A 72,089-nucleotide genomic window follows, 5' to 3' on the forward strand; every position below is an offset into this window, starting at 1 on the left:
GATTGCAGGACAACATAATAGAAAATCTATGATTTTCACACATTTCAGATTTTTGCAGTATTTAGGGAGCGGTCATTATTTAATTACGCCAGCAAGGGGGGATGGAGGATTTCCATATTTTTCTCGATTTTTACGTTCCCTTTTCAGGTTCCCCCACCAATCAGGTAAAAAATATTGATGTTCTCCTCTCCTAACTAAAAACAAGTCCTTGGTCTTTTTTGTTTTTGATTTGTTTTTATCGAATGCTTTCGGTTGACACTTGTTCTCACATTATCCAGTCAGAATGTTACAGCACTAAAATCATAGATTTACTTTTTAGAGTTAACAAGTCACTGTACACCTGATCATGTGATGCCGCGATGTAGGCCTACAAAAGTATAAAAACAAGTTGGAAATTATTATGGAGGGAATGACGTTTCTTGCTTCCCTTTGAACATGAAATTGCTGCAAGAATATCATGGGCGTGCCCAAAGACATCGACAGGGGTCCAGAGCCTCAGTGGAAAGCCCCTTCCCCGGAAAATTGACATTCTGCTGTGATTTAGAAAACTAATAATGGTTAAAGGCATATGGCCTATAAAGTTAGGCGCACCAGGTGCATAACAGGAGGCCAGGGGGGGGAGTGACGGATTCCAGAAAAATGGATTCTCTTCTTCTAAATTTGATTCCTGGTTGACCCAGGCGGCGGATGACATGATCGAGCCGGCAACTTGTGAAACCGCCCGGCCGTATGGCATTTTCCAATATACTCGGTTAGTTTTGTGGGGTTCATTATCGAACCCCAACGGTTTTAGCTTGTATTTATATTATTTATCAACATAGGCCTATTTGTTTGTGATATTTCAAGCGTTTTAAAATTTCAAAATAATCCCATTCAATTACACGGTTGACGATGAAAATTTACTGAATTTAGAGAATGCAATGCGGCCACCACCTGGGTTGACCCACAAAAGTGTTTGTGGGGAGTGAAAATGTTTATCATTTGGTGTCGGTTTCACCAAAGTATTGTCTTTTTTGGAATGAGCTAACAAAAATATAGACCAATTTAGTCATTTTTGGCGATATTAGCAACTTGAAAAAAATTGACTAATTATTTTTGAAATTTTAGGTTAAAGCAATAAAAAGGGGTCAGCGGATATGCATGGGGGGTAGTAACTTCAAATTTTTTTGTGTTCATTCAAGACATTTGATTTTTTGGGTTTTTTTTGCAGCTTTGTCCCAAAAATGTAATTTATACATGGTAAATGTTTGCAAAATGGAAATTATATCAAGTTGCGATGGATATTTGGATCAAAAGTCAATACAAACATTTTTCTGAGACCTCTGGTTTTTGACCTATGAACTCTTGAAATTAAAAGTAGGCACTAATGCGTGTTTTAGTGATGGAGCCTCTTTTATAATCTTGAGCAGTTTCTTGCATTACAAAAGTTTGTATTAAACTTTATATTATTGATATACAAGCTGTAAGTTTAAGCTATTAGGAGCATTCAAAGTGAAGGCAGTTTCCATGGCAACGGCCATATATACTCATTTTAAAGCAAATTCTCCCAGTAAAATTGAGCACATTTCTCAGTAAAATAAAAAATGGGGTAAATGGAATACGATCTAGAGAAGGGCAAGTTTTGAGAGGAAAATAATAGTAATAAAACAATTAAAAAAAAATAAACAAAAAAGAATGCAACACACGATCAACCATCTTAAGAATGTAAGCATTAAAATAACACCTTTTCTGGCCCACCAGGATAATAATTTATAATTTTTCATAATTTCCCAATAGGATTTGCACACACGTTTAAATAGCTTGATATCATATTATATCAGTGACATTAACAAATATCGTATATTGGACATATTTTTCGTATAATTACGATATTCGCCCATTGGCTTACTGAACAGAGCTAGATAATTATTATCTTGTGTAATAAAATCGATGATCGAATATAACTTTTTCGCAAGGTACCGATACCAATATGAATATCCGATTCATAATAAATTGTAAGTATGGGATAATACTGGACACTTCACCTCGCACACTTTCACCACGTATATTTCCACGCGGCCCGCACACTTTCATCCCAGCACACTCTCATCCCGTACGCATTCGCCCTCTAAATAACAAGCTATTCTATGTTCAAAATGGGAAGAATGGGCCGGTCGGTCCAGTCGATTTTTTTTAAACTTCATATTTTAAAAATCCAAACAAGTATTAAATACTGGTTCATCCATTAGGGACATTGTCAATTTTTACTACTGGATATTTGTTAGATTATCAATTAAGACTAGTCTTTCAAAAAAATTTAAATTAAAAAAACCATTTAGTTTCTATATCTGTACACATTTTAAAATAAATCCTAACTCGATTTATTTTTCTTTCTTCGATAAATGTCACGGAAAAAAGAACTTTTTCTACAGTGTCGGAGCCAAAACGCAAACCGTAACAATTAGACCCTCTCCACTTTTTTCTTTCTTCGATAGGTATTAACCGTAAGTCAGGTCAACTCCATTTATGCAAAAAAATCCGGATTGAAGAACTTTTCTGAGAGTGTCGGAGTCAAAACGTATAACATAACAAAACAATTAGACCCCCTTGAATTTTTTTCTTTCTTCGATAAATATTAACCGGAGGTGAATGAGGTCATGTCCATATATGCGACAAAATCCGGATAAAAGAGCTTTTCCGACAGTGTAACCTCCAAAACGCATACAAAATGTATAGAGCCTAATACGTTACAAAAAATTAGACCCACTCGAATTTTTTTCTTTCTTCGATAAATATTAACTGGAGGAAATGTCATGTCCATATATGCGAAAAAATCCCGATAAAAGAGCTTTTCCAACAGTGTAACCTCCAAAACGAATAAAAAATGTAAAGAGCCCAATACGTAACAAAAAATTTGACCCACTCGAATTTTTTTTTCTTTCTTCGATAAATATTAACTGGAGGTCAGGTCATGTCCATATATGCGAAAAAATCCGGATAAAAGAGCTTTTCCGACAGTGTAACCTCCAAAATGCATAAAAATGTCAAGAGCCCAATACGTAACAAAAAATTAGACCCACTCGATTTTTTTTCTTTCTTCGATAAATATTAACTGGAGGTCAAGTCATGTCCATATATGCGAAAAAATCCGGATAAAAGAGCTTTTCCGACAGTGTAACCTCCAAAACGCATAAAAATGTATAGCGCCCAATACGTACCTCCAAAACACATAAAAAAATGTATAGCTTTACCGACCGTGTAACGCATAAAGAATGTATAGAGCCCAATACGTAACAAAAAATTAGACCCACTCGAATTTTTTTCTTTCTTCGATAAATATTAAATGGAGGTCAGGTCATGTCCATATTATGCGAAAAAAATCCGGATAAAAGAGCTTTTCCGACAGTGTAACCTCCAAAACGCATAAAAATGTAAAGAGCCCAATACGTAACAAAAAATTAGACCCACTCGAATTTTTTTCTTTCTTTGATAAATATTAACTGGAGGTCAGCTCATTTCCATATATGCGAAAAAATCCGGATAAAAGAGCTTTACCGACAGTGTAACCTCCAAAACACATAAAAAATGTATAGCGCCCAATACGTAACAAAAAATTAGACCCACTCGAATTTTTTTTCTTTCTTCGATAAATATTAACTGGAGGTCAGGTCATGTCCATATATGCGAAAAATCCGGATAAAAGAGCTTTACCGACCGTGTAACGCATAAAGAATGTATAGAGCCCAATACGTAACAAAAAATTAGACCCACTCGATTTTTTTTTTTCTTTCTTCGATAAATATTAAATGGAGGTCAGGTCATGTCCATATATGCGAAAAAATCCGGATAAAAGAGCTTTTCCGACAGTGTAACCTCCAAAACGCATAAAAAATGTAAAGAGCCCAATACGTAACAAAAAATTAGACCCACTCGAATTTTTTCTTTCTTTGATAAATATTAACTGGAGGTCAGCTCATGTCCATATATGCGAAAAAATCCGGATAAAAGAGCTTTACCGACCGTGTAACGCATAAAGAATGTATAGAGCCCAATACGTAACAAAAAATTAGACCCACTCGAATTTTTTTTCTTTCTTCGATAAATATTAAATGGAGGTCAGGTCATGTCCATATATGCGAAAAAATCCGGATAAAAGAGCTTTTCCGACAGTGTAACCTCCAAAACGCATAAAAATGTAAAGAGCCCAATACGTAACAAAAAATTAGACCCACTCGAATTTTTTTCTTTCTTCGATAAATATTAACTGGAGGTCAGGTCATGTCCATATATGCGAAAAATCCGGATAAAAGAGCTTTTCCGACAGTGTAACCTCCAAAACACATAAAAATGTAAAGAGCCCAATACGTAACAAAAAATTAGACCCACTCGAATTTTTTTCTTTGTTCGATAAATATTAACTGGAGGTCAGGTCATGTCCATATTATGCGAAAAATCCGGATAAAAGAGCTTTACCGACCGTGTAACGCATAAAGAATGTATAGAGCCCAATACGTAACAAAAAATTAGATCCACTCGAATTTTTTTCTTTCTTCGATAAATATTAAATGGAGGTCAGGTCATGTCCATATATGCGAAAAAATCCGGATAAAAGAGCTTTTCCGACAGTGTAACCTCCAAAACACAAAAAATGTAAAGAGCCCAATACGTAACAAAAATTAGACCCACTCGAATTGTTTTCTTTCTTCGATAAATATTAACCGGAGGTCAAGTCATTTCCATATATGCGAAAAAATCCGGATAAAAGAGCTTTTCCGACAGTGTAACCTCCAAAACACATAAAAATGTATGGAGCCCAATACGTAACAAAAAATTAGACCCACTCGAATTTTTTTCTTTGTTCGATAAATATTAACTGGAGGTCAGGTCATGTCCATACATGCGAAAAAATCCGGATAAGAGCTTTTCCGACAGTGTAACCTCCAAAACACATAAAAAATGTTAAGAGCCCAATACGTAACAAAAAAATTAGACCCACTCGAATTTTTTTTTCTTTGTTCGATAAATATTAACTGGAGGTCAGGTCATGTCCATATTATGCGAAAAATCCGGATAAAAGAGCTTTACCGACCGTGTAACGCATAAAGAATGTATAGAGCCCAATACGTAACAAAAAATTAGACCCACTCGAATTTTTTTTTCTTTCTTCGATAAATATTAAATGGAGGTCAGGTCATGTCCATATGTGCGAAAAAATCCGGATAAAAGGGCTTTTCTGACGGTGTAACCTCCAAAACGCATAAAAATGTAAAGAGCCCAATACGTAACAAAAAATTAGACCCACTCGAATTTTTTTTCTTTCTTCGATAAATATTAACTGGAGGTCAGGTCATGTCCATATATGCGAAAAAATCCGGATAAAAGAGCTTTTCCGACAGTGTAACCTCCAAAACACATAAAAAATGTAAAGAGCCCAATACGTAACAAAAAATAAGACCCACTCGAATTTTTTCTTTGTTCGATAAATATTAACTGGAGGTCAGGTCATGTCCATATTATGCGAAAAATCCGGATAAAAGAGCTTTACCGACCGTGTAACGCATAAAGAATGTATAGAGCCCAATACGTAACAAAAAATTAGATCCACTCGAATTTTTTTCTTTCTTCGATAAATATTAAATGGAGGTCAGGTCATGTCCATATATGCGAAAAAAATCCGGATAAAAGAGCTTTACCGACACTGTAACCTCCAAAACACATAAAAAATGTAAAGAGCCCAATACGTAACAAAAAATTAGACCCACTCGAATTGTTTTCTTTCTTCAATTTTTTTTCTTTGTTCGATAAATATTAACTGGAGGTCAGGTCATGTCCATATATGCGAAAAAATCCGGATAAAAGAGCTTTTCCGACAGTGTAACCTCCAAAACACATAAAAAATGTAAAGAGCCCAATACGTAACAAAAATCTAGACCCACTCGAATTGTTTTCTTTCTTCGATAAATATTAACCGGATGTCAAGTCATGTCCATATATGCGAACAAATCCGGATAAAAGAGCTTTTCCGACAGTGTAACCTCCAAAACGCATAAAAAATGTATAGAGCCCAATACGTAACAAAAAAAATCCAGCCGAAAAACACTGACAAATTTTTTGTTCTAAAAATACTCAAAATGACTCTAGAAAGAGTCACAAATGACTCAAAATGAGTTACTGGGTCAATATAAAGTAATTCTATAACAAAAACACGCACTAATAACCATAATTTGCTTTAAAAATAACCAGAGCCCAATACGTAACAAGAAAAATTCTATGTCTAAAGAAAAAACACTGTCAATTTTTTTTCTAGAAGACTCAAAATGACTCAAAATGAGTTACTGAGTCAATATAAAGTAATTCTATAACAAAAACATGCACCTAATAACCATAAAAGCCCAATACGTAACAAAAAATTCTAAGTCTAGAGAAAAAACATTGTCAAATATTTTTTTCTAGAAAGACTCAAAATGACTCAAAAGGATTTACTGAGTCAATATAAAGTAATTCTATAACAAAAACATGCACCTGAAACCCATAATTTGCTTTAAAAATAACCAGAGCCCAATACGTAACAAAAAAAATTCTAAGTCTAGAGAAAAAACACTGTCAAATTTTTTTTTCTAGAAAGAATCAAAATGACTCAAAAGGATTTACTGAGTCAATATAAAGTAATTCTATAACAAAAACATGCACCTAAAACCCATAATTTGCTTTAAAAATAACCAGAGCCCAATACGTAACAAAAAAATTCTAAGTCTAGAGAAAAAACACTGTCAAATTTTTTTTTCTAGAAAGACTCAAAATGACTCAAAAGGATTTACTGAGTCAATATAAAGTAATTCTATAACAAAAACATGCATTTAATCATGATAATGTCCTTTAAAAATAACCAGAGGCCAATACGTAACAAATAAATTCCAAGTCTAGAGATAAAACACTGTCAAATATTTTGTTCTAGAAAGACTCAAAATGAGTTACTGGGTCAATATAAAGTACTTCTATAAAAACACATGCACATAATATCCATAATTTGCTTGAAAAACAACCGGAGCCCAATACGTAACAAAAAATGTATAGAGCCCAATACGTAACAAAAACCACTACAGAGGGAGGGAGTATGAATAAAGTAATTTTAATCAAATTTTAGTTTTGTTACGTATTGGGCGGGATGAATTATTTTTTGCCACTTTTTGTTCTAGGTAGAAGAGGTTGAGCCCAATACGTATCAAATTGATACGTACTGGGATTTTGTTACGTATTGGGCTCTTACACATGCCAAGGTAGTATAATCTCACGCCTCGGGTAGTAAATCTCACGCAAAAAGCTGCAAAATGAGTACATTCTCACGCATTGTCAAAATTATTTGTTGTCCCTACCCCCGCTTTTCAGATTCTCGAGGGCAGTGTATCGTACGAAAGATTTTTCTTCTGTCAACCCTAACCTTTCGACCCCAAATTTGTTTTGTGCCGTAGCTCCTACATACTTCCATCAATTTTGACCAAATTTGATCACAAGAATCACTGACCATAACTGCACATGACCTTTGGGAGTTCACAAAGGTCAGACTACGGTCAATACATTAAAATTTAGTATTTTCGGTTTTAAAATGCATCTCTTCTACAGATCACATTATTCAAACACGTTACTTGCACATAAGCATTGGCTGTAGCTACTGTCTACAGGGTGTACACAGATTTTTGAAATTCTGAGGTTAAGTGGGTCTTTTTGGCCTTTTTTTCAAAAAAGTCAATCTGTACTAGCGCACAAACGTACTGAGAGTAATGCTCTGCATGTAAACTTGACGGGTATGAAATAGTTTTAGAGCGATTTTCAAACAGTTAAATCATTGCTTGGCGGTGTATTATCGTGCAAGCGTACTCAGATTGCCGTCGCTGGCTGGACGAATATTACATCATATGCTAAAAATAGCATCTTTAGTAGAAAGCAGATCGCTCCTTATATTGAGACAAGTATAAACTTCGAGACGTTGCACCCCCGAAACCTATTCGCCCCAAAGAAGGTTAGCCCAATACACATTACATACCACATTATATACCAGGTTCAGGTTAGCTAACCATACTCGTATCTTTGCCTTAGGCCTTTTCGCACACTTAACCTTCTTTCTTTTTAACCAATCATCATGGAGAGTCGTGCGATATGTCAAATTTTCCTCTGGTCATAAGGAACAAAAGTCAGCGGTCGCATATCTATAGGACCATTGGTTAATGAGATATAGTCACTTTTTTTCTACTTTGTGCACTAAACCCTCTATCTTTTAACCAAATATCCTAGAGAGTCGTGCGATATGTCGCACTTTTCCTGTGGTCATAAAGAACAAAAAAGTCAGCGGTCGACGTATATCTGTAGGATCATTGGTTAATGAGATACCGGTATAGTCGCTTTTTTAAATTTAGTGCACTTAACCCTCTATCTTTTTAGCCAAATATCCTAGAGAGTCGTGCTATATGTCAAACCATTCCTCTAGTCATAAGGAACAAAAAAGTCAGTGGTCGCGTATCTGTACGATCATTGGTTAATGAGATACAGTCACTTATTGTACTTTGTGCATTTAACGCTGTATCTTTTAAACCAATTATCCTTCAAAGTCGTGCGATATTTCAAACCTTTCCTCTGGTCATAAGGAACAAAAATGTCAGCAGTTGCATTTCTGTAGGATCATTGGTTAATGGGATATAGTCACTTTTTCTACTCTGTGCACTTAACCCTCTATCTATTTAACCAATTATCCTACAGAGTCGTGCGATATGTTAAACTTTTCCTCTTGTCATAAGGAACAAAAATGTCAGCGGTCCCATATCTGTACGATCATTGCTTTGAGATATAGTCAGGTTTTTTTTTACTTTGTGCACTTAACCAGCTATCTTTTTTATCAAATATTCTATATGTCAAACTTTTCATCTGGTCATAAGAAACAAAAAAAGTCAGTGGTCGCGTATCTGTAGGATCATTGGTTAATGAGATATAGTCACTTATTGTACTTTGTGCATTTAACTCTGTATCTTTTTAACCAATTATCCTTCAGAGTCAAGCGATATGTCAAACTATCCCTCTAGTCATTAGGTACAAAAAACAAAAAAGTCAGCGGTCGCGTATCTGTATGATCATTGGTTAATGAGATATAGTCACTTATTGTACTTTGTGCATTTACTCTGTATCTGCTTAACCAAATATCCTAGAGAGTCGAGCGATATGTCAAACTTTTCCTCTGGTCATAAGGAACAAAAAAGTCAGTGGTCGCATATCTGTAGGATCATTGGTTAATGAGATATAGTCACTTATTGTACTTTGTGCATTTAACTCTGTATCTTTTTAACCAATTATCCTTCAGAGTCAAGCGATATGTCAAACTATCCCTCTAGTCATTAGGTACAAAAAACAAAAAAGTCAGCGGTCGCGTATCTGTATGATCATTGGTTAATGAGATATAGTCACTTATTGTACTTTGTGCATTTACTCTGTATCTGCTTAACCAAATATCCTAGAGAGTCGAGCGATATGTCAAACTTTTCCTCTGGTCATAAGGAACAAAAAAGTCAGTGGTCGCATATCTGTAGGATCATTGGTTAATGAGATATAGTCACTTATTGTACTTTGTGCACTTAACTCTATCTGCTTAACCAAATATCCTAGAGAGTCGTGCGATATGTCAAACTTTTCTTCTGGTCATTAGGAACAAAAAAAAATAAGTGGTCGAGAAACTGTACGATCATTGGTTAATGAGATATAGTCACTTATTGTACTTTGTGCACTTAACTCTGTATCTGCTTAACCAAATATCCTAGAGAGTCGTGCGATATGTCAAACTTTTCCTCTGGTCATAAAGAACAAAAAAGTCAGTGGTAGCATATCTGTAGGATCATTGGTTAATGAGATATAGTCACTTATTGTACTTTGTGCACTTAAAGCCTTAATGTACGATCTTTTTAAATTTTTCTTTTTTTTCTTTTTTTCTTCCAAAATGATAATATGCAATCATTATGAAAGTTCCCAATACATTTGGACGCGAAAAACATTGGGAATTTGCAAAGAAACAACATCATAAACTAGTTTCGTAGGAGACTACGGTTTGCGATCGTGTCTGACCAACAGAAAATCATCCCGTTAATTTGACAGTTTGCTCATAGATTTAAGTTAGAACATGTGTAAGTATTACAAATATGCCAAAAAAAAATCGGTTTTGAAAAAAATAAAGGTAAATTCTGAAAAAAAGATCGCACATTAAGGCTTTAACTCTGTATCTGCTTAACCAAATATCCTAGAGAGTCGTGCGATATGTCAAACTTTTCCTCTGGTCATAAGGAACAAAAGAGTCAGTGGTCGCAAACTTGTAGGATCATTGGTTAATGAGATATAGTCACTCTTTGCTACTTGCGCACTTTTAAGAACCGTAGCTCCCCCTTGGAAGCTCTTGCCAATAAACAGTTCCCATTTGCCATACAAGGCAATAGTTAACTTTGTAGAATACGAATGTGATAGAGATTACTCAAGCTGTGAATCTAACCAGGAGGGGCAATTAGTGAGTGGTTTGGTTCACACCTTTTTAGGGTATATACCACGTAACTGGTAGTGGTATGTAATGTCTTGGGGCAATCTGGTAGTACATGTGTATTGGTCGTGGTATACCGGTGTGGGGCGACACGTCCTGTTTCCATACATATCCCCCTTTTTATATTAATTATTATCCTCATTCATTTCGCCCTTTAATAAAACATAACATCTTCTCATTGAAACCCTATGAGGTTTTATACAGGGGCCGACTTGGCGTGTGGCCGAATTGGCGTGTGGCCGAATTGGCATGTGTCCGAATTGACTGGGGCCGAATTGGCTTGGGTCCGAATCGACTCGCATTCGTCCAGGAATTCCAGTACAATGCCGGCACAACTTGACGAAACGAAGGATCCATGACTAAGAAGAGGTGATGTTGGCCTTTGTCAAGATATTCTAAGGACAAAATTGTTGAGGTAATCCCATCTGAAATCTGAACCCACTGTGTGGTAGGTTAAGGTCATGTCTACTATATGGGGTGTATGTATATCAACTGCAATGGCCCGCTTTGGCTGAAAAGTCAATGGAATATTACATAGAGTTTGCGGTGTTTTGTTGTTTTTTTGTTTTTAATTCAAAAACTTCAGAATTTTACATTTGTATGACCATATTTGGAATCAGCTTGAAAGTGCATTAAAATGAGTACAAACAAGCCTATTATTGATTCAGAGGCTCTTGCGATAGCTCGTGATATTATGAGATTTCAAAACTGGGACTTTGCATGTTGAAGGCTATGGCTGGCAAGCAGACCGCTAACTTTAAAGCAAATACACCTGTTATAATCATTTAAAAAATTACCAAACTTACATTATCATGACTGGTTTTGAATTGATTTACCTGGCGTACGCTTAGAAGTAATAGAGAGGTTTCGAATTACTTGGCGTACGCTTAGAAGTAAGTGTGACAGGGCGTTAATATGGGGAAATTAGCGAAGAGTTAAACACGGAGTCCAATGTTGAGGGATCGACCCAAAAGGGTGAAGTTTATTTGTCTTGTAGTTGTGACGGTCTGATACGAAGTGAAGTCCTAAAGTTACATTCGCTATATATAATATTTACATTTAACATTTACATTGAAATACAGAGTCAAGTTTTAGCCAATAGAATCATTACTTATTATGATGCAATAAAACTAATAACCAATCAAAAACCAAGTTAACTTCCTGTCACTACATGCTTATTGTTTCATCCTCACATGATGTGTAGGAGGATAAGATGTTTTGGCCTTTTATCTTGCATTTCCAAGATTCATGACAATGATGTCTTTTGAACATAAAGTACAACTACATTTGATGCCAAGTTAACACAAAACATAATTTCATCAGAAATAGGGTGTTGTTGATATGACTTGGAAAAGCCATTTAGTAAAAGTGACGTTGTAGTATAATCATCTCTCTGTCTTATAAATCCTCTATTCATTAATGTTGTTAACCTCTCATTTAACCTAACCCAAATCCTTGAGTAAATCCCTCCTTTTATCATTAGTACAAAAGTGACCATCAACCATTTTCCTTCAATTACTAAAAGATTACTCATTTGATATAATATGAAATAGAACATAAATATGATATCTATACTTGACATGACTATGAAGCATGTTACAATGATAAAACAATAACATAATTAGCATAATAATACTGACTCAATCGACATAGATTTAGATTATTATTTACATCATTTGAGCCCAGGAATGTGACACAATAGCCTGAACATTTGTAAAAGTCTATATGAACATCATAATCTCTTTCCAAGGAGAAATAGCCAAAAGGTTAAAAAGTGTCATCCCTTATATTTTGCAGTTGTTATATTTTCACTATTATAATTAAAATGCTTAATTATGCTTAATTAGCTTGGTCACAACTGCCCCCTCTTTTGTAAATCAAAACCTCCGGTTTTGCTGAAGATAATAAAAAATAATTAACATTAGAGCAATATTTATTGTGATAATGAGGAAACAAAATTTCAAGTTCCAACAATGTAAATGCAGTCCATGCTGGAGTGAGTTGCTAATAAGGACAACTTATTTAGAGTTCTTGAAGTCAGCTGATTGTGTCCATTGAAGAAAATAATAATATTTATAATCTGAAACATGTCAACTTGCAGAAAAGCAAGTAAGTGCAAAACATTTAGAACAAGAATGTGAACAATGCTTTTAATAAGATGTGCTTTCATATTACATAATGATACCTTATAAGACATGTACATGTTATAATATGTACATGTATTGTATACTTAAGAAATTCAATTCAATAATTAAAACGATTAAGCGTACATCTGTACTATACGTACTACATAAAACACAGGATCCATAATTGACTATACCTTGCGCAAGGATTTAACTTTAAAACCATGTTTGAGCATTTCCGCTCATTCTTAACAAAATAATATAAACAAACAATATCATCTCAGAAGCTGCGAGTTCAGTGTCTTGCAATTACACCGACACGCACAATGTCTTAGTCATCCAGTTAAGGCAAACTAAAGAAATTGCTGCTTCTTATGACATTTTGCAATTAAAATTAAGAATTATTACTTTTTACTTTTCGTTTCTTTCGCCCCGACATGGTTTTATTAATATGAAATTCCTGGATCAAAACTTCGGGAATTCTTGATTCTAGTTCCCAGGTACGTTGAGAACGGCCTTGCCATTTCACTCTGTAATAACGCTTTCCTCGATAATTTACACATCGTTCAATTTTGTCTACAACATACCAATCTTTCTCCTGGGAAGATTGGGCTTGAGTGTCAGTATTTGACTCACTTGGTTTCTTAGTTTCATTACTAGGCTGCCCCAATACTACGGGAGCACCTGGTCTTAATGTATCCGTCTTGGATGACTGTCTCTGATCATTGTCCTGCTTAGGAGTGTCGTGGGTCGCTTCGTCTTTGTCATTGTCGTTTACGCTGTCAGGTTGGCCTTCGGTGACCTGGTCAAAATTGGCATCATTGCCAGGGAATTGGTCTGCATCCAATTCCAGATCGTCCTCTGAATCTATGTTATCAGGAGGATTAGTTGGTCTCTCAGCTGGATCAAAGTAGGGTCTAAGTCTGTTAGCATGTACAAGAGACTTGACAAGGGTATTGAAGCATGTTACAATGATAAAACAATAACATAATTAGCATAATAATACTGACTCAATCGACATAGATTTAGATTATTATTTACATCATTTGAGCCCAGGAATGTGACACAATAGCCTGAACATTTGTAAAAGTCTATATGAACATCATAATCTCTTTCCAAGGAGAAATAGCCAAAAGGTTAAAAAGTGTCATCCCTTATATTTTGCAGTTGTTATATTTTCACTATTATAATTAAAATGCTTAATTATGCTTAATTAGCTTGGTCACATAAGCCACGATTTCCAAACGCCATATCGTAAACCCGTATATACTTCTAGTGCCCGTTTCTATTCATCGTTATGTATTCTTCTCCTGTGCATTATTTTCGCGAACTACTTCGCGTGCAGGCTATATATACAGTCTCCTTCGCAGCCAGTTTGGTTACGCTCCTCCACACAAACAGTCTGCCAATGATGACGAACTGGTCCTTTTGATTGGCTAACGGTTTTTGACGACGTCATCCAGCTTGACGTCAAACAAAGCTTTCAATTGGTCGATCGGCTAGACGGCTACTTAATTATTCATGAGCAATTTTGACCCGCCATCTCGCCAGTTGACTGAGGTCAATCAAGTTCCCGTATGTACAGCACCGCGGCTACATACGTGTAGCCAATCAGAAACGGCGTTATAAGTGGCCATTGGCAGACTGTTTGTGTGGAGGGAGCGGAACCAAACTGGCTGCCGTGGAGACTAGCTTATATAACTATGTTCGATATATATACCACCAAAAAAGTACGAATATACATTCTGTGGTGTTAAAATAGTTATAGGGTATGGTATTTTTTCATACGCACTTTGTAAATCATAGGTTACAAACTGTTCTATTTTGCAACTATCATTGCCATAAATTATGATTAATGAACTCAAATAAATCAAACATCAAATGAGAATAATCGAGCTTCTATTAATTAAAAAGGGCTAAAAACAGGTGGACCATAATTATACAAGATGACACCATTACAAAATATTCAGCATTTTACAAATGAATTACATGTAGGCCTATATCAAAGATAACATAAACACGCCCAGGAAACACACACTAGCGCATAATATCATGATCATGCTTTATAATACTGAACAAATTGAAAAATTCCACTGTCGTGTGTTTTAACAATATGATTAGATTTTAAAGTTCAAATTGTAGAACTATAAAGTCCAGTTGATATTGATATATAAGTTTATTCTCTCATCTCCATTCACCATAGTACTACATGTAGTGGGACGTCAAAATCGATTGTTTCTAGGTCAACTGCTTCAGTGCTCTCTGTGTTCGGAACTACGATATTAAATGATCACAACATAAAATCAATTGGTTACAAACCATGCGTTAATAAATTACTAAAGTATGACGTATGGCGCAATCGATACCATTGATAGCTAACTTCTACAGTGATTGATTTTCTTGACCAGTTACTAGTAAATGCTACCTGGTCAATGATCTGACGGTGTTTTTAAAATTTAAGATATTTTACCTAATATTCAAACTAATGAATGCAGCCATTGACATTGCCTATTGCTTTAATACACTCAAAGTATATGACGGATAATGTACTCGTGCAAATGCATTCGTCAAGATAATCGCACTTGCCATGGAGTTACGGCGCGTGCGATTATCTTGACTAATGCATTGCACTCAGTTCATTATCCTTATCATACCTGTTCAAAACCACTCTGATTGGCGCACGCTTAGATGTATGCATTGCGGAAGACTCGCACCCTTTCAATTCGCCAAGGCAATTGAAACCTGATACGAATTTATTCTAATAAAATTCGTGAACATATGAAAATAATATGGCTGTCGATACGTGCACCGTTACCTTGTTAAACTTATATATATAGCAACCTATTCACTTTTTATTTTACTGGACCCGCTATATAGTCTTTTACAACCTCTGAAACATAGTCTACAACTACAGTATAAAATAATCATAAATGCAATGAAAGCTAATAGCAAGACTGCGATGACGTCTAGTAATAAGTACTGGAATATGTTTAAATCTAAAGCAGCAGATCGTAAATGTTTGGCGCCATTGTGACGTATAACATATTCTATCCAATCAACGGCTTCTTCTGTTGGTGTGCGGGGTGAGTCTCGGAATATTGCGGATATACGTGTGGCGTTGCTCTTGTAACTAAAAAGAAAAAGAAGAATAAAGAACAGTAGGAAAATGTTTATTTTACCTTAAGCATACAAAATTATTATTATAAATGGTAATATCTTATAAATGCTTATCAATTGCTTATTAAAGCATGCAGTTATTATATCATTTAGAATGATCTTTGTTTAGTGTGTTTGGTTGAATTTAAAGCATTGCTCTTAATGTCACCTATGCATTGGCTCTTAATCTCATAGTTATGGGTTATTTATGCATACAGGTCATTTATTAATTGCTTTTAATATCCCGATGCAATTATTCCTTTGTAATAAGTCTTGGTGTTCAGGAGAAGCTGTGTGCTCTTGTAGGCCCTATGTCACATGGGGAGAAGCTGTGTGCTCTTGTAGGCCCTATGTCACATGGGGAGAAGCTGTGTGCTCTTGTAGGCCCTATGTCACATGGGGAGAAGCTGTGTGCTCTTGTAGGCCCTATGTCACATGGGGAGAAGCTGTGTGCTCTTGTAGGCCCTATGTCACATGGGGAGAACTGTGTGCTCTTGTAGGCCCTATGTCACATGGGGAGAAGCTGTGTGCTCTTGTAGGCCCTATGTCACATGGGGAGAAGCTGTGTGCTCTTGTAGGCCCTATGTCACATGGGGAGAAGCTGTGTGCTCTTGTAGGCCGTATGTCACATGGGCAGACATGGGAGCTCACACAAAAACAGCCAGATTTTCTAAGGTCGGCAGAAATCACGACAAAATCTGTTGAAGCAGGCTGCTGAATTCTGCTAAATGGTGAGTAATGAGCAGAAGTGCTGCTAAATATGTGTGGTTTACCATTTTCCCCCATGTGACATGGGGCCTAAAAATTGAAATCTTTAAAATCCTACAAAAGAAGAACTTTTGGGCTATTCCATTTGAATTCCATACTCCCCACCCGGCAAGACATCTTACACACAAGGAGTGTGAATATCAAATAGAGTTGCCTGAATGGGTGACTACGTTTGATATCTACACTCCTGTGTGTAAGATTGACATAATGACCTCCATCTAGAGGGTGTAAGGATTTTAACTGGAACAGCCCATTGCATTCCACACATCGGCCAATATACAGGTAGGCTGCTAATTTGCATTGTAAGGGCATTGTGCACTGTGTAGCTGTGTAGCAATTTCGATTTAAGTTTTCCCGCTTTTTTTTTTAAATCTTGAAGTGCGAAGTAATATGCGCGTTCTCGTTGTGAAACTTTAGTCCGGAATCAATTTCATATTTTTGACGCCAGAGGAAACAAGCACTTGGAATTCCAGAAAAATGCATGTGAAGTTTTAATTTTACATTGGACCCTATGCAAAAGATACAAGGTGGAGCCCAAATTGGGCTATATCCTACACATTGAGTGCCTTGAGATTCCAAAGGTTGAAAATATGGGCGATTTCGAACGCTTCGATTTTTCAGTTATAGTCATCCTTGCTGTCCATCAACCTGCTAATTCTGTATTATTCTGAAATATACATGTTGTTAAATAGACTTTGCTTTCACATTTGACACCTTGTTCGTGAAAATCCAGCCAGAATTGACCAAGATATGCGCCTCCAAACCCTCAAAGCCCAAAATCAAAAGTTGCAATTTTAACAATTCAATTGTGCCTGTTATATTGTGTGCTTTATTGATTGGCCCGTGGTGCTTGTGTGCAATACAACGACGTGTTCCCATTGAAACTCGTCGAAATTACAACTTTTGATTTTGGTGTTTGAGGGTTTGGAGGTGCATATCTTGGTCAATTCTTGTTCGATTTTCACGAACAGGGTGTCAAATGGGAAAACAACGTCCAACTGACAAAATGTATATTTCAGAATAATCCAAAATTAATAGCAAGTTGTTGAACAGTTTAGGATGACTATAACTACCAGTTTCTTTTTGTGTCTGGTGAAGACCAATGTCGACTGCAGACGACGAGTACCAATTTTATTTTTTTAAATTCAAATATTTCAAAATTGTAAATTTTCATGACCACATGACCATATTTGGAATCAGCATGACAAATGCATTAAAATAAGTAGAAACAAGTCCAGTATTGGTTCAGTGATTCTTAAGGGCTGGGTAAAGGGCAAACTTAAAGTACTGGTAACTAGAGAGAGAAAGCGACGAGGAATCCCACATCACAGCGCCAGGTAATGACCGGGACACCAAATACAAATCTGCATTTATTTTTGAAGGTACATGTTTGTTTTAAATTTTGGGGCGTTTTCCCGATATTTGATATTTTGGTGATATTTCAAGAAGGCGACATGCCAAAGACAAATCTTTTTGCACATACTTTGTTATTGCTAATACAACTCTTTTCTGCATACCTACGTTACAATTTGTTTTGGTGATGTAGTAATATTATAAATTTTGTGACTGCATTTTGGCGTTTTCGATGCGATTTTAGTCTTACCGGTAATGAACGTTGATTTCTGGTCCTCCTCCTTTTATAAGTTTACTTTGATCGTCGGCTTTTGCAAATAACAGAATGTAGATTGGCTCTGAATGAGTATCGTAGTCCTCTCGGTGGGCGTTTTCATGATATAATTACTTTGAATTCCATGTAACAACCCAAAATTTACCTCTGAATTCAGGGTTCAAGGCTGTTTTCGGAACAGCCGTAGACTCAAGAAAGTGCACGAGTGGCGAATATGCAGTGAATATGGTTTTATACTTCCCGCATTGATGATTGCGTCAACGCCTAATTGTATATGTTGATTGTATCAAGGTATACAAAGAGTTGGTTACATGTCAATGGCCTCTGTATATTTATTTGGTTAGTATGACTTCAAGGGATAGACCCTTTATGCACCTTTCATGCTTTTCTATTACGTAGGATCTTTACCTACAAGCATGTGTCCGGGTCATATGCCAATATTGCGTAACGCTAGAGGTGAATATATTTCTTTGATATGGAGTAGGATGTATGGTTCGGTGGCCGAGCGGTCTAAGGTGTTGTGATTTCTTAGTTGCTGTTCTGATCGTCGCTAGTTCGAAACCTTGCTATGCCATATTTTTTATGTTTATTTATTTATTTATTTATTTATTTATTTATTTATTTATTTATTTATTTATTTATTTATTTATTTATTTATTTATTTAAAATTTCAAAGTTTTAGGGGCCTGAGCTTTCGATCCTAGCAGGATCTTTATCAAAAGGCAGAGTGACAAGACAACACACAAACATGCATATATATAGGGACATGGACATAAGGAAATTAGCAAGACAATAGAAGACATAAGTGTATCTTGGGAAATATCAATAGGGGCAGGAAGTGGGATGTCATGAATGGAAGTAAGAGGGACAAAGGATATGAATGAAGACAATGGGCTGAATAGAAATATGAAAATGAATGGCAACTACATGAACATATTACAAAATGATAGATGTAAATAGGAAATAAAAAATAAAATAATAAAGTGGAGGAAAAATATATTTAAAGTAATTGAAAAAAAATGGGAGGGGGGGCAAAATATTATGATGATGAAAAACAAGTTAGTCGTTTCCCTCTTGGATGTTGAGACCGTGTGGCTGGATGGTACGAAGGCGCTTCATCCAGAATTTCTCCCTGCTGGCACGGACGGTGTCAGGGCGGTTACCTAAAGACTCAATGCCCTGTATGATCATGTCGGAGATGGAGTGGTTGGGGAGGTTAAAGTGATTACCAACAGGGGTGTCAAGCTTCTTGGTTTTGACCTGTGTCCATAAAACCGTTTCTTAAGAGCTCTTGAACATAATTTTTTAGAAGTGGCTCTATACCTCAAAAAATAGATTTTTCTGATATTTTGTGCAATGATGCATGTTAGGGTGTTGACTACTTGTGTGACTAAAAAAAATTCAAAAATCGGCTCGTTGCCATGGAAACGGCCAAAACCCAGATTCTGTCATTTTGGGCCAAATTGGCAGTGAAATTAGTTAAAAAACATGTTATTTCAAGTGTTCGCTGCAACTAAGCCATATATTGCTGGTACATTACATTAAGTTCTTGTGAAAGGACATCTATTCATCTGATGATCAGCATATTTAGAGGTCAATAAGTTATTCTTAAGGGTACGTGCAGAGCCCATCTGTCAGGTGTATTTTCACTTTTTCATAAAATGTCATTTTAGCACCTAAAATATCATCATGAAAATCAACAACCCGGTGTTGCCAGGATTTTGTCCATTGTAGTGTGGGTAGTACAAGCTAGGTACTTTACATTTTAGTAAAAATCAGCTTGGGCAAATGTTACTTCTAAATACAGTGTTGCCAGAAAAACCGGTATTTTTGCAAATTGACATTTTGTCAAATTACGCCTTTTTGTCACAATTATGTGCATTTTGACAAATACTTTCCTTGAAGGTGAATCCAAACAACACTTTTTTGTCTTTGTAAATATGTAAATACTGAAAATTCAAAATTAGTGTTGCCAGAATTCTTGATAAAACACCCAATATTAGTATTTTACTGATAGTATGATTTGTTGTTGATGGTTTGGTTGGGAAATGATTATTTCTAATTTCCATACATCGAATGTACATAGTATAGATTGTTATATGAATTTTTAAACACCTGAGCACAAAGTAAGTGTTGCCAGAATTCTTGATAAAACACCCAAAATCATAATGCCACGATCCAGTCCGCTACCGTTGACAACGTCAAAATTTGGTTTACTATCATCAATAGCTTGTCCTAAAAAGTTTTGAAAACCCCACGGTTCTAGTATTATCTAGTGCAAAGTTATAGTCAGGGTAATTTTGTTCTTTGTTTTCTATTGAATTTTGAACTGGTCACTCAAGACTTACTGGACTGGATCAATAATAAACAAAATTATTATCATCAATATCAAAAATATTAACATCAATAATATCAATAATAATCAAAAATATTAACATCAATATCAATAATAATCACAAATATTAATATCAATATCAATAATAATCAAAAATATTAATATCGATATCAATAATAATGAGAAATATTAATATAAAAATCAATAATGATCAAATATATTAACATCAATATCAATAATAATCAAAAATATTAATATCGATACCAATAATAATCAAAAATATTAATATGAATAATAATCAACAATATTAATATGAATAATAATCAACAATATTAATATGAATAATAATCAAAAATATAAATATAAATATCAATAATAATCAAAAATATCAATATCAATAATAATTACAAATATTGATATCAATTTCAGTAATAATTTAAAATAATATAAATATCAATAATAATCACAAATATTAACATCAATATCAATAATTATCAAAAATATTAATATTAATATCAAAAATAATCAAAACTATAAATATCAATTTAAATAATAATCAAGAATATTAGTATCAATTTCAATAATAATCCAAAATATTAATAACCATATCAATAATAATCAAAATATTAATATCGATATCAATAATAATGAAAAATATTAATATCAAAATCAATAATGATCAAATATATTAACATCAATATCAATAATAATCTAAAATATTAATATTGATATTAATAATAATCAAAAATATTAATATGAATATGAATAATAATCAAAAATATGAATATCAATATCAATAATATCATATATATTAATATCAATAATAATCAAAACTATTAATATAAATATCAATTTTAAAATATTAAGATAGTTTTGATTATTGTTGATATTGATATTAATACTTTTGATTATTATTGATATTAATATTTTGATTATTATTGATATTAATATTGATATTTTGCTTATTATTGATATTAATATTGATATTTTGCTTATTATTGATATTGATATAAACATTTGTGATTGTTATTGATATTGATATTGATAGTTTTGATTATTAGTGTTATTGATATTGGTATTAATATTTTTAAATATTATTGATATTGATATGAATATGTTTTATTATTATCGATATTGATAGTTTTGATTATTAGTGTTATTGATATTAATATTTTTGAATATTATTGATATCGATGTTAATATTTTTGATTATTATTGATATTAACCCTAGAACTACGAAGTACCACCCCAAGATTTCTTATCCGTCATAAAAAAAAAATGTGCGCATTTACGCTCCGACCTAAACTAATCGTAGATCCATTCTTTGACCTCATATTAGTGTAAAAATGTTTACCAGCACCTTACCTGGGGGTAGGACCGACTGTCAAAGATGACAATAGAGGGGGGGGTGTTGGTGAGGGCCACCAATGGTTTCTACAGTAAAATAAATTATTTTCATTTCGCTCATGTAAAATTATTATAGGCTATTGACTTTTTACTTGTTAGTTTGAGGAGAAAATTCAGTCAAAATTTTTTGCATTTCGCATTTTTTGTAGAATTTTTAGCCGAAAATCAATTTTGCTAATACTTTTGTACATAGCTGAAATTTTCCAAATTTGCATGGGCGCCCTCACATTATGACGTCATAGCGATATTATGAGAGGAATGTTTGTACTTATTGGTATCACTGGGGTAGAGGAGACCCATAGCTATACATTGATTCCAAATATAACGGTATATGACGTTTATAAGTGAAAATTAGGGGGTTGCAACCCCCCTTCGTAGTCGGTGTTACAAAATATGGCTCAGTAGTTCTAGGGTTGATGTTAATATTTTTGTTGATTGTTGATAATGACGTTAATATATTTGATATTATTCTTAATATTATTGATGATAGTAAACCAAATTGATGCTAATACTTTTGATTATTATTTATATTGATATTAATATTTTTGATTATTACTGATAATGATGTTAATAGGCCAATAGACCTACATTGATATTATTATTAATATTGATGATAGTAAAAAAATTGAAGTTGGATCGTGGCACATATAAATATATATATGATTTTGGGTGTTTTATCAAGAATTCTGGCAACACTTTGTGCTCAGGTGTTTAAACATTCATATAACAATCTATACTATGTACATTCGATGTATGAACATTAAAAAGCATTTCCTAACCAAACCATCAACACAAAATCACTAAAATGCTAATATTGGGTGTTTTATGAAGAATTCTGGCAACACTGCTTTTGAATTTTTAGTGTTTAGATATTTACAAAGACAAAAAAGTGTTGTTTGGATTCACCGTGAAGGAAAATATTTGTCAAAATGCACAAAACTTTGACAAAAAGGCGTAATTTGCGAATTGTCAATTTGCAAAAATACCGGTTTTTCTGGCAACACTGTATTTAGAAGTAACACTTGCCCAAGCTGATTTTTATTAAAATGTAAAGTACCTAGCTTGAACTACCCACACTAGAATGGACAAAATCCTGGCAACACCGGGTTGTTGATTTTCATGATGATATTTTAGGTGCTAAAATGACATTTTATGAAAAAGTGAAAATACACCTGCCAGATGGGCTCTGCACGTACCCTTAAGAATAACTTATTGACCTCTAAATATGCTGATCATCAAATGAATAGATGTCCTTTCACAAGAACTTAATGTAATGTTCCAGCATTATATGGCTTAGTTGCAGCGAACACTTGAAATAGCATGTTTTGTAACTAATTTCACTGCCAATTTGGCCCAAAATGACAGAATCTGGGTTTTGGCCGTTTCCATGGCAACGAGCCAATTTTTGAATTTTTTTTAGTCACACAAGTAGTCAACACCCTAACATGCATCATTGCACAAAATATCAGAAAAATCTATTTTTTGAGGTATAGAGCCACTTCTAAAAAATTATGTTCAAGAGCTCTTAAGTGCAGTCTTAGTTTCTCCCACATACTGTATACCACAAACTCTGCAAGAAATGAGTGGTGCAGGTGATGTTGCCCCTGATCCTGTGGGAGGAATTGTTGGAATTACTGACGACAGAATTCCCTTCTTGGATATGGTCCTTGCAGACAACACACCTGTTGGAATCACATGTGAAAGTACCCTGTTTTGTGGAAGGAATAGTATCAGAAACCGGGGGGACTTCAGCTCTCACAAGAAGATCTCTAAGATTGCGAGGACGTCTGTAGGCCAGGATGGGGCTATCAGGAACTGCTCGTTGTAGCCGATCTGAGGTTTGAAGTATATGGTGATTGTCATTAGTGATGCTGCGGAGAGGAGGGAGGTTATGATGAAAAGTGAGCACAACAGGGACTCTGGTATTGGTGTCCTGACTTCTGGGCTTCTGCTTCAGTATATCTGACCTGGGAAGAGATTTGACCTTGTTGATGGCCTGCTGCACTTTTAGTGCGCTGTGTCCCCTAGATGTAAGGTTCTTCTTGAGGTCCCTGGCATGCTGTGAGAAGTCGGAATCATTAGTACAAATGCGGCGGAGGCGGAGAGCTTGACTGTATGAGGCGGAGAGCTACTGTATTTAACGTTATTTATTTAGTTAGTTAGTTAGTTATTCAGTTATTTATTTATTTATTTAGTTTTTATTTATTTATTTAGTTTTTATTTATTTATTTAGTTTTTATTTATTTATTTAGTTAGTTAGTTAGTTAGTTAGTTAGTTTTATTTATTTATTTATTTAGTTAGTTTTATTTATTTATTTATTTATTTATTTATTTAGTTAGTTTTATTTATTTATTTATTTATTTATTTATTTATTTATTTATTTTGTATTTATTTATGTATTTATTTATTTAGTTAGTTAGTTATTTAGTTATGCAGTTATTTATTTATTTAGTTTTTATTTATTTATTTATTTTATTTATTTATTTTTATTTATTTATTTAGTTTTATTTATTTTTTTCATATTTATTTACTTAATGACGTTTGGGGGGTCGAGAGAACTGACATATTTATTTATTTATTTATTTATTTATTTATTTATTTATTTATTTATTTATTTTATTTTATTTTTCGATTGATTGATTATTTGAACGACGTGAAGATTGAGCAGATTGACCGATTGCTACTTTAGTAGGACATCATACATTAGTATTGATTTTTTCCGTTAAGTATTATCAAGGATTAATATCACAGGTTGTAGAGCAGATAGGAACTTGGTTTAGTGTTATTATCCGGGCTTCAGAACCAGGAGGTACCGGGTTCGATTCCCACCTATGCCTAATTTTTTTAAAGACCAGGAAAATTACTACAGTAAGTTTATTTGGCGCGCGATCTCGGTTATTCATTTTCTGATTACTGTGTCTCTTGCAGACACCCTCCCTCTACCACGGTTCGCTCTTCTCACATCCCTTAAAAAGAAACCTCAAAAACAGTGGTATACTTTTATGCGAAGCCTATGTCTAGCACGCAGAGCAATAATCTTACCTTGGATCTCTAATGACTGTACGTATAGCTTGAGCCAACTCGTCGCTGGTCAACGTAGTTATGTCGACTTTCACCGCCATACCACGTGATACCAATCTTTGTGCATTGTCGGATTGGTCAGCAAACAATGGCACAGCTACCATAGGTACTCCGTGATATACAGCTTCCCATACCCCATTCATACCACAGTGATATACAAAGGCTTTGATCTGAGGATGACCTGTGAACAGAGATGAAGGGCAATATGGTATAAGTCAAATGGTCAACTAGTTTCCAGTATGTTCACTATGGAATTAAATTTTCATAGGCCGTATCAAATTTTGTGACTCAAATTTCTTATATCGAACACAATTAAAATACGTTCTCGAATTCAGTGGCAAAGCCAGAGGCACCCACCCTACGGCACCTCTGTAAATCGTTATGGTTAAATCGTTAGGGTTATATGATATTTTGTGGCATCATAATATATCATATGACAGATTGTATATATTTGCCCAAATCTGTGATTTGTTTCTTTAACACATTTAATGATTAATCCGGCAAATTTTCGCGCGCTTAAAGGCAAGCACAAGTATATTTACCATTTAAATATGCATCTAATCCTACACGGGATTGATTTACCATATCCCACAATGCAAATTGATTCAGGTGACCTAGTGTATTGGCCCATATCTGTGATTGGCCTTTAAAATATTTTGTTACAAATATGAAAATGTCGCCCTCCCCCTCACACCACCACACACATCGTGAGGAATGAGGTTTTAATACACACATAATAAAATTATCCACCTATTGGTAATTATAAGTTTAGTGTATTATTAGGTGTATGGGTACTTTTTGTGCGCAGTATATGATATATGACATAATGACAGATTTCATACGGTGGTATATTAATGTCTAGAGCAGCCTCCTGGCTGCCCATTTTATTATATAACTCCCTGGACACTACTGATCATCTAACAGCATTTCTGATTGGTTGATAATTTGAAATCCTCATTTCAATTGCCAATTATAACTAGGCTTTAAACTTTTCATATTAATAGTACCCTCCTTGATTTGTTCACAATTGGACACAATCTTCATTTTGGCCAATTGGCAGGTAGTTATGTCTCATGGGGTTATGTCGGCTGTTACAGGCTTACCTAGCAGATCATTTTGTGGTATCCAGTCTACAACTTTGACATTAGGAGTCACAGTGGCCGATGGTTTGCCGTTCAACTTCCAGATAACCTTTTGAGATAATTGAGCAAAAGCTCCAGCAAAGAGACCTGATATATCTTCATCAATACCATTTGCATTAGAGCCCATTGAAAACAACACTACGCCATCTTCACCAGCACTCTCAAGAAACTCTATCCATTCCTGTATTATTCAAATGTATAAAGCAAAGGTAAGCAAAGTAGTGTCTACATGTAAGTGAAATCCTGAATAGCACAAGATACTGATCGTTTTACCAATCATGAATATAAAATTGTACCATCATGATTATGAACGTTGACATGTCCTAAACATTAAAAGACACATGAAGACGACGAGAAAGCGTTGTCAATAATTAGACAGGTTGTAATTCCACACGCCGTGATCATATGCTTGTCTATTCAAAATCACTCTCCTGTGACGAAACAATGTCGTTAGATTTAATTAGACGTTTTGCCATTTTCTTCGCATATGCTCCTGATCATGAATTTTGTATCAAAAACCAGAATTTGTCAATTCTTTTGTATTTTGTAATAATATGTTACCGCAGTTTCTATTGCAATATTTCGTTTTTACTCGCGGCCACCTCATTTAATTTTTCAGATGTAACAGTGGAGTTTGAAGCGAGTTTTCATCTGATACTAACATTAGCAACAACGAATATATCTCTGGTTTAGTTTCGTCTCTTCAAGACACTGCGTTGGCTTCAAAAGCCGGGTCTACTACGGACAAATATCGCGGAGGCTGGAAGCGGTGGAAGTCTTTCGCACTTCAGTGGCACAAAGGAGCATAAGTTAATGTGAAAGTGTGATTCTTCTGACAATAGCAACAATAGCACAAAGGAGCACAAGTTAATGTGAAAGCGTGATTCTTAGCATAAAGAGCACAGAATAGCCAGAATAGCATAATGTAACGCGAATATGCCTGAGTAGTAGGTAAATAGCAATAGTAGCACAAAGAAGCATAAGTTAATGTGAAAGTGTGATTTTTCTGACAATAGCAACAATAGCACAAAGGAGCACAAGTTAATGTGAAAGCGTGATTCTTAGCATAAAGAGCACAGAATAACCAGAACAGCAATTCACGTGATTTTGCGTTTTTGTACATCACCTTCCGTACGGTACCTCAAGCTTGTGCTATTCACGCGATTTTGCGTTTTTGTACTACCATGGAGGTATATAAATAAATGGAGAATGATCGCCAGAATTCTAATCTCCTAAGTGGAGATTATCCCGTTACCTCTATTCAATGAGTCACCAAACTTGAATTGACCAGCCACTTCAGCCAAGCTATTGATCTCCACGATGGTTATGAGCCTCTATCATGGTTCATTGATTGTCACTCCCAAAATTTACTCATAGGAATTGACCCTACATTGACCCGTACCGGAAGCCTTGTAAAAGAGACTGTATAATGACGTCAGCTAGTCAATCAGTTAGTTCAAAGTCACCAGTTTTGATAGCTTATAGTTTCAATGTATGATCGTGCGAAAACCCGAAGAAATTCGGATGTTCTGTTCTCAAGTTATGAAACTGTTTTCTACACTAGTTGTGCCGTAACTTGACAAATATACTTAGTTTTCATGTTCATATATTAAGCTTTTAAGGGGGTCTGAGGGAGTTCAAATATAGTGCAAATGAAAGCAAAACGTTTTTACCTTCCGATTGTGAAAAAATTATGTTGGGTCAATTTGGGCCATTTGAGTTACGAGCGAGCAAAATTTACCGGAAGTACTTCGGAATTCAAGCAAAAGTGATGATCAGACAATCTTTTCTAGAGAGAAATTGATATAGGCCTACGGAATGTATAGGCCCTACATACTTTGTTTTAACAGTTTCTCATAGTTTAGTGTATGATAATCGTGATTTTGGTTGAAGCTTCGGGTCAAATTGATTGAGTGCCATGCCCATGACGGATATGTCATGTTATTGTTTTAAACTTTTAATTCTGTATTGTCATGAAATCGTATAGGCCGCCTAAATCATCATCATTAAACTTCTCATTGTATAATAAATAATTATCAGTATTTAGGCCTAAATGATTATTAATATTATTAGGAGGCTATCATTTTCTTTGGAGGGAGGGGTTCCAAATATACGGGGGGGGAAAAAAAAGTCATAATTCAATTTTCATGACCAAAATGTAGGAGTCACAAGATGACAACAGATAAGGTGTTTCTTTTTCAAAAGACTGATTTCTTGATGCAATTTATGCACTCAATTTTTGGCGAAAATGAGATTTTGATATCAAAATTTTATGAAACATGAGCACTTTCCAATAAGTATAGGCCTAAACTTCATTTTACGCCATTGAAATCAATGGCCAGTGAAACAGACTTCACAATGTAATCAGCTTAGCATAATCAATATAAACCTGAAATTGCCTATTCAACAATAATTGGTCATAACCAACGTAGTACAAAAGAGGCTTGGCTGGATCATTCTCCATTTATTTATATACCTCCATGGTACTACCGTACCTCAAGCTTTTGCTATTCACGCGATTTTGCGTTTTGTACTACCGTACCTCAAGCTTGTTCTATTCACGCGATTTTGCGTTTTTGTACATCACCTACAGTACCTCAAACTTGTGCTATTCCTGCGATTTTGCCCATCTCGCTGATTCCATCACATACCTCAAGCATGAACTATTCACGCGATTTTGCGTTTTTGTACATCACCTACCGTACCTCAAGCCTGTGCTATTCACGCGATTTTGCGTTTTTCTAAAACCTCCCTAAACCAGATTTAGTTTTCAACCCCAAAATTTAATTTTATGAAACGGTAAATGAGTATCTATTGGCTCCTTCTTATTTTATCCACGAACACCTCTCCTAAACATTATCGCCTTTTTTTTCCTGCAAACACCCCAAAACCGTCCACACCAGATTTTAAATTTCTCTTTGCCGAGAACCGCTGTGTCTAAAGTCGCTATCCTCTGAAAGAGTTGTCAGGACGAGGATGTTTAGATATGAAGTACTTACCGACAAAATCCCTTTCCCGAAAACCGCCCAACCCCAAACATCACTTCTCTTAACTTAAAAAGCATTCGCAATTTGACCATTCGCAATTTGAGCATTCACAATTTGAGCATTCACAATTTGAGCATTCACAATTTGAGCATTCACAATTAAATTATATGAAACAGTAAATGAGTATATATTGGCTCCTTCTTATTAAAGGATGACTCCGGTAATCACAACATTATGCCTTATATGAAAGACAAATAATTATCAAGTACGAATCACGTGGTTTAAAACAAACTCATAGTGACCATAAAGACGAATAAAAACATCCGTCTCTCAACACGCGGTATTCAAAATTCCCGGGCGCTGAAATTGTCGAGTGCAATGACGTCCCAGTAATATAATAAAGGCTGACGACAATTGAGCACAAATAACCATTACGTCATTGCACTTAGACAATTTCGGCGCGGGAATTTTGAATATCGCGTGTTGAGAGCCGACTGTTTTATTCGTTTTATGGTCAATATGAGTTTGTTTTGAATAAAACCACGTGATTCGTGCTTGATAATTATTTTTCTATCATATAAGGCATAATGTTATGATTGCCGGAGACTCTCTTTAAATACAAAGCATTCGCAATTTGAGCATTCACAATTTTAATCTTACTATAAATAGGGGAATGTTGTATATATGTATGTATGTATGTATGTATCTATGTGGTTTATGTAAAAGGCTCCGTCAGTTTCGATCCAAATGTCGCCAAATTCATACGGGAGATCGAGGAATATACGGGAAATCGCCTCGACTTTATTTGGTTGAAATCGGTCAAGAATTGACTGCAAAAACAGTGAAAATATGGGTAAAAACGGGGTTTTTGTTATGAAAATCAGTTGCCAGCCTGCGCGTCACTGCAGCTGGCAGGCAGCGCGTCGGCGCGCGAGCGTAGCGTAATGCGCACTACGCCAATGCGCGCGTAAACGGCGCAGAGCCACGCGACTTGCGAGCCAGAGACCAGTGGACATGATAATACAGAAAGAAGGAAAAATAAATAAAAATTAAAGGACAAAAAGGTACATGGACGGGTCACGGGATTATGATAAAGATGAACACGTCCGCATACACGCTATGAGAGGACGTATACGGGAAAATACGTGTGTTGTATAAACAAAATGAAGCGGTAGACCTACTATAAAGAAAAATGAAATTAAAATGACAAAAGAGGTACAAGTAATTAGGCCAACGGGTTAAATTAACTAAATGAAACGGGAACGAAACAAAGAAGGAAAGAAACTAATCAGGAAATGTAAGAAAAAAAAGAAGCTATAATAATGATAACAGAATTAAATAAAAAACATGGAAACGGGAAATCACAAGCAGCAAATAAAAAATGAAGCTAAAAGGGAAATGTAACAAATAACAGATTTAGAAAAAATAAATAAATAACATGGAAACGGAAAATCAAAATGTATCTTTTCGATGATTCTACCTGTTCAGTAATTCTTCCTGTTATAGTGAACGCTCCCATTTACTCATCTAGCGGGGACCCGCGCGAAGCGCGGGTATCCCGCTAGTTATATGAAACAGTAAATGAGTATATAATTGACTCCTTATTTTATCCACGAACACCTTTCCTAAACATTATCGCTTTTTTTTCTGAAAACCGCCCCAACCCAAAAACCGTCCATACCAGATTTTAAATTTCTCTTTCCCGAGAACCGCTGTGTCTAAAGTCGCCATCCTCTGAAAGAGTTGTCAGGACGAGGATGTTTAGATATGAAGTATTCACGGACAAAAATCCCGTTCCCGGAAACCACCCAGCCCCACACCAGATTTTAAATTTCTCTTTGCCGAGAACCGCAGTGTCTAAAGTCGCCATCATCTGAAAGAGTTGGCAGGACGAGGATGTTTAGATATGTTGTACTCGCCGACAAAATACCCCTTCCCGAAAACCGCCCAACCAAACATCACTTCTCTTTGCCGAGAACAGCTGTGTCTAAAGTCGCCATCCTCTGAAAGAGTTGTCAGGACGAGGATGTTTAGATATGTTGTACTCACATTTGTACATACACTTTAAGGCTACATGCTCTTTTTGGTTGAAATTTTTGGCGGAAATAATCCCGCCAAAACATTAAAGTAATCTTTTCCCAAAACTAAATTTGATAGTCAGGAAATTAATGATGCATCTGGTAGCTTAGATCATAACTTTCATTATACTTAGTTGCAATTATCCCAGATAATTCTTGATTTGTTTTTACAGAGTCTTGAATTTTCGATGTTTTTGATCAAAAAACATCATTCGGTGTATTTTGAAACTCGAGGCATTAACTCTTCTCAAATTAGCCCCAAATCATAATTTATTATATGCACGTGTAGCAAACACCAATGGGAATAATTGGACGTTGTTTGCTGAGCCTAAATTTGGTTTGATTTTATTTCACAATAATTCTAAGGTGAGAATTTTGACCTGACATTTCCTTTTTGGATTTCCAATTTAAATTCATTGATATGTGCTATTTTGAATAAATAAAGAGTACGCTCACCTTTCTGCAACACTTCCCGGTATCATTGACCATCTGCTGATAGCCAACATTTTAGCTGAAAACAGTCCCGCCCTATCATTTTTGAACAAAATATGTCTCAAAATTACGTGCATCGCGTGTATCAGCACAGCGAGGTAACGAAGAGAGCTATTTACGGTGGGGTATCTATTGTAAGCTATTAGGGTACATGTATATCTTCCCGCAAGTGACAAGATGTGTCAAGCAAGTGCATACATAAGGGCGGTATATTCAAACGGTATTGTCTGGATCATTGAGTATCGATTGTGCACGTATACACGGATGTGTGTGGTCCTCCCCAGGTTTTGACATGAATTACAAATGACGTCGTGAATGACCCAGCGTTTTCATTTTATTATTACAAAATTAATCCTCGTTTATCACGAGTCCTAAGAGTCGTACCAGTTCAATTCATCAAAATTAATTTGTATTAAGGTTACACGAAGAAACGTATAAAAAACGTATAAAAGACGTATAAAGTTGTTCTCTAAAATCGCGTTTTCTCAGCAATCAAATATCGCAGTGAATCAAATGTTGGTGCATGGATGTATCTTTACATTATTTTTGTGTGTTTATAAAAAATTTTAGAATCCGTTTGAAAATCCTTCGTTTAAATCATTTTTACGCACCATGTTCACAAGATCAAAAACACGTTCCATGCAGTTTTTTCAAATGTTCGCTCCGTATAAAACCACGCCGAGTGATTGTTTTCTCCTTTTTTGTATTGTACTACAAATCGATTAAAGAAATAATGTTGCCATGGGGAAGAACCAAATACAGTACCGATCAAATTTAAAAAGCCCGTTTTGGGGGAACATTTTCAAGAATCTTGTCTGAGAAAAAACTGTTTTGTGAAATTATCGATATCTTGATAACGAGGCGTTAATTTAGACATCTGAATACCTACATTATTTCTCAACATTCTGCCAATTGCTATCCCATTTGATTTTCACTCCAAATTGAAGCTAGTATTGCAAAAAACAAGGTTTTTCCTCCATCAGTTCGTTCAAAATTTCAGCGCCGACATGCGTGTTTATTCTAAGAGCCATTGTGCGGACGCGATTGTAATCAAGTAATTACATCAAATTATAGTTACATATCCGCTTCGAGAATAAGAAATTGCGTAAGCTGATGTATGGTCCATTGGATAGAGCGTTGGACTGGGAATCTGTTATGAACAATTTTTGTGGGTTCGAGTCCCCATGTGGCTGAATTTTCTTTCCTTTTTCTCTCTTTTCTCATTTTTACTTCCTTTCTTTCCTCTTTTCTTTCTTTTTCTTTTTTCATTTTTTTTTTCATTTCTTTCTTTCTTTCTTCCTTTCTTTTTCTTTCTTACTTTCTTTTCGTTCTTTTTCTTTCTCTCTCTCTCTTTCTTTCTCTTTTCACTATTTCTTTATTCTTTCTTGCTCCTTTCTTTTTAGTTTTATTTGATTGATTCGCTGACTGCAGTGAATCGTGATTGATTGTTTTTCACTTTATATAATTCAGAAATTTGTAGGCCTGCTAAGTCTGTCTTTTTGAATATTCTTCCCAAATTCGATTTGCAAATAATTGCTTTTTGATATTGTTGTTGATGTTATTGTTGTACCCTATTACATTGTAATCAGGGGAATAGCAGCATCGCATTGATTTATTTCATCAAAGATATCAAGGCTATAAATTCAAAATCAACACATTTTCCAGGGCGTAGCTTGACGAAGTGCCCCAATCAATTTTAAAATTTATAAAATCCTTATGAAAATTGCCGAAAATGGCTTGTACCCCTCCCCCGGCATCCGACCCGGCATGTCGCCCCTCATGTAACCCCCGCCCGCACCCGACTCACGAGCTCCGGGCACGAGCTAAGCCACTCAGTTTCATGTCTTGACCGTGGATCAATATTCTATTGTAAGTAGGCCTACGTCCCAGTACGCTTGTTCATTTTCTGCATGGCTGTTTCTGTTATGAACTTACGCCCCTCTGAAATCAAGCGCATGAAAAACTCTCGGCTAACCTTAAATGAAAAACAAACAGACAAGTAGAGTCATATGTCTTTCTATGACTGTATTCCTACCAAAATCTGATTTTCAATACACTAGAAACGCTTTGATATGTATATCTTTGAAAATCGCCTAATGTAAGCACAGTCACCGTGGCACAATAGGCATCTTTAGCATTCATAGTGCCTTGGCAGTGGTTCGAAAATTTTAGTATATTTTATTCTTTTTACTAATGCGCAGTGCCGTTTTTCAAACACGCCCTGAATGAAACTGATGGGCAAGCCCTTAAATATAAATCATCAGATTTATAAAGTTTACTTCGAGTACTGTTAAATATCAAAAATATCAATTTTTAATGATTTTCCATAAAATGTGTATTACATTGCGAATTTCAAAAAATCAAAATTATTTGATATCAGAAGGACATTCTTCGTATTCAGAATGCGATTCATGTGGGACATTTGTAGTCCGAATAATCAGACCCAGAACAAAATATTAATTTCTGACATGATCTTGTACTGGGTCTGAACTGTTTCCATATGAAATCTTGATGGCAAATTGGACAATAGAAGCACATGGTTCTACGTGACAGCTTTTTAATCCCTATTCAGGTTACGTGAATCACGCTATTGTGGACCATCCTTCTGATACTTGAGTGTTTGGACAAGCGGAACGGTTTTTTGTCTACCTCTCTGTTTGTAAACAAACCAGGAGGTCGAAATCGTCCTCCTCGCCGAATACGAAAGTCAGCGTAATAGTACGGCACTGGGACATTTGTATTGCCTCATTAAATGACTGAGTGAGCCTTGCACAACAAAAGAATCGGTTGTTCAGCGTTCTAACAGAATTTACTTTTATTATTTAGTTTTATAGGATTTTTAAAATTCTAATTCACAAAAGCTCCATTCAGATTTGTTTGTCCCCAGCTAAATCCGATTACGCTTTTAATGGTCTCTACGGTATAATAAAGCAGAAACATCAAATGTGTGCATAGAATACTTCATTTGGATTGGTGGTTAAATCTTCCACACTTTCCTCAAAACTTTTGCTATAATAAAAAGGTATGTGCCGGCAAAGGAGGAATTACAACGAATAAACATCAGATTTTTTATATCAAATTAAAATATGTTCAAAATAATTTTAAGATTACGGTGGTTCTAAAATAAACACAGCCAAATCAAAACGTCGCCACATCCACATTTAATCAGAGTCTGGAGAGTTTATGGCAAAATAATTTATATAATAATTTTCTATTCACTTTCCTTTGAAGGTTGATACCAAATTTGATATCAAAAGTTTAATCATCGTGAGCATATGAACAGTTGTTTGGAAATTCGTGCAATTTTAAAAATGACAAAGGGAGTTGTATCAGGCGGCGGAGCTTTTTTTCTGACATGAGTCTGATATTTTGTTAATTAAGACAGCTCATAGGCCACAAGAATTGCTGTAACGTGGTCATTTTAATATCACGATGCTATTGCCAATATATGACTACGTCATAGTACCACCGCGCTTCTGCAAATGAACATTTGTTTGGATAAAATATCTCAATACAATAGTAAATCAAGGAAGTTGTAATTTTTTTCAGCCTTTAGGCCTCAAGGCCAAATGTGTCCATTGTCGCGGATTCAAAATAAGCTCGAGTACCCACGCGAACGAGTAAGATTTAACACTCACCACCGCCAGAGGGCGTCCTGGTCCTGTCGTTATGCCTCCTACTGTTCTGGTATTAGGCATCAACGGTCTCGGGAAATCCAAAGCAAAGTTTGTATTGATCAAAAAAAGTTCCGCATCCTCACAAAATAGGGAAGAATCAAGTCCGTGCTGAACTCTCAATTCCTTTGATGGATCAGTTGCTTGGTTGAATAAAATCAAGTAAAATATAGAAGCTGCAAAGTTTATAATTCGTTCTGAAAATGACATCACGTGATCAAACCCGGAAGACATTTCTGGTTTGTATGCAGGATTTGTAGGCGTACGAGTGGTTAAGAGAGAAGAAGAAGGTATTGTTATTATAGCAGACACAGCTACATACGGAATACGATTATACTGTCGTAGGTATTGGAAAACAGGACAGAAACCGTTGACGTCTGCCACTGATATGTCGAAATTTAAATCACGCAATGTTGAGAGAATCGTTTGGTTGCCTAAAACATCGCGACATTCATCATATAGTTGCATAAAGATGTTTTCTGCGCCCATTGCATGTATTTCCATAAGCCATTGCACATACCTGCCCTGTAGTCCCGCTTCTGTCATACTTGCCTGCAAGTAATGATAATCATCAAGTTTGAAAAGAGACGGGAAATAGATGTAATTAATAGCCCTCTCTGTAGGGTTTTGAGATGACGTAATAAGAGGCTGATAACGATCTGCTAGGAGCATTGTAATGTTATGACCACGATCCATCAATTCCCTGCCCAGTTTGAGCATTATATAGTAGTGACTGCCTTCGCCGACTAGTGGTACAATGAGAACATTACTACAGGATACCAGGGAAAAAAGACTCACTGAGAGAATTACAAGCGATACTTTGTTAGCCATTGTGTAAGATCACGAACTTTCTATTTCAGTATCATACACGAAGCAGGGCGGCGAGAGTTCATTAGAGCAATGCTGGATCAATGGCACAGAGAACCTATTCTTGAGAGGGCACTCTATTCACGTGGTTTCTTTTCCAACGCTAAAAGATCACGAATTTTGGTGGTTTGCAAATGAAAAGTGTCCGCACTATCGATTGATTACGTAACTGTTATGAATAATTTATTAGGCTTTTCAATGCAATCGCCTCGACCCATTAATACATATTATCTGTATTATCAAAGTAATTAGAATAACAATCCGGTGAGTTCACTGAACTACGCCCTGATACTGATGGAGTTTTAATGGCGTTTCTTCTCTCCATACACAGATGAACAAATACAATAGATGAAGGTCAACAAACCTGAATATCATAAAGATCAGTATTCGTTTGTGCATATGAACTGCACATTTACGTTGCTAAATATTACTCATTATATATTATGACAAATATTGGTATTATGACAATACGGTATATAGGCCTACATTGTATATAAAACGACTAATACAGTCAGCCGCCTGGACAACCAATTCTTTAGAAATGCTTAGTCGCGCTAAAAGTCGATCGATACATGTAAAAATCAGCCCAATTCAGAGATACACCTTTTTGCTATGAAATTAATTTTCTCGGTCAAATATAAAGCAATATTTTTTTTCCTTCAGTAATGTCAGTTAAAAACTTGGTGCTTGGATATACATTTTTTTAAAATCCTGGTGTTAAAATTAAGCATCAAATTGTGTCTTTTAGTGTGATATTTTTAATTTTTATAGGCCTTGAATTCGCCTGCGAGCTTTTTACGGAATTCATGTTTTAGCGTCTCAAACTAATATAGTTTGCTAAAGAAAGATATTTCCCACCTCTGTAAAGCACATCGTGTGGGTCTATATGTTATAGTTTTGTCAGAATTTCCGTTTTGTTTTACCCTTTTTCCATTCATGTTCCGAAAATGTCAAATCAGTACTTTTATCTCGAGAGCAACCAGCAGAAATAGTCGATATTTCCTTTGTTGTTATCCAGGTCAATTATTCATTGAAAGCAAATTGCCCGACCAGCGATTAAATCCCCAATTGGGTGTTCTGGTTAAACATGATCAGTAGGAGCGCTATACACCTATCCGACTTCGCCATTACTGCGGTGTCCCCGATGGAAAACTGCGGTGTCCCGAGGTCGGGGGTTCCACCCATTATTTATTGTGTGCTATACAGAATTGTAACCGGGAATTGTACACAACAGTGATATTCATACACAATAATGAGTATTGACTAACGAATTAAATCTCCCGCTCTGGTACATCTGTGTTTCCGTCGATAGAGGGCCAAATACAGTAAACGCTTCTCGGATTGGTGTATAGGTCTGGGAATTTCTTTGCTATATTGAAGTTCTGGCAACACTATAGCCATGCCGGTATTCCTATTAAACCCAGGGATATCGATCCACAATGCTAGTACTAGCATTAGATTTCAGCGTTGATTTTGATTTCAGCCGACAGTGAAAGATGGTGAAATCAAAACGGAAATTCTGACAAAACTATGATATATCGCTCACGGTGATGTGCGTTAGAAAGTTGGGAAAAATCCTTCATTAGCGAACTATATTGCTTTGAAAAGCTAAAAGGTTGATCCAAAAAAAAGGCTCGCGGGCAGAGTTTAAGCCTATCAAAATCGAAAATCTTACACGAAATGACTGAATTTCACGCCTAAGTTTAACACTAGGATTTGAAAAAAAAATACAGTATCAAGCGCTACAATTTGACCTGACATGTACTGAAAAAATGAAAATGATTGCTTTTTATTTGCCCGAGAAAATTAATTTTACATTGAAAAGGTGTCACTCAAAATTTAGCTCATTTCAACACCAAATTCGATCGTTTGTATTGCCTCATTAAATGACTGAGTGAGCCTTGCAGAACAAAAGAATCCGTTGTCCAGGTTGCTAACTGAATAGATCCTACTTTCATGGCGCACACCGACATCGCCTGGCTAATAATTATTTGGTACAGCAGAGACATTAAAATGAATACACGGGATCGATACACGTGAATTGCTATGCACGATTTTGATATCAGACGAAAATCTTCGGATACTGGGTTAGAAAATTATGAATATCTCCCGTAAATGATTTTTTCTCAAGAAACCAGATTTGGTCTCATACACTTGAAAATACGTGTTGAACAGATATGATAGTCGTTAGCGTGCGCTTTGAAAATTGGCCGTGCGCTTTGAACTCAAAATTTGACCAAAACTCTAATTTTATATTGCGTTGTTCATGTATGGACTACAGCGCGCAGCAGGCTATAGCGGCACTCACTCAAGTGGAGATAGTATAACCATTGACCGCAATGTCGTATACAAGCTTACTCACACAGCGAGAAATCAATTACCCGTCTATTGTCAATAGCCTTAGTCAGGTCACTTCGCTAATTATGCATCTCATAAGGTCCGAATAAAATGGCCATGGTTGGCTGTGGATTCAACCTACCATGGCGATTTCTACCATGAAGATATCGGGGCGATGTCACTGTGTGGCGTCAGTCAATGTTCATCATATCCCGTATGTTTCTTAAAATTCATTCATATTTGAGACAAATTGGGTCATTTTGCTATGCAAATTATTTAGTGTCGCAGCCCTGTTTCTATTTCAGTATCATACATGTAGCTATTATAAAGATGGAGATGAAATAGATTACGTAACGCATTGAAACTAACCCTCGTTTCAACTTTTCTGTTTCGGGAGCTCTATTGTTCAGAAACGAAAACGCAAGGGATTAAGTAGGATGGTGTGTAAGTTGACTTCATTGTTACGTTTGGGGCATCATGCTTCTCATTTGAAGAGGTAATAATAGGTGCTGTCAATCACACTTATATCCAACGCTCTGCAGGGTCTATTGTTCTATTGTTTCCGATTAGAGCGCTGACATGTTGGAAAATGTTGCCAATCAATATTCATGAGTTTGTACATTCAACCTCCAGTTTTCGAAATTGGGTGACTTGTGTTTGACACGGTGTGAAATACATCTGACTGGGCGTTTTAATTACTAACGAATAAAGGCATTGACATCATCGAATGGCTGCCCAGTGCTGTTATGTGTTTAGTTATTATATAGGCCTAATAATTATTATTAAATGTATTCATCATTCCTTTCTTTTCCCTTCTCTGTACGTATTCTTTCCTAGGCCTACACTTTATATCACTCCCTCGCTCTCCTTGTCCCCTCTCACCCTCCCTCTCTCATTCCCATCATTTTCCTTATATTTCTATTTATCTACTTGTCTTTATATCTTTTCATTTCTCCCTTCCTCCAGCCCTCTCTCAATCTCCATATCCCCTCCTCCCCTCTTCCTCCCTCCTCACCTCCCAAGACTTAAAATTAAATGGAAATTTCATAAAAACAACCTTTATAGGCCTATACTTATACTTACATGTATACGTATAGCGATTACCATTATAGTGTAATATACATGTAGATAGGAAATGGCAGCCTTCATACATTCTAATGTTTAATCGATCAGCAAGAGCATTCAATTTATTTAAATGAAGCGCCTACAGTCAGGTGGGTGGTAAAGATGATTGCATCGACATCTAAAGCCTCCTTTATATACCCCAGACCCACACAAGCACACATTGGGATACGTGGATACAATGGTACCACTTTACACATGACTGCCCTTACACATGACTGTATTGTGGTCACTTATTGATACTCGCCTGTTGTGTAGAGCGTTAATATGATGCCGGATCAGTGACCAATTTAATGGCGGAACCCCTTTATTCGAAACAATGGTACCACTTTTAAGGCCGGCTTACACGATGCAATTTTTCATGCAATTGCCTGTTGCACAGACCTTGGAAAAAGATTGCGCCGTGTATTTTGGATTTGCAAGGAATTAATCCCCCAAGCATCAGGCAAATTAATCCCCCGAGCAACAGGCAAAAAGGTAGAGACGTGCTCTACTTTCAAGGTTGTTGCATGCAATCTAACCTCCTTCAGCCAATCAGCTGAGTGAACACCGGCTGATCACTGCATTCATTTGGGAATGTGTAGGGACCAGCTTGATTCACCATCCACAACATGATAAATGTGTGCACATGCTACATTATAATACACTTGTAGGCCTATGTTGTTGTTGGTGGTGGTGTTTAGCCCTTTTGATCTTAGTTTTCCTTAGCCTTTTATTTATGGAAAATTGTAGATATACAGGAGAGGATGGCAATCTTTTGCTTTCAGGACAACACATGAGCCATTTTGATATTAATACGAAAATCATTAACCACTACTTATGTTTTGAGTATATCCCAAACCTATGGCCACGCTCAAGGAATTGCAAGGCCGTACATTGCTTCGTCTATTTTGATCAATTGCACAGCTTCATGGTCAGTGAGCACATAATCTCACCCACTAAGTAATGGGCCTTGCAATGGAAATTTCATCGTGTAAGCCCACCTTTATGAATAGCCTGTCGCAACTTCTAATCGGCATCAAACGAACAAAAGATTATATAATCTATTGCGACTCTATTTCTATTTAAAAGCTCTTTGCTTATATCTGTCAATAAAGGTTGGATAAGTCAATTATATGCAACACTGGCGTCTCAAGTGGGCAATCTTAATCACTCTTACTTTAATTTTTTTTTAAAGGACCCCTGCCTCTTCTCCTCTCGCTTTCTTCTCTTTCTAGTATGTCTGTCTCTCCCCCTCCCCAACTCTCACCTGTGCCATCTTTTGAATTATGTGGATCAGAATTATATTGGATGTTGTATTTCCTCTCTCTCCTCCTCTCTCTCTCTCCTCTCCTCTCCTCTCTCCTCTCCTCTCCTCTCCTCTCCTCTCCTCTCCTCTCTCTCTCTCTCTCTCTCCTCCTCTCCTCTCCTCTCCTCCTCCTCTCTTCTCCCCTCCTCTCCTCTCCTCCTCTCTCCTCCTCCTCTCCTCTCCCTCTCTCCTCTCTCTCTCTCTCTCCTCCTCTCCTCTCCTCTCCTCTCCTCTCTCTCTCTCTCTCCTCTCCTCTCTCCTCTCTCTCTCTCTCTCCTCTCCTCTCCTCTCCTCTCCTCTCCTCTCCTCTCCTCTCCTCTCTCCTCCTCTCCCCTCTTATCTTCTCCTCTCTTCTCCTCTCCTCTCTTTTCCTCTCCTCTCTCATCCTCTCCTCTCTCCTCCTCTCCTCTCTCTCCTCTCCCTCTCCTCTCCTCTCCTCTCCTCTCCTCTCCTCTCTCCTCTCCTCTCCTCTCCTCTCTCTCCTCCCTCCTCTCCTCTCCTCTCCTCTCCTCTCCTCTCCTCTCCTCTCCTCTCCTCTCCTCTCCTCTCCTCTCCCTCTCCTCTCCTCTCCTCTCCTCTCCTCTCCCTCTCCTCTCCTCTCTCCTCTCTCTCTCTCTCCTCTCCTCTCCTCTCCTCTCCTCTCCTCTTCTCTCCTCGCCGCTCCTCCCCTCCACCAGATCATCTCCTCGTCTAGCATCCCCACTCTCTCATATAATATACATTTGAAATAGATTTTGAGTCTGGCAATTTTGCCAGTGAAGCAATTATCAGATTACCAATTCCAATGAAAGAAATCCTATTAGTTTCACTTCAACGCACTTCTCTGGTGTTGCATATTACCAAGTTTTAAGGTGTATTTGGGACGAAAACAATTCCCCGTTTAATCGCTACATAATCATAATATAACCGATTTTTGCGCGATTGCACGAACAAGTACGTAATTCTTGGCAACACTGATTACTCGTGTTAATGTATATATTTCTGCGTTGGGCAATTTTCACAATCTACTCCCGCTTAGGCTGGAGTACCTATACACCCAACGCAAGTCAATTGAAGCCGTACAATTTATCGAGAATTTACGACCGTAAAATTTAGACACTTCTTTTGTCTAGATTAGCATCAACCCGCTCATCTCACTTTTTTTCCTGCCAGAAATTAACATAACTCCCGAAACCGAAACAGAAGTAATATTTTTTTATCTTCGTTCAACTTTTCTGTAGTCAACAAAAGACTAGAATAAAAGGATTGTTCACACGTACCATGCTAACACTTCAAAATAGCAATGAGATCCGAAACCGGAAACCGAAACAGAAAAGATGAAAGGACCCCTTGTGCCGATTTGAAATCTGACAAGCTATTCATCGAAAGGTACCTGGTCATAAGCAAGATCAGACTTACCAAATGTGTAACAACCAGAAGTAACAATTAAGAAATAGCACACACTGCTGTGTGTAGGTAAGCACAAAAGAACCGGTCAAATTATTTTGTATATGCCTATTGTGATTGTGCAAGCATGACCTTGTGTGCAGATACACTAAGATGGACACTGCAATTTCAGCTTTTCCATCTATATCTATATGAAGAAATCTATGTTTTTGCTAACATGAAACCCTAGAATTGATACTGAAACTTAAATGTCATTTAAAAAATTCATAATGACAACTTTTAACATAATAAATCTGATGAAATATAATGTAGACCTATAATACTATACATGTTAACCATGTTAACTATAGAAATCAAAGGGCATTTACATGCTTTGTCTATTGGTCCATTGTTAAATATCTCTGAACAAGCATCTTGAAAAATGGACTGATCTTGTAAAAATAGTCTCAAAAATTATTGGAAAGAGCTATCCACTTTGTTTTTTCAGTACTTACTGCCAATGACATGTTCATTAGTATGTAAAAGTGTTAAGAACAACAGTGCAAAAATACTGTTACCTAGAGGGGCAATTTAAGCAGAAACTTAGCTTGTAATCACTGTTGAAGTCAATCTTGAGTAGTGGAGTGATGGAAATCATCTCACTCTGAACTCCTGGTGCATTTTTTGTCATCCTAAAGATGTTTATTTTGAACTTCATCATTTGTTCATTTCATATAATAGCGTTTTGGCCGATTTTTTCACACTTTTCACATCCAGGTGTGAGTTTAACAAACTTTCACTCACTTTCATAGGAAACCATTACATAACATTACTCAACAACAAAAACTTCATTCACAAAAAATAGATCCTTATACAACTTACTCTTTGCCTCAGCGACATTGCTTTGAGTCTTAGCTTTTCTGTGATACCCTATTTGTTGGGAATTATCTCCAAAGTTTTTTGGCTGAAATATATACCTTAATATCTTATTAATAAATAGAAACAATTCGGTCGATGTTAATAATAGTTTAGACTGAATTCTACCAATTAAAAGATCAGTGTTGGGTACATAATGAAATTGGTAGGACTAATGTTGCTTATGACCACCTTTTGTTTGGGACAAAGGGCTTCCGCCATTAAATCGGTAAGCTGACCCGACAGTGTATTAACGCTTTACCTAGCAGGCTACTGTCAATAAGTGATCAAATGAAAGTCGCGTGAAAGCGCTTACTTTAACGAAAAGTACCTTTTGTTAGCATAACACACAAGGGTGTGATTGAGTAGCCGTAATCACAAAAGGCACACATTAGCCGCTGATGTATAGTTCGTTGTCACCCCGCTGACATTAGGTGCTTCATTTAAATAAATTGAATGCGCTTGCTGATGATTACACATCAAGGCTGCCATGTCTGCATGTCTGTATATTGTATAATGGTAATAGCTACGTAGGCCTATACATGTAACATATAATAAGTATACCGGTATAGGCCTATATAAAAGTTGTTTCACAAATTGACATTTTATATAAGAAGGACTGAGAATGTCATAAACAGTGGCGTACTGAAGGGGACAGTTCTTCTGTGAGAGGTCTTGGTAGGGGATGAGGGTGGAGGAGGGGATATGAAGAATGAGAGGGGACTGGAGGAAGAGAGAAAGAGGAAGAAATAAAAGATAAATAAATAAATAGACGTAAATAAATAGAAAGGTAAGGAAAAGAGGGGACAAAACGTAAGAGGGGATGGAGAAGGGAAGGGAGATAAGAAGAGGGAGTGATACTTTATCAAGGAAAGAATAAGTACAGAGAAAGGAAAAGAAAGGAATGACAAATAAATGTAGGCCTTATAATAATTATTATAGAAACTAAACACAGCCCCCCCCACACACACACATAGGCCTAACACTAACAGCACTATACGCCGTAGAAGTGACGTCATAATCGGATTAACTACCATAGCAATAGATGAATACAATTTTTGAATAGACCGCCCTGCACTACAAGCAGATTGCACTAATCACCTGTGTATGTCAGCAAACATAGATTGAATACAATACCGCTCTTTTCAAAGATACTTTTCTTACAGGTGCGAGTGATTAGCATTTCTTTGACATCTATGGTTCAATGCATCGGTACCGCGTGAACGTTGTAGTGCAGGGCGGTATAGTCAAAATTGTATTCATCTATTGCTATGGTAGTTAATCCGATTAACTACGTCACTTCTACGGCGTATAGGCAGCCATTCGATGATGTCAATGCCTTTATGCGTTACGTATTTAAAACGCCCAGTCAGATGTATTTTACACCTTCCAAGCACAAGTCACCCAATTTCGAAAATTGGACGTTGAATGTACACTCTCATGAATATTGATTGGCAACATTTTCCAATATTCAGTGCGTTGGTATCATACACGAAGCAGGGCGGTGAGAGTTCATAAGAGCAATGCTGGATCAATGGCACAGAGAACCTATTCTTGAGAGGGCACTCTATTCACGTGGTTTCTTTTCCAACGCTAAAAGATCACGAATTTTGGTGGCTTGCAAATGAAAAGTGTCCGCACTATCGATTTATTACGTAACTGTTATGAATAATTTATTAGGTTTTTCAATGCAATCGCCGGCCTCGACCCATTAATACATATTATCTGTATTATCAAAGTACTTGGAATAGCAATCCTAATACTGATGGAGTTTTAATGGCGTTTAATGGCGTTTCTCCTCTCCATATACACAGTTGAACAAATACAATAGATGAAGGTCAACACGTATGACCTCCTATGTGACAGAGGAGAAGTAATTCATTGGTAGGGCACCAGCATGGAATAATTGGTAGGAAACGGCACTATCTCATTAGCATGAGCTGCACTGTTATTTAAATAGCGTATTGTTATTTAAATTTGGCCTCAGCTCGTATAGATGGCGCTAGTCATGGCATGCAGACGGAGCCTGTTCGAACCAGTGGAAGTGTACAGGCATGTTTAATTGATGCATAAATCACCCAGGTCGAAATTCCAGTTGAAACCAGTTGAAATAGGCAACTGGTTTCAACTGGACTTAACTAGGTTGAACTATGTGCAACTGGTTGAACCAGGTTGTCAACTAGGTCTAACTAGGTTGACAACTAGGTCCAACTGCTTTCTCACAGCGAAAGGCCAATCCCAATTCCCAATTGAAAACACAGTTAATGTCGGTTTCATTTGAACTGTGTTATCAACTGGGCTTATATCCCAGTTACATCCAGTTGAAAACACAGTTAAAATAGAACACACATTAACTGGGAATTGAAAACACAGTTAATGTCTGTTCTATTTTAACTATGTTATCAACTGGGCTTGTATCCCAGTTACATCCAGTTGATAACACAGTTGAAATAAAACATACATTAACTGGGAATTGAAAACACAGTTAATGCATGTTCTATTTTAACTGTGTTATCAACTGGGCTTGTATCCCAGTTACATCCAGTTGATAACACAGTTAAAATAGAACATACATTAACTGGTAATTGAAAGCACAGTTAATGTCTGTTCTATTTTAACTGTGTTATCAACTGGGCTTGTATCCCAGTAATAACCAATTGGACTTTCTAAACCTAGTTGCAAAAGCATGTCTAGACCAGTTATATACTATTTACAACCCCAGTTAAACACAATTGAACTTTCAAATGCATTTGTTTTCCACTTGAGACTTTTAAACCTAGTTTGAAGGTCAAAATTCCAGTTGAAAGTTCCAACTGGGATGTACTAGGTTCAACTTGGTTGAACTGGGATGCCATTTATGTTTAACTGTGTTTCATATATTCCCAGTTACGATTTAAATTGGACAGGGGGAGGGGTTGATCCTTTACAATTTCAACTACTGCAATATTATATATAAATAAAGAGAAATAATACATACTCTACATACTTGTAAATCAAATACATTAATTTCAAACATTTAGAAAACATCACAGAAATATTATAGCAGATTTATCAAATGTGACACCATAGAATTTATATAGTCGAAAAAAGAAGCATATATATATGACTGCTAAGCTCTGAAAGTTGAAATTAAACCATCCATGAATAAATCCAGTTCCAAACAGTATGAAAACCCATTAAAAAAAGCTCAGTTAAATTCCAGTTGGCGAACTAAATATGACTTTAAAAAAAACCTAGTAAGGAATTCCAATTGATCCCAGTTGAACTGGTTCCATCTCAAATCCCAGTTGAACTGGTATGTTGGTATGTACACAATTAATCCCAGTTGAGTAAAATGAAACCAGTTGAACTGGTATCAAATGAAACCAGTTCAACTGGTGTTCTCAAAACGGTTGAACCAAGTTACCAGTTTACCCCAGTTCAACTAGAGCATTTCATTTTTCAACTGGGATCAGCTGGTGTTCTCAAAACAGTTGAACCCAGTTACCAGTTGAACTGGAGTCAACTGGAACGTTCCAATTTCCGTGACGGAATTTCATCGCCCAGTTGTAAACACAGTTGAACTGGTATCAAATGAAACCAGTTGATACCAGTTCAACTGGGATCAACTGGAATTTTGACCTGGGCACCGTTCTGTATATAGGTATAAACTGGTATATTTTGTACACGATTTCTTTATACAACAATGGGGGTGATATTAAATGTATTAAGTTTATAAAATGTGACATTTACGTGTCCTTTTATTGTCTGTAGTGCAGAGCTCCGCCGACTGAGCTTGAAGCTATAGATGGTGCCAGCGTGGCCGTCCCTGGCAGCATATATGTGACCCGTTACAACGAAAGGTACCTTATGTCGGCTGCTACATATGTCTCCTTTCCCCCATAAAATTACAAACAATCATGACAATCTGAAGTGGCGGTCATTTCAAATCATCCCCAAGTCAACGAGGTCAAAGAATGTGCTCTCATTGTTAGTGGGTGGCTAATACATGTACATACACAAATAAAATACAATACAATGCTTTTACCAATTCAAACAGGGATTAGCCATAGTAAAAAGACTGGAGCTGTATGACAAACATTTCTATAGACTGCATATAGGTACAAGCTTATTATCCTCTTCAACAATATAGGATTAATTATTGATTTAGAATATGCTTGGCACTAGAAAATGAGAAATATGTAGGACCCGACTTAGGGTACCTTTTGCTGTAACGGGTCACATAATTATGTGGAATTCAATTCCAGTAATATTGAATTATATCAGATTCATTTCAAGCAAACACCATTGGTCTGCTTTTGAAAAGAAATGTTAATTCCCAAAGATATATAATCGAGTATCACAATGTCATTATATTATGTCAAAACAGCCGTAGAGCTTAAAATGTTCAAGGACACTGGTTACGTAATTTCCACAACGGCGTTTGGTGATAGACCTATGAATAAGGGATGAAGTGGTCTTCATTTCTGAATGTGGTGTAAAAGATTTTGACTTGAAATACTACTTGTATTTCATACCTTCTCGAATTTCCATCGTATTATTGACAGCAAGTCCTAATTTCGACATTGCTATTGTAAAAAGTCATTCCCTTCTCAAATTAGCAGACTTTCAATAAAAACATATCTCTGGTGCCTAATGGAAATACCAGTCCGCCATTACGGGTGCAGAGGTCAGTGGTCTCAGCTCTTATAGCGGGCGCACTTTCAAGCTTGGTACTCGCATTGAACAGACAAAGTTCGCATACTGAATGGGGGCTTTATTTGTGATGCGATCAAGCAAAATCAGTCGGAACTCGGACATATTAAATTTTCAGTTTTTTATATGATAGTAAAAAGCATTTACAAAGCTGTATTTTGCAGAAACCTCCATTGAAATTGAACAACCAGTTACAAAGATATGAGCAATTAAAGAGTTTCCAAAACAAAAAGAAACAAAAGGAAATTTTTCCTTTGTTTGGCTATATCTCAAAATCAATATTGCCGAGTTCCGACTGATTTTGCTTGATCGCATCACATTTGTCAACCGTAATTAACATGATCTAGGGGTCGAACATGAATATTCATAACCGATCAATAACTGGACTCATTTTCTACCAAGCAAACCAGCGGGATTTGTCATTGCTTGTCAGTGTTTAATAGAACAACCGTGAGTTTAGTGTCACCCCCTTGGCACCAGCGCAGTCACCTTCGGAGCCTTATTTCACCCTTGTACAGATGAGCACTCCATTATAATGCCTCTTTGAAGGTGTCTTGGGAAGTATTTCTTGAACTGCATATCTCCGTGTCTTGGGTAGGCGTCAATCAATTCTCTGAGGTCTCTGGACTTAGGACCAGACTCTGGTGGGTTAAACCGGTTTTAGGGGGCCCCAACCGTCACCCTTCCCTCACGCAGAGATAGATTTAATTAAATCATCATCAGAGATTGGGCACTCCATCCTACTTTCAGGCTAGGAACAGCTGGTATGGGTGGCGTAAACCAGCGTGTTAAGTCAATGCCCCTATATTACCCAGCAGACCCGTGAGTTAGAGTCAGCTGAGCAGAGCTTGTACTGCTGGAGCTGGGATGTGCAATGTCATTATGGACAATGACTGGTCACAGGAACCTAGTCTTACTATCAGTTGGAGGGGTAGTTCATTGGTAGATCACCAGCGCTGTCATCTTCGGAGTCTAATTTCACCCTCCTTAAGATGAGCACTCCTGGTGTAGTTTTGTGTTGGAAAATGACAAAATTGGAAAAATCACCTTGATGCAGTTTAACTAACAAACGAACAAAATCAGCTTGTTACACTAGCAAGTGCCCCACCGTTGCAACGGCAGCAGGCAGCTGGACTAGTGTATAGCTATGAAAAGTGTCGTTGAGCAGTATTTATAAGTGTCACTTGGCATATTTAGGTCTGAGTGTCTTGTGCTGGTTCGTCTTCATTATCTTCACATGGAGATTGTTTCCAGCTTTGAATCAGGTCTATCTGTCGGAATGCTTTGCTTTGACGGCAGAACCATATCACATAGCTGGATCTGAGTGCGGTTTTAGAAGCTACATCCATGATGTTACGTCTCTTTCCACTTGGTACTCCGAGAGCAGCGATGCATTTTGTCAGCGATGTGTTGTAAATACCTCTGCTTCCAATTTCAATTGGGAAGTCGTGCGTACACCATCCCCTATTTGCGCAGTCGGCTACAAGATCTTGGTATTTGCTTTCCTTTCTTGCATTGGCATTTGACAGGTTTTCTTCCATTGGGACTGTAAGCTCAATGATGATAACTGTTTTGGTCCTTTCAGAATAGATTGTAATATCAGGACGTTCTGCAGTCTCTGTGATTATGGGAGGAAATACTACTTACTTATGTTCCTCATCCATCAGAAATTCCCAGTCATTGGCCTTCTGTAAGAGGTTTGTTGCATCTCTTTTGGAAGAGGCAGTGCTAGATTCCGGTAGGTTACACCATCTGCAGTGCGGAATTTGCCGGATAGTAGTCATATAGTTGGTATATTCTGGAGGGGTGTATGATCATCAGTGTCTGATCATGTCTCCAGTTGTATCTGCCACTCTGCAGAGAATAGTTGCATCCATTTAAGATGTGGAATAGAGTGCAGTTATTATGATGACATAAATGGCAGGATCCAAGGTTGGTCTTTCCCCAGAGTCTCAAATTAGCTGGTGATGGAAGTTGATCGTGGATGGCATTGACATGGAAAGATAGGAGCTCTGGTGTCCATACATAAAGGAGCTTCTTCCAAGATGTATCTATAACCCAGCAAACACGAAAACGTTTTAAAAACGTTTTTAATAAGTTATATTTTGGCTTTTGGTTTACATATAAAAACGTTTTAATAACATTAAAATGTCGGGTTATATAAAGGTCATGAAAACGTTTTATAACGTTTTGTATGAAAACACTCTACAATAATGTTTTTAAAATGTTTTCAAAAATGTTATTGTAAACTATTTTTGCAAACATTTTGTTCCATATATTTTGTCAACACTTAAATAACATTATGTTAAAATATTTGCACCCAGCAAACACAGAAATGTTCTTAAAATGTTTTTTTCTAAACGTTTTAATAACATTTAAATGTCGGGTTATATAAAGGTCATGAAAACGTTTTTAAAACGTTATTGCAAATATTTTGGGCAAACATTTTTCGCAAAATATTCTTTCAACCCCAAAATAACATTCTGTTTAGAATGTTTTGTATCAAGTTTTCAAAAATGTTTTTGGAATGGTATTAAAACGTTTTTATACCCTTTATATAACCCGACATTTAAACGTTTTCTGTAAAACATTTTTGTTTGCTGAGCAGTAGATTATCAAAAAATTGATTTTTAATGTTATGAAAACGTTTTATACCCTTAATATACCCTTTATATAACCCGACATTTAAACGTTTTCTGACAACCTTTTATAACCTTTTGCGAATGATGTCGAAAACGTTTTGTGTTTGCTGGGATACTTGCATGGCAGAGTCCCATCTGAGCCATTGTCCTTGTTTGGCGCAGCCATAGAGGTACACAAGCATGTCATCTTCATCTACGTCTTTTACCAGACTAGTGAGGCATTTCCTGTGTTCGTGGGGTTTCATGTCTCTTAACAGTTTCTGGTTCTTTTTGAAACCAAGACCTGCTCTGTCTGTTTGACCTCTGCACATCTCATTCAGCATCAGATGTCGCTCTCTTTGTTCAAGTTCACTGACTCCATTCCACCTTGATTGCTTTGCTTTTCTTTGTAGGCAGTCTTTGTAGAGAGTCTGTGTTTTTCCATCTATAGAATACTTGTTGAGATGGTGCTTGGTGACTTGCATGCATTTTACAGAAGTGGTGAGTCTTTTAAGGTGAAGCCCATACTTCTTCCTGCTTCTGTATAGGGCACTGTTGGTGGTACATCTGCTTATTCCTCCCCATCTTTTCAAGTATTTGGTGCAGGTAGCTTCCAAGCCCTCGATGTATGTAATTGGGAAGTTGTAGATGGTAAACTCCCATGTCATTTTGGGTAGGATTGCATTACGTCGTATTATATCCACATCTTCATGATTCCATTGAGTAGGCTATTGTCTGTCTTTTTCACATGTCTGTTAGTTTCTGCTTTACAGATTCTCTGATTTCCTTATCTTTCAGATCTTTGAAAATAAGCTTGCCGAGAATCGCATGGCTTGGTCGTGGATATATGCAATCTCTTCTCCATCTATTGTCAACTTTGGATCGTATGCCACATATTGGGTTTTATGTCCCTCTTGCTTTTGTTTCTAATTTGGGACACATCTCTTCATGGCATGGGATCGACATTTGCTTGGCTTTGCCTTCATTGATCGAGTCCACCTCAGGAAGTCACTAACGACGTTGACCAGTTTCTGACAGTCTTCTGGGTTTCTTGCAGTTAGAGTAAGGTCATCAGCATAGGCTTTGACTGAAGATTTGATGGATGAATCCTTCATGCAGTACCCCATTATTTTGATTTATTGATTATTGATAAAAACAATAAGATACAAAGAAAATATAAATTGATATATTTTGAAAACCGTATGTCCGATTGACTCCAAATAAAAGGCATATTGATCAGTATACTTTGCTCTACTCAATAAATCTGTTTAAAACATGCTTAGAGCACTTTTATAATGCCTCCATAAGGGGCCATTAATTGTAGGCAACTTCTAGTGCGTAATTTACGGGCAGAATGTCCAGACGAAATCCAAGACCCGTACCGACCTGCCCCCAACCATAGCCTGATTAAAAGGGCTGCATTTGCGGCTGAATTTGCGACCTTATTTGACTCTGCTTCAGACCGTACGCATCATGTTCGTTAATATGTATTGCATTTAAATTCGACTCACCCGGAAGTCCACGTAGCAGGTTTTCCCCGTTGGGGACTGGCATGGCTGGAGGTTGTACCGGCGTCTGGTCCCGGCGTCTGGTTCGGTTGAAGGACCTGATTACCCACCAAAGCCTGGTATTCTTAGCCGCAAATCTTGCCGTTGGTCTCCATTTTCTGCCACACTCGCGTCTCGTGCAGCTGGTGCCAAAGTTTGCACCACCATGCGACTGTCTCGTTCTCCGCCTCCGCTACTCGTCACACCGCCTTCGCCAGTTGTCGCAGTGTTTCTAGAAGTATCACTTCCCGATGTCAAATTTCTTACGGTGCGAGCCTGGCCCGGGTTTGACGTTCCGTTACCTCTACCGGCACTAGATTTGCCCTGGATGCGTTTCTTTTCGTCCCACGCTTGGTCCCTCGACGAACCATCTTCCTTCTCTCTTATTATTACGTTTATGCGTCAAAACAAGTAAGGTACTCGCAGGGCCGTTCCCAGGGACTTTGCCGCCCTAGGCAAAGCCTCTCCCTGGCCTAATGGTCGGAACGGCTCTGGGTACTCGAACTTCTGCACAGACAGTCGTTTAATTGGTTTGAGAACACATTTTTCCAAGAATAACACCACCTCTTACTCCTCCCGTGACAGAACGATATGTGATTATTTCTCAGAAATTTGATCAGCATCGCTGTGCTCAGGCAAATCCTATTGGCTGTCGTAGACAATAGGCCTTGATGTCAATTGGTTCTTTGAGAATGCTGCACCTAAGCATTGAAGCCCAGCCCACAATATTGGCCTAAACCATTTTCCCAGGAGGTAAATCTGTTTATTGTGCATTGGCCAATAAACTTTATTAATCTCATCTTAATCAATATAATTTCGACGGCATTTTTTTTTTCAATTTTAATGTATATCTTTATGTAGAGTTGGGTTAAGAATTTTTTTTAATCATCAGTGGAGCAAAATTATGCATTTTCGTCATCAATTTTATTTTTCATCGTCTCACACAATAGAGAGTTCGTGATCTTACACAATGGCTACCAAACTGTCGCTTGTAATTCTCTCAGTCAAGGGCGTAAATCTGTTTTTGAAAGTGAGGGGGACACTACTTCGGCACGACAGCGCCGCCCGTCGAGCCTTCCCGACGTAGGTGTGTCTGAGGGGGGATGCAGTGTCCCCCTCAGAAGTGAGAAACTTTTGCAAAACGAAGACTTATATAATTGAAGCCATTTGGTGGACCATTTTGGCACTATTATTGTGTAAATTTTTTTTGTTTGTTTGAAAAGTCAAAATTTGTTTTGTGGACAAGTCCTGACTATTATTGTATGATTTATTGCGTTTAAAAACAAAGTGCCGATGTCCAAAGCAGAAACGAAAAGAACAACTTCTTTATTTATAAGCAGGGAGTGTTCCCATGTTTGCAAAATGAAGGCCCAATAGAAGCCATTTGGTGTACGATTTTGACACTATTATTGTGTAAAATATTAGTTAGAAAAAGTTAGGAAATGTGTGAAAATGAAGGCCCAATTGAAGCCATTTGTAGACCGCTTGTTTATGTATGGTGACTGAGGGGGGATGTTGCAAAATGAAGGTCTAACTGAAGTCATTTGGTGCATCATTTTTACACTATCATTGCTTTAACAAAAAAAGGCCCGAACCCAATTTGTAACATTTTACTTGAGATTTGAGATTCGCAATTACTAAAGCATGCATGGATTGATGTTGAAGTCACCATTGAATCCGTATTAATACTGACTTTGGTGACAAAATGTGACGGGCCCTGGGTATTGGCAGGCCCACGGTAATTTTTACAGGCTTATGGGCCGAGGACCCGCTTCAAACAATGCCTAAAATAATCACAGGCCTATTTTTTTCTACTGTTGGCTACTGGCTACCCAACCCAACTCCAACCTTTTACAATTTGTTCTTAGCGCTCTCCTGTTAATATATATTCAGGGACTACTACATTTTCTCATACTCTCCATCTTTCATCCAATGACCGTCATTTGCATAGTCTAGCAACCCGAAGATTAGGATGCCCATATATTACCTAATTTTCCACATATCCCATCGGCTCCTGTTTTTTACACATTCTCTAGCCAATAACCCCGTTTTGCAAGACATTTTACCGACATATATAACTTCCATAGGCCCATACGGTGTTACCACACCCGTCACAACAAATGGCAAAGGTATATTCTGATTTAAAATGGCGGCAATGATGCCCGGGCAATGATGACTACCAGAATTGCCTTTAAGTATTAAAGAAGACCCTAAAATAACTTGTGGCAGAATGAGACTGTAGACAGTGTATGTTAGGTTAGACCTGGTAAAAGTTATTGGAATGGCTCCATAGTATTCCACACTTCAGCATTCTGCCACACCAAAAGCGTTGCTTACAGTGTCATAAATTGTCCGTTTGTTGCATGGTGTCACTGATGCATTTATCTTTGTTTTAATCCTTAGTACAGGGTGTATGAAAATGGTACCGGGCATTTGACATTTTCAAAAATATATCAAAAACATAAAATTGCTAATTAATATAGTTTTTGTACTATAAATAGACAGGGCCATATGTTAACTTATTGATCTAATAATCTGAAGGTGATAGGTTGATGCATCTGGGAGCTATTGTCATTTAAACGAAGATCGACGTAATCATGGTTTTACTTAAATATAATGAATAGGCTCACTGCTTGCATACATGCTCTCCAATATCTCACCTCAGTCTACATAACATTAAATTGTTTTACATAAGTATGCTTTAAGTTTTAGAAAGATAGTTCCTGAAGTCCCTGCCTTACGACTCTGGCAGTTTGAGGTGAAGCCCTATCTGGAATGAACTTAACACCTAGGATGGATCCATTCTGTAACTGCCCATATCAAATGTTAAAACATTGTAAGTTATAACATGTTTGCATGGGAAACTCCTTGCTCTTGGAAACTGTCTTCTCCATAGCTTAGTGCCAACCAGGAATTCTTACCTATGAATGCAAGCTGAAGTGTGGAATACTATGGAGCCATTCCAATAACTTTTACCAGGTCTAACCTAACATACACTGTCTACAGTCTCATTCTGCCACACCATCTACTTAGTAATCTCAATGCTTCTTATACTGCAACTTAAATTACTCTCCTGGAAGGTGTTGATACACAAACGTCTTTCACCCCATCTAAATTATTCAAGTCAATAATATTACTCTCAACCAATAAATATTGATTAGAACATTTATGTATATTATGAATAAATAAATAATTTAACATTTCCATGATTTTCAACATATCATTCTCACAAGGTATTTGTAGTAACACAGAGCTTTGAAATGGTGCGCTACTACTGATCCAGCGTTACGATGAAAAGTGTAAAAACACATACTTTCATTTAGAATCATGTAACTTCTGAACAGAATATGCTATCTTTGTAATCGAAAATTTTTAGAGAAGATAAAACTACTATAATTACAAATATTTAAACAATTAACTCCAAACTGGTACAAAACATAGTAAAAATATTCGGCAAAAATGAGAAGTCGTCGGTACCAATCATTTTGATACACCCTGTATCACTCAAATCGCTATTTTCTGAAAAAACTTTCATAGTCATTCCCTTCCAGTAGTTCTTTGACGTCCTCAGGCATTACCGTTTCAATCCATTTAGGATCCATGTTTTCGTTGATTGTCAACAATGTTTCCAAAATCGTATACAGTGATATCTGCTGCTCTCCACTCTCTTGCAATGGAATTTGCGCGAAGGATATGAAGTGCCTGCTTACATGGTGATAGTAAGAATATGTCTGTAATCTTTTTGGGCGGGTGCGGCGTGCCGCACCCGCCCTGTATTCTCTGACTATTGACCTACTTTCTCACATGCCGCAGTGTTGAGAAAATATTCATGCCGGTTATATCCCAAACACCCACAGAGGTGATAGTTTATGGCGAGTTTTGTAATTATTACTTGATTTTGATATGTAAGTAATACGATAAAGTCATCATAGGCAGTAATGTGTTTGTAACAAAAATAATTATTTTAGTAATAGAAATACTATTTGGAAATTGCAGCAAGATTTGCAGATGTTTTTATTTGAACAGTACCAGTTCACCAGTTTTGCTAGTTTTCCTAATCTTTGGGCTAAATTAATAGCATCGTGAAGGTCATATATATCATTTTATACTGATAGCTTCGGCATGTACTTAAATACAGCTTGTATGTGCATTGTGTTCAGTGTGTACATAGGCTATTTACTTTTCAAATCTTGTGACAAATAGTGCTTGCTGATGCTTGTATAAGGTATTATAGACAAATTATTAGAATGCATGTGCACCAGTAGAAATGGCCCAGGTTGAATAAAATAAATAAACATATGAATGAATATTTTATTCCCTGGATTATTTTTGTTGGGACAAAATAATGATATAGTTTGACGCTTTGAAATACAGTTATGTTAATCATAATAAAGTTACAAAGTTAAAAAATAATATCGCAATATTGTAAAATCAAACTTTTCCCCTCATAAGTTGTATCAAAACAGCATATTGAGGAAATGATATGACAGATTTTTAAACTTTGATATGGAAAGATACCCCAGCCCTGTTGTCTCACCAGAAAAGATGAGCAGAAGTCTTTCTATCTGATGATAAAAAAAAAATGATGATTACGAAAATGTTTTAAATAACTATTATCGACAAAAGTTTTATAACAATGTTTTATATAAAATGTTAACATAAAACGTCTTCTGTTATGATGTGAAGGGTTAATATAAAAACAGGGAAAATCTGTTCCAACTGACCAGCAGAGAACAAAGGATAAGCAATAGATAAGATTAAAATCAAGGAAAATATGACACAACCTCCAATGGGGGAATAACAAACGTATATAAACGTATAAAGTTAAAAACTCTTTTAACTTTGTTTATACGTTTTGTGTTATTCCCCAATGGAAATCGATGTTGTGTCATATTTTCCCTGTTTTTAATTGTGAACTTGACTTACTCATTCTTTCATTTCTCTTGACAATTTTTCATTTGCCCGCCCTATTCCTTTTAAAGGAATTTTTATTATCTTTCGATCAAAGATATCGTATCTTGCTTCGTTGACATCTTTGCCCTTCACTCCGTATAGAAGTGAAACATACTCCTCTAGCTCTTTGCATAAACTTTCTGACGGAATAATCTAATACGATGGTGGAAACATTGTTGACAATGGGTGGAATGGAAATATGGAACCTAAAGGTGTTGAAACGGTAATGCCTGAGGACGTCCAAGTACCATTGGTAGAGAATGACTATGAAGATTTTTCAGAAAATAGCGATTTGAGTGATCCTGAGGATTAAAGAGAAATGCATCAGTGAAACCATGCAAAAACGGAAAATTTATAACACTGTAAGCAACACTTTTGCGGCATTCTAGTTTACAAGTTGCTTTAGGGGTCTTCTTTAATACATAAAGGCAATTCTGGTAGTCATCATTGCCGCCATTTTAAATCAGAATCTACCTTTACCACCCTGAAGTACTTCATTATAGGTTCAAAAAGTCAAAGACAACTATTACTTTTTTTCAACTTAAGTAACATTTCCTGGCGCTTTTTCGTTGATATCATACTTTCCTTCAATTTTGTCGGCCATTTTGAAAACAAAGCATCCTCGCCTGTGACATCCTATTACCTGCGTATTAATAATCTGACCTAGTAATGCTTTACCGCTATCAAAAACAACATCCAAAAGTGACTAATTTAACAATATATATGCTTTTTATTAATTTTGGCGGCCATTTTGAAAAAGGGCCGGGCCGTTAGCTGTGTCCTCATGTTACCTTCATATTAATAACCTGACTTGGTAGTACATTATTGCTATCAATAAAAATTCAAAATCTGGTTAAATATGCCCCTAAAGTGGCTTATTTAACCATATATATGTTTTTCATTGAGTTTGGCGGCCATTTTGAAAAAAGTGCCCTCAGCTGTGACCTCCTGTTACCTTCATATTAATAACATGACTTGGTAGTACATTATTGCTATCAATAAAAATCCAAATTCTGGTTAAATATGCCCCTAATATGACTAATTTGACCATATATATGGATTTTGGCGGCCATTTTGAAAAAAGCGCGCTCACTGAAAAGTTCTCAGGTTACGGGCTTTTTACCAAAGAAATTCTTGTTCCCCATGCAAAACTGGTCCAGATAAACCATATGAGAATTTCTCGTTCTCCAAGTGGTACTTAGCTCAGTTTTAACCTGGTCGATGGTGGACAAAGTAGCGAGCTATCAACAGTAGATAGTGGATGGAGTACTGTGATGTCAGCAGTAGAGAGTGGATGAAGTTGCGCGCTGTGTGCAGTAAGTGGGCAATTCCACGTTAACGGAATTACAATTTAGTGAAATTTTGGTCTTACTTTAACATACTGTGGAAAAGTCTCAAGACCCAACTGACTATTTGTTTCTAAATATTGTCAGGTGATACCCCTTTGTTACACTGAAAAGAAAAAATCATCTGGACGTATCCAGGACTGATTATAAGTGTCGGTAACGAAATTTCGTGAGAAAATCAGTCTTTTTTCTTCTAACTTTGAGATAAAATATGATATAGTTTGTAACACCATGGACAGAGTGGCTTTTGGCACAATGAGATGATTAGTTTAGACCAGGCTTCCTCAAATAGATTTGTTGAAGCGCCAAATGAAAAAAAAAACTGCAAAGCGCCACTCAATGGCTGCGAAGTCGCCGGTGGAGTCAGAGGGGGTTTCCCCCCTGTGAAGCTACCGATTTTTTAAAATTTGAGGTGCAAATGACGCCATTTGGTGCAACATTTTGTACTATTTTAGCCTATCTTTACAAGGATAACATGGGTTATTAATTAATCGCATGTGTTTTTATTTTTTTTTTAATCTAAACGGCGCCGCGCGCCACTCAGGAAGCCACGGCGCGCCACATGTGGCGCGCGCGCCGCTATTTGCGGAGCCCTGGTTTAGACTGTACTTCTTACATGACTTGTACTCAACAGATTTTCTAAAAATGATCATGGTAACGGAATTACCCCTTTGATAACGGAATAGCCCTCTCTGATTCGACCATGTGCATATACCAATTCTTGAATATCAATTGATCTGAAACGATTGTGGTAACATTTACCTGTCTTTACTCGACATTTATCATAAAATAGTTTTGGAACACTGCTTCTTAGTAGTTGAAAATAAGTGACAAGGTTATGCATTTTTTATGTTTTGAAAAATGAAACATTTGAGCAAAAATCATGGGTTTTTTAAAGAACATTTTATAGTAAACACCTTCCAATATTACTGAACCCAAACCGGAGGAAATAAAATTATACGATATCTCCGGAAGGGAAACTGGTATTATTAGCCCTACTAGTAAAGGGCCTTTTGACTGTGGTGATCCAAAACCATGATATATCATAAAACCTGGCTATATCTAGAGAATTGCTAAACCATATGGCTAAACCCAGTGACTGCTAAATTTTTTTCGGATGGAGCGGTTAGTGGATTTTAGCGATTGCCAGTTTTTACGTAAAGTTGGGTAACAGGTACCACGATGGCGTAAACAAATTAATTTACCGTGCCTGACCGTGCCAATTCGACTTTCTTGGGTCGGGGATTGGGGGATCCGAGATTTCTAAGGAAATATTTCCTTGGTATAATTTCTGGGTATCCGTAGTAAACGTAAACAACGTCATTTGTATACGAAACACTAATTAGGCCTAAAGGCTAAAATTAAATCTTGTGAGAATGTTATTGGTGTAAATAAATTAAAGATTAAATATCAAACTGATCATCTGGACTTACTGTTTTTAATTGGCTACAGTACCACGTCTCATCCGAGACGCATCGCCAGGCCTAATGGGCTGACGCTGAAGTGTTGACCCGTGACTCAGTTGGAGTGATGTCATGGGAGAGTCGTCGAGGAACCCGCTTGATGGCTGCGTCGTAGGCCCTTGACAGGTTGTGTCGTAGTCCCCCTCCTCGGTTGAGTGAAGGTTCCTCGCGGCGGACATATATGGCCTCCTTGACCCCTCGATCAACCACTTTTGTTCTTTGTCGAGCACTAACACCCTTGTCCTCAAAAGTATGGTTGGTAAACTTGAGGTGGGAATATACAGCAGAGTCGTTGACCCCTGATGAGCTGGGTCTGCGATGTTGGTACATGCGTTTATGCAAAGGTTGTTTCGTTTCCCCTATGTAAGAGTCTACACAGTCCGAATCTTTGCACTGTACAGCATAAACGATGTTACTCTGTTTATGTCTAGGGGGCTTGTCCTTTGGATGCATAAGTTTCTGCTTCAGCGTATTGCAGGGTTTCAAGGATACCGGAAGGTTGTATTTTCGGAAAATCCGCTTCAGTTTCTCCGAAACAAATGCTATATACCCCAGATAGCAAGACAACGTTGGCCCAACGTTGGCAATGATCGGTAAGCCGACGATAAGCCAACGTTGGACCAACATTGACATGCCAACCTTTAGTCATGGTTGGTATGGTCACGTCAGGCCAACGTTGGGTCAACGTTGTTATGCCAACCTTATATTATGGTCGGTATGCCAACGTCAAGCCAACGTAGCCAGCCAACCTTAAAATGACGGTCGGCATGACAACGTTGGGCCAACGTTGTTTTGCTAACCTTAAATGATGGTCGGTATGCCAACGTAGAACCAACGTAGCCAGCCAACCTTAATATGACGGTCGGTATGCCAACGTTGGACCAACGTTGTTGTGCAACCTTAAACGATGGTCGATCTTCCAACGTCGAGCGAACATAGCAAGCCAACCTTAAAATGACGGTCGGTACGCCGAGGATGGGCCAACGTTGTTGTGCCAACCTTAAAATGATAATCGGTATGCCAACGTTGCACCAACGCAGCCAGCCAGTCGTAAAATGACGGTTGTTACGTGGAGATTGGGCCAATGTCGTCGCACAAACGGTTGGAATCCCAACATTGGACCAACGATGGTATAAACTGTTGTTCAAGTCATGGAAATGATCATGTTTATAATTATTTTCTTTTTACTACTAAGGCGTATTAAAGAGTGACATTAAATAAAGACTATCAAAGCCCCGCTAGATAAACTTATAATAATATTAAATAATATCAAATAATAATAATAACAATAATAATAATAATAATAATAATAATAATGATAATAATAATAATAATAATAATAATAATAATAATAATAATAATAATAATAATAATAATAATAATAATAATAATAATAGGCCTAATGAATAATAATGACAATGGTAATAATAATGATGATGATAATAATGATAATGCTTATACCCTACTAGGTATGTAATTATAATACATGTAATAACAATATTGCTTTGGAATTAAATCAACAATAAGAATTATAATTTTTTATTATTTCTTCTTTTTTTAAATCAACATTTATAGCAAATGTTATCAATATTCACAGTAAATTTGATCAATATCCTAAAAGGTGCACTTTGGCAGGTTTAGTCATGAAAATATAGCTTATATTAACTTCAAACACTTATTCAACTATGTAATCCCAGTTAGCTCAATTGGTAGAGCATCAGGCTTATAAACAGAAGGTCACTGGTTCGAATCCCGGTAGGTACTAAGGTAAGTAACTTGTGTAAATTTATGGTAGTTAATAATGTCTTCGTTGTAAAATAGAGAGCCAGGCGATTTAAGACTTAAAGTAAGCACAGTATACACAAGTAACTGATTTTTTTCGGTTTTTTTCTCATTGGGCTTGTTTGCCAATGGTTGGATCAACGTCGGCTAATGGTTGGCCCAACGTCGCAAATTACATTTGTATTGCGGCTGGGTCAAAGTTGGATCGCCGTTGGCCCAACGTTGTGGTGGTTGGCTGCCCGGCCAAAATCACGTTGGGCCAACGTAGTAAGGTTTTCGGTTCCGGTGCCTCTCGGGGTTTGAGGGCTTTTGCGAATGTCCAGTTCTGATACCCACAGTTACCTAGCGCTGATTTGAGATGGTTTTGTTCTTTCACTTTCGCTTCTTCGGAGGATGGGATTATATCCGCGCAATGTTGTATAGGTCAATAACATCTGAGCATGACTCACTGGCCCTGCAGAAAGATCTCAATTCACTTGTTGAATGGTCTGACAAGTGGCAAATGTCATTTAATACACGTAAATGTAAGACATTGCGAGTAACTACAAAGAAAAATCCTATCATTTATACATATAGCATAGGCACTGATAACCTGGAAACCGTATCTCATCATCCATATCTGGGGGTTGAAATCAGTAGTAATCTAAAGTGGTCAAATCATATCAACAATATTACTGTTAAAGCCAACAATGCTCTATGGTTTATTCGCAGAAATCTCTGGAGGTGCCCAAAGTACGTAAAACAGCAAATGTACTTCGCATTGGTAAGACCGCACCTTGAGTTTGCTTGCGCTGTATGGGACCCCCATAATGTGTCCGACATCCAACGAATTGAGGCAATACAGCGCAGGGCAGCTCGGTTTGTATCCAACAATTACCTGAGAACCGAGAGCACGGTCACTAGTATCCTTCAAAATCTGGAGTGGCCCTCCCTTGAGCAGCGAAGAAGACAACATAGATTAACAACAATGTATAAAATTCAAAATGGTGAAATTGCAATACCCATTCCTGAATATGTTCAAGCACAGACAGTTAAAACTCGTCAATACCATCCCCAAAGGTTTAGAGTTATGACACCTCACATAAACACCTACAAATATAGTTTCTTCCCCGGACAATCATAGAATGGAACGCCCTACCTCCTTCCGTGTATATTGCCAAATCAGTTGACTGCTTCAAGAGTTGTATTAATAATATGTAATTTAATGTATTTTTTTTCTTCAGTTTTGTATAGCCATGTTGTATTCAACTGGCGCCTTTGATCACCTCAACTAGATATTGCTTTCATGCAACTTTGTTGAGTATTTATGTAGATGTAGAATACTTAACAAGAATAGCATAAACAACCTCTCTCGTCCATTTGCAGCATTCTCTGTTCCATTTTCTACATTTTATTTAGCTTTCTACAGACTTTAAGTACACATTAATACACATTGCAAATCATCTCTCCCATATCAGTCACCATGACAACGTATCATGAACTTATAAATATGTTTGTGTAATCGGGTTGCATGTTACTTCACAGGAAATCAGCGCAGAATGCTTCTAAAGTTTGTAGCCGACAAGTCCGAAGCCTTTGATTCGTTAGCAACGCGAAGTAGCGAATACAGTCATTTTTTCTCTTATTATTAATTTAAGGATACATACTCTTGAATTCCATCCAACTTGTCCATGTTTTACATTTTTGCATATTTATGAAGTACATAAATGTATTCAACACTTCAGATATTCAATTTGCAAAATTTGTGCCTAAAAAGTGCTTTAAAAAATGATTGTAGTATATTAATTTTTACCCTACATAATATGTTGTTTACAGTTGCTAGGTGAGGCAATTGGGATTGCCAGACCCAGCCATAACCATTTCTAAGACAGCTGACCATAAAAAATCACTCTCATTCACAATATGTATTAGCCCAAGGCAGAGAAAATCCATAAAAATCAATATATTCAGACAATGACACCAGCCCTGTTTCAGCATTATTGAACACCATCCCACAATTCACCTGCTTTTGACACCTCTTGATCTAAATAGCAGTCCCTCATTTCAAATATTTAGTTTTGGTTTCTCTTTTGTTCAGAAACCAAAAATCAAGGGATTAAAAAGTAGAGCTGATCTGGTCTGCAATCATAACACTATTATGCTGGGAGGACACAGTATAGGGTATATAACCAGAAGTATACAATAGCCTATTGTGCTAACATAATTATTATCAGTAAAAATTGCTTCAGTAAAAGTCATTAGGTTATTAGAGGTCATATAATGGCCTTCCATCGATTCTGGTACATGGGATTAAGGGCATGAATCGATTTTGTTTATAGCACCTATACAAATACAATAGTGGCCCCTTTTGTAATGTCGAATGCAAATATTTCGATGGTCTATATTTTTTCCAGGTGAATTAGCCTAGGCTTATTCGGTTTTGTAAACCACGTCTTTCAATGTAGATTACCATGCTCGATTTCTCTCCTCGTGAATATTGCACTGCGAAATTTAAACATTTCTTTTGTATACTTAGAGTAGGTAACTTCAAATCAAATAATTTTACGATTCACACCACTTATAAGAAACTGAAACCAAAACCGAAACTGACTGACACAAATGTTCGGTTTTAAACAAAAGGTAGAAACAATGAGTTCGATATCTTATGATTCAAGTGGTTAGGCAGGACAATAGGAAACCACGTGACCAAAACCAAAACCAAAACTAAAACTAAATATTTGAAATGAGGCAGTGTATTATAATACATGTTAGTTTGTCACACATCAGCACACATGTATTGACTGCATTGATTTGTGGGAAGTGCTTTGACTTGAAAGATTAGGCTCTTCACCATCCTTCAAAAGAATTCATTACTGTACTGTTGTATGCATGGCTAGTTGTCAATAGTGTGACTTGTAAATGAGGCTTTTGTGTGGGTCAAATACTTGAGGTCAATTCTGGGCACCATTTTGAAAACAATGTGCTTTTTATATGACTGGAGACATTTGAGATTTGGTCTATTTAACCTGGATTTGGATATAATATATAGGATGTATACATTTTGCTTGGGATATAAATGGTGAGTACAATTGAGATGGTAAACTTAGAACTGATTTGACACATAATGGCAAAACCGGTACCTGAATCACAAAAATGATTGAAACGGAAGCTTTTGAAAAAGTGTGTGATTTGGCAGAATGGTGGCAAGAAATGTTACTATTTTTCATCACTGCTGTAGTTTGGACATACAAACTTGGTACCTATGGTTTAAGTAGGATTCAGTGATATATTGCAGCTAGTTTAAAATAAAAAACATGGGTCAAGAAAGAAAATGGAAGAACTTTAATGAATAAGCTTATGGCCAAATGTGGAGCACTGAAAAGTTACGTTTTCTAGAACTTGTAAATTATATTTCGGAGGTTCATATACCAAAGTTTGATAGCAAGAATGTAATTATGGAATGTTTGACATATGCCTACAATTTGGTAGAGAAATCGGTGTGAAGTATGGTATGATATCAACGGGCCTAAAATAAAATAGCGAGTGGTGATAGTGGGGACCCAAGTCATAGGCTTCTAGTGAAAATCTGATTAAGGCTATAAAAATAACGGGATGGGAAAATAATAATATATAAGTATTTACCTTTAAGATGAAGTATAACTTTTATTTTTCCGATGATTATTTCTGGGCCAAATTTGATACTTAATGTGGCAAATTCATCCCATTTTTTTGCCCAAAACCTCAAAAGAGGCAGTAACCTTAAGGCCATTAATGGACAAAGTTACAATTTTGTACTCGTCTCTCAGATAATGTCCTCAAATTGTGTTGGTTAAATCAACGGGGGACGTGCTGGTTGTGGATTGTTTCTTTTTTTGTGGCTTTCTACGGATTTTAAACGCATCCAAGCATGCTCTCCTGTAAATGGGGTTGATCAGGAGGTACAGAAGAACATTAATCGCGCAGTAAACGTGGATACCGTACCCTGTCATTGCCAAGGTAAATCTGTACCTACGAGGAAGTTTGAAATCGGTAAACCTTTCTACAATTCTTACGATCCAATAAACTCGATATGGAATTTGGCAGAGAAAAAAGACGCAGCCTGTAATAACTACCATTCGCGCAACTTGATTTCTCATTTTGGTGACTTGTGTAATATTTGATGCAACTTTTCTTGAGCTGACCTTGAAAACAATAACACTGTAAAATACCGTTGTTGCTATCATTGCTGCTACAAAAACGATATTTGTCAGCACATCGTTAACTGTAGGAACAATTAGTCCTGTGCAGTACCGTACACAAATGCTGAATACGTTGAAATGAATCAAATTCGTGTGATTGGGGCCAAATGAAGCAACGAGTTACGTGCTTAGAAAGCAGTACACCACGACAAGTGCCAAAAACAAGTCCAAATACAATTATCCCGGCAATCATGTTACATGAGTGTTTTCGGCTTTTAAAACTTTGATAGCGCAGTGGATGTTTGTTTTTGATTTGTTCAGGTTTTGACAACCCTGGATAACCCAAGAAAGCCTCTATTGAAGCTTATTTCCATTGGGGTCCATTTGAACACCGGGACGGGTTGGGAGCAGTCAAGGGTTAACACCCTACTCTTTTCGAAACTGGCTGCGAGATACATGTACAGGTATGGCTCTCTGTACACGGGACCGACGGCTTAACGTCCCCTCCGAAGGACGGAGTACTTTCATGATTCATTTACCCAATTCTAAATGAACCATGGGGAGAGCGGAAGTCTGAATATAATCTACAGAAGTTGCCAATTAATTTCAGACTTTTTTTTCCCAAGTCAATATCCCAGCAAATCGCCACCGCCGGGAATCGAACCCGGGACCTCATGCACTGAAGGCAAGTACCATAACCATTGCGCCACGCTCTCCCTTATGTGCTATTGCCAAATAGCTATCAAACGCTACAGCAATGACAACAGCGATGGATAAATGATAATAGTATAGTATATAAATGATAATAGTATAGTATAGTATAGTATAGTATAGTATAGTATATTTATTAAAACACATTGCAGCCAAATGGCTGAATTACATGGATTTTACAATTTGATTTAAATAGTATAAAACATCTAATAACATTTTAAAGACACATTTAGAAATTGTAAAAACATCAAATTACATTTAGAATAATTGCACACGAGAAACATTTAAATATATATATAAAAAAACATCAAATATTGCACGTTAGAAATACATGTAATTAATAATACCAAACAAAAATGAGACCATGGGGATTACACAACAGACCAGTTGTTTTAAAAGGGGGCTAAATTTGGAAGGGGTACATAATGAGCAGACCAGCTGCTTGCAAGAAAATTGGATTTAAATATTTGAAAAAAATAGATAAAATGAAAATGAAATAGCTATCACAGACAAAATTGCACTGAGCAGACCAGCTGCTAAACAGTTTGAATACATGATAACAGGGCCGGGGGGTCAACCAAATTAACACAAGATAATATTCAAAAACAAGATAATATTCAAAAACCTGGCAGCAACATGAGTTTAAAAAAAATACAATAATACAATTGCACTCAAAAACACCAAATTATTTGTTTAAAAGGTCAGCCATGTATGGCATGGGGCTATCCTGGAATCTTGTTGTTTTGCACTTGAAGTTCTTGAATTTTCTCATATTTCTAAGGGTCATGACAGACCTATACTCAGCCGGCGGGAACCAGGTGGAGAACCTCTCAGAGGTAGTTGTCTTTGTGGCAAAATCTCTGCATATTTTTACCCTCCGGCTGCGGAGTGGATCCAGCTCAAGATCTGCTAGAGATTTGGAGTAAGATATGTACTCCCTGCCTTGGATGTGCTTACAAACACGCTTCTGGATGTTCTCCACCTGGTTCACTTGACTTTGAGTAAGGCCAGCATGCCAAAGAGGGGCAGCATATTCTAATACTGGTCTCATGTATCCTGTGAGTAGCTCACTGGGGCTGAACCCTGCTTCTTTCAATTTGCGCATCATAAACATTTTGCGGTTTGCTTTAGTGCACATGCTATCGACTTGGCTATCCCATTTTAAGTCATTTTGGATCATGGCATCCAGTAATTTGACTTTATCAACAACTGCAAGTTGGTGATTTGAAATATGCAGGTCAACCTCAGGAACTTCCCTCCTGCCAAAATACACTTGCAAAGCCTGACACTTAGCTGGGTTTTCGTCAGCCCAAGTACACAGGGAATCCAGACTGTCTTGCACGGTGCTGGCTTCACCATAGGCCCTATTCTCACCAATGGTAAGATCATCCACACTTTGTGGTTTGGAACATCCAAGGCGTCATTGATCATGCCGAGGAAGGAGAGAGGGCCAATGACGGTACCTTGAGGGACACCACCATTAAGCAAGACCCAGTCTGAATATGTATCTTTGTACTTGACTCTTTGTTTTCTATTTGTAAGAAAATCAACCACCCATTGAACCAAAATGGGAGGAGCACCTAATTTCAGTAATTTGATAACAACAATCTTATGATTTGTCAGATCCAAGGCCTTGGAGAAATAGGTAAGCACTAGGGTACTGATATTCCCCTGTTTTTCAGCACCAGATATCATATGATGGTAGGCATGAACTAAACAGTGGGTGGTTGAGACACCTTTTTGATTACCATACTGCCTACTTTGAATATTTGAATGTTATTTTATGAAAAGAAAAAATGTCCATACCATAAACACAAGACGAAAGAACGATTACCAGTTGGTTAGAAATAAAACGGCTTTCTCATCCAGAGGAATAAGATCATCGGGTCCCATTTTATGGAATAAAATATCTCATGAGACACAAAATTCTAATTCTACTAACATATTTAAATCCAAACTTAAATCATATTTAATAAGTCTCTATGAGTAAGGTACACATTTTCAAATCATTTAAAACTACTTCATATACTTCATATATTTATTCAAAAAACTTATCAATACACTATTATTATGGCATGTTTTAAGTTATGTGATGGTAATTTCAATTGTTTGTCGGCATAATTGTATGTGTTCTGTCCTTGTGTTCTCTCGTACTTTGGTTTAACATAGGTGTAATGTAATGTAATGTAAGATGGAAGGTGTTGTCCACCTCTGGCCTCCTTTGGCCTTTTGGACGGCTCCGCCATGCCTAATTAGTGACATGTTAACCAATGAAATGTGTGTAATATTATGTATGTATTGGCATGGAAAATAAAATATCTATCTACTGTCAATGTTAGGTTGAATTTGATCTGTAATCCACTTACAAACCCTGCGACTTTGGCCAAACAGGACGTCAGAGACACTGGGCGCAATTTGTCGATGGAGGGAGGAGTTTGTTTTGGGATGGGGATGATATTGGCCTCTTTCCATTGGGTAGGAACCTTACTCTGACTCAGTGAGGCATTGATAATATTCATCACAGGCCTACTTAATTCATAAGCAAACTCTTTTAATAGCTTCAACAAAATAACAAAAGGTAGAAGCAAATTGTTCTATGAAACAACATCCAATTCGTGCTTCAAAATTGTTGTCCAAAAACGCGAGCAAATTGTACCAAACACCGCGATAGTCTGGTCCTGCTCTGTGCAAGTTCAGCACGCGCCAAAATGACGGCCCAATTTGAACGATCAAGTATAGACAATCAGCAACAGATTGCAGGGAAAGGTAAAAGTTCGGTATTGTACGCATTCGATCCAAACGAGCCACGATGAATAAGAACACCAAGTTGAATATTACACCAAAAACAAGAACATACGGAACGAAATGCTTTGCTATCAGATTGGTAATTCCATAGGAAATTGATAACCTCTTTGCGATGAATATATTAGTCAAGTTTGTCGTAATATCACAACTAGCCATTACGTTGCCTGTCAGTGAATGAAGCAGTGAGCTCAAAGTAGTCGGTTATCAGCAGTAGCATATGAGGTAGTGTTCTATCAAAGGTAGATAGTGGATTAAGAAGTATAAATTCTATGCCCTATATCAGCAGTAGATTGTGATAACGCACGTAGTAGTGTCGGAACAGCAGTGAATATTTGATGAAGTATACTTATAATAAAATCAGCAGTTAGTTTAAAAAAGTAGTTTGCTCTCAACAGTAGACAGTGAATGAAGTGGCGAGCTATCAGCAGTAGATAGTTAATAAAGTAGTTTGCTCTCAGCAGTAGACAGTGAATGAAGTGGCGAGCTATCAGCAGTAGATAGTTAATAAAGTAGTTTGCTCTCAGCAGTAGACAGTGGATGAAGTAGCGAGCTATCAGCAGTAGATAGTTAATAAAGTAGTTTGCTCTCAACAGTAGACAGTGGGTGAAGTAGCGAGCTATCAGCAGTAGATAGTTAATAAAGTAGTTTGCTCTCAGCAGTAGACAGTGAATGAAGTGGCGAGCTATCAGCAGTAGATAGTTAAAAAAGTAGTTTGCTCTCAGCAGTAGACAGTGGATGAAGTAGCGAGCTATCAGCAGTAGATAGTTAATAAAGTAGTTTGCTCTCAGCAGTAGACAGTGAATGAAGTGGCGAGCTATCAGCAGTAGATAGTTAATAAAGTAGTTTGCTCTCAGCAGTAGACAGTGAATGAAGTAGCGAGCTATCAGCAGTAGATAGTTAATAAAGTAGTTTGCTCTCAGCAGTAGACAGTGAATGAAGTGGCGAGCTATCAGCAGTAGATAGTTAATAAAGTAGTTTGCTCTCAGCAGTAGACAGTGAATGAAGTGGCGAGCTACAGTGAATGAAGTGGCGAGCTATCAGCAGTAGATAGTTAATAAAGTAGTTTGCTCTCAGCAATAGACAGTGGATGAAGTAGCGCGCTATCAGCAGTAGATAGTTAATAAAGTAGTTTGCTCTCAGCAGAAGACAGTGAATGAAGTGGCGAGCTATCAGCAGTAGATAGTTAAAAAAAAGTAGTTTGCTCTCAGCAGTAGACAGTGGATGAAGTAGCGAGCTATCAGCAGTAGATAGTTAATAAAGTAGTTTGCTCTCAGCAATAGACAGTGGATGAAGTAGCGAGCTATTAGCAGTAGATAGTAAATAAAGTAGTTTGCTCTCAGCAGTAGACAGTGAATGAAGTGGCGAGCTATCAGCAGTAGATAGTTAATAAAGTAGTTTGCTCTCAGCAGAAGACAGTGAATGAAGTGGCGAGCTATCAGCAGTAGATAGTTAATAAAGTAGTTTGCTCTCAGCAGTAGACAGTGGATGAAGTGGTGAGCTATCAGCAGTAGATAGTTAATAAAGTAGTTTGCTCTCAGCAGTAGACAGTGGGTGAAGTAGCGAGATATCAGCAGTAGATAGTTAAAAAGTAGTTTGCTCTCAACAGTAGACAGTGGATGAAGTAGCGAGCTATCAGCAGTAGATAGTTAATAAAGTAGTTTGCTCTCAGCAGTAGACAGTGAATGAAGTAGCGAGCTATCAGCAGTAGATAGTTAAATAGTAGTTTGCTCTCAGCAGTAGACAGTGAATGAAGTAGCGAGCTATCAGCAGTAGATAGTTAAAAAAAAAGTAGTTTGCTCTCTGCAGTAGACAGTGGATGAAGTAGCGAGCTATCAGCAGTAGATAGTTTAAAAAAGTAGTTTTCTCTCAACAGTAGACAGTGGATGAAGTAGCGAGCTATCAGCAGTAGATAGTTAATAAAGTAGTTTGCTCGCAGCAGTAGACAGTGGATGAAGTAGCGAGCTATCAGCAGTAGATAGTTTAAAAAAGTAGTTTGCTCTCAACAGTAGATAGTGGGTGAAGTAGCGAGCTATCAGCAGTAGATAGTTAATAAAGTAGTTTGCTCTCAGCAGTAGACAGTGGATGAAGTAGCGAGCTATCAGCAGTAGATAGTTTAAAAAGTAGTTTGCTCTCAGCAGTAGACAGTCGATGAAGTAGCGAGATATCAGCAGTAGATAGTTAAAAAAGCAATTTGCTCTCAACAGTAGACAGTGGATGAAGTAGCGAGCTATCAGCAGTAGATAGTTAATAAAGTAGTTTGCTCTCAGCAGTAGATAGTGGATGAAGTAGTGTGTTATTAGCAGTAGATAGTAGATGAAGTAGTGTGTTATTAGCAGTAGATAGTGGATGAAGTAGTGTGTTATTAGCAGTAGATAGTGGATGAGGTAGTGTGCTATCAGCAGTAGATAGTGGATGAAGTAGTGTGTTATTAGCAGTAGATAGTGGATGAAGTAGTGTGTTATTAGCAGTAGATAGTGGATGAAGTAGTGTGTTATTAGCAGTAGATAGTGGATGAAGTAGTGTGTTATTAGCAGTAGATAGTGGATGAAGTAGTGTGTTATTAGCAGTAGATAGTTGATGAATACCAGCAATAGATGGTGGATGAAATTATGTGTTATCAGCAGTAGATGATAGATGAAGAAGTGAGCTATCAGCAGTATGTATTGAATGGAGTAATGTGCAATCAGCAGTAGATAGTAGA

The 72,089-nt window shown here is 36.9% G+C and overlaps 1 protein-coding gene across 1 annotated transcript; it reads right to left on the reverse strand.

Annotated features, from left to right (window-relative positions):
• Positions 1-14,113: 14,113 nt before the first annotated feature.
• Positions 14,114-36,457, reverse strand: LOC140166564 (UDP-glucuronosyltransferase 2A3-like). The gene is made up of 4 exons (XM_072190058.1): positions 35,379-36,457; positions 26,145-26,364; positions 25,003-25,222; positions 14,114-15,796 (listed from the first exon to the last, which is right to left on the reverse strand). Exons 1-4 carry the CDS (start codon positions 36,243-36,245, stop codon positions 15,508-15,510), a joined length of 1,596 nt encoding a protein of 531 aa, XP_072046159.1. The 5' UTR covers positions 36,246-36,457; the 3' UTR covers positions 14,114-15,507.
• Positions 36,458-72,089: the final 35,632 nt, after the last annotated feature.

Source organism: Amphiura filiformis, chromosome 12, assembly GCF_039555335.1.
Source record: "Amphiura filiformis chromosome 12, Afil_fr2py, whole genome shotgun sequence".
Lineage (NCBI taxonomy): Eukaryota > Metazoa > Echinodermata > Ophiuroidea > Amphilepidida > Amphiuridae > Amphiura > Amphiura filiformis.

Coding starts and splice junctions, on each gene's coding strand:
- LOC140166564 (XM_072190058.1), bottom strand. CDS start 36,245: ATGGCTAACAAAGTATCGCTTGTAATTCTCTCAGTGAGTCTTTTTTCC. Junction 26,365..35,378: donor CAGGACGCCCTCTGGCGGTG/GTGAGTGTTAAA, acceptor TGAATAATACAG/GAATGGATAGAGTTTCTTGA. Junction 15,797..25,002: donor ACAGTCATTAGAGATCCAAG/GTAAGATTATTG, acceptor TTTTCTTTTTAG/TTACAAGAGCAACGCCACAC.